Source organism: Amblyomma mixtum, chromosome 4 (genome assembly GCF_055824585.1).
Source record: "Amblyomma mixtum isolate Tamu chromosome 4, ASM5582458v1, whole genome shotgun sequence".
NCBI lineage: Eukaryota > Metazoa > Arthropoda > Arachnida > Ixodida > Ixodidae > Amblyomma > Amblyomma mixtum.
The window spans coordinates 80,673,300-80,741,969 of NC_143015.1; the positions used below are offsets into that span (position 1 = coordinate 80,673,300).

The window sequence follows — 68,670 nt, forward strand, 5'->3', positions numbered from 1 at the left end:
GGTTAAAGAGAATACGTTTCAGGCGCTCGCTATTTTCTCAAACTTCCCAATACTTGTACTTTTTTGCATTCAGTTGCAGCCATCATAACTGAGAGCATGGCACTCAACGGGAGCGTCAAGATGGACATCACGGTTCTTTCCAGCTCTACTGGGATGACAGCAGGTAAGTCTGATTTTCGTAATTTTAAAATGATATATATATATATAGAGAGACATAGGCGCGCGCACGGGTCCCCATTGGGGGGCGCCAAGTTTCACCTCAGCGTCCCTCTTCCTTATCGCCCTCCCACCGAGGCCCATACTGTCAAAACAGAGTGCAAAGATCAGAAATGTTTGTAAAAAATTCATTTAGATGTGATGGAATGTAAAACATGCAAAATAATACCGATCAGTGTATTTTACTCTTATGTGCAACACTGGCACAAGAAGGCATTCCCTGCTCCGCTGAGGCATCATTGTAACAAAGTACCCTTCCCTTCCTTTCTATCTAAATCGCTGGAAATATCTGAATCATCGGTCTTTTGTTAACGGCAGAAAATTACAGAAAATGTTGCTTCAAGTCACCGTCAACTCAAAGGTTCTTGGAACGCAACATCACGGGTCCTCGACCACCAGTATTTTTAACAAACCTGAGCAACAACACTGCACTATAAGCAATAACGTCACAGGTCCTACATCGTGAAGGTATGGGGTTAATATCGCGTTTCCTTTCGATGATTACGGGTAGCGCCGTACCCCGTCCGCACACTCTTGTGCGTACGCCTATGTATAAAAATCACAGTTGGTTATAAACGTTCTTTACAGATGAAGTAATTTCTTGCCAACTCTGACTTTCAGAAAGCGCAGCCTTTGTAGCGGCCTGAAACTTCCTTTAGTGTACTTAGCGGCTTATACGAGCAGAAGACTTATCACGATTGTCGAGCAGGTGCAAACAGGAACTTAACAACACAAGTCGAACAGGACATGAACAATTGCTATTCGTGACTTGTTGTGTCATATCGGGTTGGATTTTATAGTTGCGGAGTGTTTTCAGACCAAACAGCCCAGTTTAATCAAAAAGAAACAGCCCAAGAGCAGAGTCGTAATCCCGTGTCAGTTTTTGCATGCTGAAACAGCACTGCATTTTTGCTGGTTTTCAGCAAACTATATAAATAGCATGCCATACGCTAGTATTATGACAGTCACTCTTATAAGATAAAGGAATCGAACTTTCCTTGCACTGTATTCTTGCATCAGGTGATTCGGCGTAAAGAAACTATTGCTCATTGCGGAGAGCAAGGGTCGGATCAGGCTAACGCCAGAATTCATCAACCTGCCTTGACTTGACGCTCCTGCTCCGCTCTGTCAAGCGGCAAAAACGGTCCTACCTATACTAGCGGGTTTAGTGCGTTTCATAAACGCTCCTATGCGTTTCCTTTGACGAGGGCTCCTCGAGAAATCTCTCTTCACAGCGCCTCCCTTGAGGCAGGGATAAATTCATATTGCTACGGAATTAAGGTGAAACGTTGGCCCGGAAATTGCGAGCCGCTGCGTGTAACATGCACATCTCGTAACGAGGAGCTTTCAAGACGCCGTTCACACGCCACCTCGAGGTCCACAATATAGTTAAAAAATTCTTTTCGAGCGCCATCAACGAAGCAGCAGTCAAACATAGCAAGAAACGCTTTCGCGTCTGGCAACGACGGCCATCGGTTTCGTAGAGTGTACATAGGACATCATGTAAGGCTAAGAAATGATGTGAAACCAAGGGATTCGGGTTAGGTGTTTTTCATTATTCGCAATTTCAGCAAGGGGTGCAAACTATACGCGGGCCTACACCGCACGTTGCAACCTCATTTTTGGACTCTCCAGGATCAAATGGTTCTTGCAGTTTTGATAGCAAGCGGGGAACTTTAATGGTGAACACTCTCAGAAAGTCATGCCCTTGCGCTGATCTAAAAAATCGTAGATCGAGCGAACTCTTGTTCTCTATCGGTAATACTGGCTCTTGTCTGAATGCGTGCGTACAATGAGGCGACAGGGAACCCAGGGATGCGTGCAGCACTGCTCTACCAGGCAAACGGAGCAATCAACCTTGCTGCATGGAATACGCTATTTCCAACGAGTGCGATGCCATCTGTGGAAACCACCACGGAGAGCAAGCTCATGATTAGCCGCATGGTACGCTCCACAACACGGCACACGATCGGCTGTGAAAGACTGCTCATGTTTCCTGTATTCACTTGCAATGTGCTGGCGCCGTACATGTATTAGCGTTGTCCGAGGGACAGGTACAGCACTGTAGTCAGCCATTAGGCACGGTTAACCGTGCTCGCCATCACCGGCAGGGACCTCAAGAGGAGAGATGCGGTCGTACCCATGTCCGTCATCCTCAAACAAAACTTTTGAAAGTTGAAAAATTGTAAGATACTTTTATGGAAATATTAAAGGTTATGGTCCAATCTTCTCATATGTAGAAAAAATTTTTGTTGAAAATTTTTCATCAATTGCTACGAACAGTTAAGACTGCAACAGAAAAGCAATGGGGAACGCTTTTGAAGATAGCGAAAAGGACGTAAAAAAAAACAGTTCAAGACTGCTGTTTGGTGATCTGAGGATAGATTGACTGTTATAGCGAAATCTTACAGTATATGGAAAAATTCTGTTCATCAAAGGTCTCCTGCTGAATAATTCTTTTGTGCAGAATTGTTGGCTATTTGACTTCTATCGTAAACCATTGGGAGAAAAGTTTGGCGATAGCAAAATCATTAATTGAAAAAAAAATGCGACTGCCATCGGGGGATCTGGGGATATATTGATTATATGAAACAATTGCGTTCATAGATGGTTTCCCGCTCAAAGGTGTTTTTATGGTGATTTTTTGGGTATGAATAGAATGGTAACTTGCCGGAGATACCGAGTCAGACGGACTAAGTAGGGATACGTTGGTCCATTGTTGTGTGCATCTGCGTTTTATCTCTTTAAATTTGTGGTCTGCGGTTAGAAAGAATCCGCACAGCGAGCGAAGGCTGCGACGTCCGCCATGTTTACAAGAGGAGTGTCGATCAAAGAGCCCTCAAGGCAGCGTCGGTGCTACCTCCCGATTCTTGTGGAAAGTAAAGGAGTTGTTATGTTTAACGTTGGCTCCTGAAACGCAAAGCAGGCCTCAGGGACCCCTTATAGTAGAGTTTGACGAGGGTAAAATTTGGGCAACTCGGTGGAAGTTCGAGTCGAGCATTGTTTGTGAGTTCGGCGGTTAATTGCCTTCATTTGGTTCTGGCTTCCCTATTGAAAATACTGAACGTGGATTCTGCGTGCCTATCTTTGCGTGTTTATTGCCACGCACATTGTGACGATTGAGCGAGGTCGCAGAACGCGAGACATATTTCACACAATTTGCGCACGCCGAGCAAGCTCGCAAATGCGAGACATCTGTCACATAAAGTGCGCAAGCCGCGTAAGGCTCGTACAGCAGGAGACATCCTCGCGTGATATGCGCAAGCCGGGTGGGGCTTCCAGAATGTCCGAGAGCCAAGGGTGAGTCCCAGAATGTTCAAGAGCCTTGTCTGGCTCACAGAGCACTAGTAGACAGTGTCAAATGGAGTTACCATCATGATACCGATAATACCTTGCATGGCTGCAAGGCTCCTACATCACTGCTCAACACGTTATGCCAATGCCCTACCTAAAGGCCTCCTCACCTGTCTGTCACTGCCTCATTCAGCATGCATGTTGTGAGATAACAAGCTTTGCAGCAATGGTGCTTCGTGGGATGGCTCTCATGTGTGTAGCATGCTTGCAAAAGGACATAGATAAGGTCACCTTAACTGGCTTTATTAATGCCACATCCCTCATGACGGGTGCCACACAGTGGCTAAACAATTTCTTCAGCTTCTCCAAGTCCAGCAGGTTGGCGTCTTGATCCAGGTTCTCACTATGCAGCACCTGCAAAAAGGTAGCAGTATATGCAAAAAAATTCAGTTAATTTGTTTTCTGGAAAGTCCAGAAAAGGGCACAAGTAGTTCTTCCATTAATGAACTAATGATGATTTCGAAAAGTATCAGGTTTGAAATACAGACATTGAAAAACCCGACTCAAGCACGCAGGCTGCTCAGCATCAAACCTGCACAAAATCTAATAACCGTGTCACACAGGCATTTTGAAGGCTTTCAAATGGCCATCAACTCAGTGGCACTTGAATGCAGCTAAATGGGCATTTCCAATAGCCACAGAGTCCCTAGAACAGTGTGGACATCTATCAAGATTTTGAAGGCTTTTCAGTGGTAGAAATTTGCACTCAGACATGGAGCACTCGCAACTTACACTAAGAAATAAAATCAAAGCAATTTAATCGCTGAAAGAGTACTCAACATGAAATGTACAACTTATTTCACTGAAAAAAAAGAAGGCTGGCCACAAAACACTGCAGCAAGCGTATTATCACTGTTGCCAATAGCACAAAAACAATGAATACCACCTTTTCAAAACTGCGTGAGTGCTACAACAGCTTCCCAGCAAAATTATCAACTGTGACAGTGGCTCCACAGCAGTTTGGTGCGAGATGATGAAATATCTCTACGGCGATCAAGTATTCTGTGTAGCAGCGGCATAACTCCCGAGTTGAAGTGCAAATCTCAAAGCTCAATCTCCCACCTTAACTGTTATCTTTAAATACATATTTAAATTCATTGCAGCATGCTGCAGAAGTATGTGGTCAGATCATTCGAGAGGATACCTGCAAGCTATCTCAGGAGACGAAAGATCTGATGAAGAAACGCCAAAGCATCAGGACGTCTAACTTCAGAGATAGAATAGGACTAGGAGAGCTATCGAAGTTAATTATAAGTGCAAGGTAGCCAACATAAGAAAGTTTAACATGGAGAAAACCTAGCATGCTCTAAAGCATGGAGGTAGCCTAAAATCAGTGAAGAGAAAACTAATCACTGGTAAAAACCAGATGTATGCGCTAAAAGACAAAGAGGGCAATGTCATAAGCAATATGGATAAGATAGTTAAAGTAGCCGAAGAGTTCTACACAAATCTCTACAGTAGTGAATGTAATCAGAATGTTACAGAGAGAGGCAGTAGAGCACAGCAATGGGACACCCGCCAGTAACGAGGGAGGAAGTAAAGAAAGCCTCAGGAGCAATGCAAAGGGGTAAAGCAGCTGGTGAGGATCAGGTAACAGCAGATTTGTTGAAGGATGGAGGAGAGATTATGCTAGAGAAACTAGCCACCCTGCATACGCTTGCCTCGTGACCACGAGCGTATCAGGAGCTTGAAAGAATGCGAACATTATTTTAATTCATAAGAAAGAAGATGTCAAGGACTTGAAGATTTACAGACCGATCAGCTTACTATCCATTGTCTACAAGGTATTTACTAAGGTAATCACTAATAGACTCAGGACAACCTTCGAATTCAATCAATCAAATGATCAGGCAGGCTTTCATAAAGGATACTCAACAAGAGACCACATTCATGCAATCAATCAGGTGATAGAGAAATGGGCAGAATACAACCAACCCCAATATATAGCCTTCATTGACTACCAGACAGCAATTGACTCGGTGGAACCACAGCTGTCATGCAGGCATTGTGGAATCAGGGTGTAGAAGAGTGTTATGTGAAAATATTGGAAGATATTTATGACTGCACAGCTACCATAGTTCTCCATAAGGTCAGCAATAAAATTCCAATAAGGCAAGGTGTCAGGCAGGGAGACACGATTTCACCAATGCTATTCACTGCCTGTTTACAGGAGGTATTCCGGGGACTGGAAGGGGAACAGTTGGGGATAAGAGTTACTGGAGAATACCTAAGTAATTTGAGATTCCCTGATGGCATTGCCTGGCTAAGCCACTCAGGATATGAACTGCAAAGCATGATGAATGAGTTAGACAGGCAGAGCAGAATTGTGGGGCTAGAAATGAACACGCAGAAAACCAAAGTAATGCTCAACAGCCTAGCAAGGGAACAGCAGTTCACAATTGGTAGCGAGGTGCTAGAAGTAGTAAGAGGATATGTATACTTAGTGCAGGTAGTGACCGCTGATCCGGATCATGAGAGGGAAATAACTAGAAGAATAAGAACGGGGTGGAGCGCATATGGCAGGTTCTCTCAGATCGTGAAAGCCAGTTGCCAATATCCCCCAAGAGAAAAGTCTAACACAGCTGTATCTTACTGGTACTCACCTATGGGGCAGAAATGTGGAGGCTAACAATGAGGGTTCAGCTTAATTCAAGGACAACGCAGCGAGCTATGGAAAGAAAAATGATAGGTGTAAAGTTAAGAGACCGGAAGCGGGCGGAGTGGGTGAGGGAAAAAACGCGGGTTAATGAAATCCTATTTGAAATCAAAAGGAAGAAATGGGCTCGGGCAGGGAATGTAAGGCGAAGGCAAGACAACCGCTGGTCCTTGAGGGTAACAGAGTGGATTCCATGAGAAGGTAAATGTAGCAGGGGGCGGCAGAAAATTAGGTGGGCGGATGAGATTAAGAAGTTTGCGGGGATACGGTGGCCACAATTGGCAGAGGACAGGGTTAATTGGAGAGACATGGGAGAGGTTTTGCCCTGCAGTGCGTGTAGTCAGGCTGCTGCTGCTGCTGCTGATGATGATGATGACAGCCTGAGCACACCTACAAAGTAAACCTGTGAACTCGACCCAGCAGCACTTTACTGTGTTGAAAGAGAACAGGTACAATTGAATTACTGCATTACCTTGTTATTATCATTAAAAAGTACAGGGCTCTAAGGACTTCCTAATTTACATCGAAACGAATGGTTTACAGTGAACTTTCACGGATTACACTAACAGGCACTGAAAATCCAACACAGCTGCCCAAGAGAATATTAGGCAGCCGCGCTAGCCTTCTTTTGCGCTATGCTACCTGATACCAGATTAAAATTCGAGAGCAATTTACTCATACTCTAGCACTGGGATACGTTATGCCCCAGACTGATGCAGCTGTCTTACTAAAGGCAGAGAAGCTTTCAGTGTGGGTCATGTGTGCTGTGGCGTGAACACATGCACAGGATCGCCTGCTACCATTCAAGTCCTCTGTGTACACAAATGCAGGTGCAATAGAAAACCCACATCACAAATTTGGCTAGTCTGATCGGCCAAGCATGGGCCAGCTGATAGCACGAAGCAGCAGGTGCGACACATACCATCATCATCAGCCTGACTAGGCCCACTGCAGGGCAAAGGACTCACCCATGTCTCCACATTAACCCTGTCCTTTGCTAGGTGTGGCCACCATATCCCCGTACACTTCTTAACCTCATCCGCCCATCTAAGTTTCTGCCGCCCCCTGCTATGCTTGCATTCTTTTGGAATCCACTCCATTACCCTTAAGGACCAGCGGTTATGTTGTCTTCCCATTACAAGCCCCGCCCAGGCCCATTTCTTCCTCTTAATTTCAAGTAGCATGTCATTAACCCGCGTTTGTTCCCTCACCCACTCCGCCCCCTTTTGGTTTCTTAATGTTAGACTTATCATTTTTCTTTCCATAGCTCACTTTGCTGTCCTTATCGTTTGGCACGTGTTTTTTTCTTTGTAATAAGGCATAAAGTATTATACATGAATTACCACGTGGCATCCTCCTATGACCGCTAAATAATTTATAATCAAATTTCTTTCTCCTGCTGTATTTGTTTCGGTTTCGACAGCTGAATGATGGCTGTGACGTCAAAGCGAGGTTATTGGTCACGTGAGGCATGAAAAACTGCAATACAATTGGTACTTCTGGCTCTTAAGGAATGCTGGTGTCAGCGCTGTAGCGAATTAAAATGATGAAGCAGCGATTATAAGTGCAGTTTTTCCACGCCTCACGTGACCTATAACCTCTCTTTGATGTCATAGCCATAGTCAAATTGTTCACCGAAACAGGATGGCAGAAAAAGTTGATTATAAATTATTTAGTGGTCTCACGCGAATACCAGATGGTGATTCATGCATAGTAGTGTCTTCCGCAGCATTATAGAGAAGAAAACATGCCACCAAGATTAGGTGTCTATACTTTTTTAAGCTGAACTCTTTTAATTAGCCTCCACATTTCTGTCCCAAAAGTGAGAAACATGCAGGCTAAAGAAAAGATTTCAGCTTAAGTACCAAAGTGGCTCTAATCACACGATGAAGCGGAAAAACTCTCGACACTTGAACAGAGAACAAATAGGAATTCCAACAAAATTTTAGATTCTTGTAAGGCTATCAAGCATTTCTGAATATTGTAAACTGCACTTTCACACATACAGTACGCATGTATGCCAAGCTCACATTCAGTAGCCCTGTTTTCCGGCTGTAATTATCACGGTCTGAGCTCAGTTACAGATTTAAAACCAGCCAAAAGATGCAACACAGGAAAAGAGAAGAAAACAGGTTGGACTATCAATTGAATTTTTTGTGAAGGAAAAGAAGGCTCGCATGAAGATGCGCCACACATGACCCACACCAGCGAAAGGCAGGACAACAAATAACTGTCACTGATATACAACAAGCATGTCATCTAAAAGAGAAAATTCTTTCCGTTGAAGATTGACCAATGGCTTCACTACTCATACAGCCGTTGCCTTGGAGATATGCATCAAATACCTTACAGATTTGTTTACCACTTCTATACACCACTGAAGTGTCACAGAAATCAGGCGTACACACTGATGGGTCATCTTATGATTTACACTCACGACATTGGCACTGTAGTGCCAGATTAGAAGCTGCCTTCCCCCTAACGAGTTAGTGCTCACTCAGGAACACATTAAAGACACCTGCACATATCCCTGAAGTAGTTTCTTGCACAAGCTAGCGGAATGTGATAAACCACTTCCTGCAAGTACTGAACCTAGTTTTATGGGATACCATACTGCTATCCCGGGTTTTAACAGCAGCGCAAAGGCCATCAACACAATGATTGGCGCAAAAATTACATTTAAAAATTTTCCCGACACTCGATTTGAACTCATGAAGTCTACACAAAGGACTCCATGATAACCGTTCTGAGGTGAATGGCAGTTCAGCCTAGCCTCTGGAATCTGTGCCAAAAAAAAACGGAGTCAGCGCATCGCAATTTATTTCCGATATCAGCCGGTGCTGATGACAATTGTATGTTTTGCTTTCTCTGGCTTATAAAGCTCCACTTTCAGAAAAAGTGTCGTCTTTGTGGTTAGGATGCGGAACTTCATCATCACAGGTCAACTTCAGCTTGCCATCAGTGTCCCTTTAATGCCTCAAAGTTGAACAATAGCTCCATTCATAGAGGAAGGCTGTGCATAAATTTCGACCACCAAAGATTCTTTAACATGCACTGACATTGCATAACACACGAGCAAATATGCATTTCGTTGTCGAAACGAAGCCACCACAATTCAATCCCGCGTCTTTGGGCTCAGTAGCCGAACACCAATGCAGTAGGCCACAGCAGCAGGTGAAAAACAAAAGAGAGCCCTTAATAGGCAACCTAACTTGCAAAAATCAACATAACGAGGGGTCACACAAGTAGCAGTGGACTAGGAAAATAAAAGCTACTTGTGTCGGAAGATGTCTTCAGTGCTTACCTCAAAAGCCTGCTTGCTTGCTGGGCATCCTAGCACCAAGTGAAAGGCTGGCACAGCTAAACTGGAGAGCTTGGAAGAGGAATTGCTGGTAAAGCTATGTGGAGCTTGCTGCAAGGTAAAAAGACACATTTAACAGCAGCACAGTGCAAAAAATGGACTAGAATCAAGCATGTAAGGCAAAATGCAAGGCACAAAAAGGAGCCGGTCGCAGAATGGAACACGACTGTTTAACCACATTTCGAAGTGGGCCAGGCAACAAGAAATTCATAACCACGGCAGTCATTCACAAGCTAGCCTCAGACGAGACATCACTTGCATGTCGATATCCAGCATCGTTTCTACAATACATGCCATCATTCAAAAGAACAGACCACAGCAGAACGATATTTTCAGTAGAAGGCTGGTTTGCTTCAAATTCTGCATGCGTCCCTCAATTTGAAATCTGGCATGATTAGCACTGATTTCACATTCTCACAGGTATGATGAATTAATAGTGCCAATTGCAGAAAAACCACACTTTTTCCTTTAACATCAAATAAGGTATTGGAGAGGTACCTCAGCATATTTAAGTCAAAGTCAGATTTATTTGCGCCATTGGTTATAATCATGAAACAATTAAGTTTATTCTTCGTACATATTAAAGGCTCAATTACCCTTAAATTTCACTGCAACTTCGGGATTTAGGCCAAATGGAGCTAGGGCACCTGTGTGCATTTTGCAGTTGTTTGTACCATTTCAGCTCCGAGCCAAAGTATGAAAAAGCGAAAGCCAAAATAGAGGCGAAAAACTTCAGAGGAATTTGTTTTTATCTCACCGTTCTGCTATTCAAGGCTCGACTACACTGGCTCGGCTATAAGTACGAACGCAGCTGGATCATACGGAGCTTCGTACCTTAAATACACAATTCATAAAAGTACAAGTGAAATACAAGTGAAAGAGGAGGAAGCTCAATCCTAACGCATACAGCTGAATCGCAGTCTACGTAGTTATACTGCTCGAGCGCTGTTACTTCAATTACAGCGTAACATGCGGCGAGAATGTAAAGCCCGGGCCGAAGATCTATTCGCGGGCACATATTCCATTCTCGGCGAGAGATGAATGGCAGTACGGCGGCAGTACGGCGGCAGTACGGCGCCGATATCGTGCACCCCGCGATCGGATCAGCTGTGCATATTTGCATGGCATACTGACCATGACCGTGTGACCACTGACACTACGCGCGCATTCATGCCCGTGTGCCGCCAGCAAACAACCTTTCAGCGCTGCGTGCTGCCGCGATAGGCACTGCGTCTTCGCGTCTCTGTACTAGCTGTGTTGACGTGGCCAGTTGTGCGCAAAGGCTTTGAAATAATGAACAGGTTCGAAGAAAATTAACTTACCCCCAAGATGCGAGATGTCACCCGGGTAGTGGTCTCCCACCAGCTGCTCCGCCATGGAGGAAATGAACCCCGCCGTCAGCATAGCGTTTCCAGTAAAGGCGCGCAAAGGACGACGCGCTATCCGTCGAGCCCGCTGACGCACGCTTAAACACAGGTTTACTCAGCACCTTACCACGTTTTCGTACATCGCACCAGCGAATTTCACTGCTGTCGGCACATCACATATCGGAAGAGTGACAAATGCTCATGCCAGCGATGGTTCACGCCCTCGGCACCACAAAGGAGGACCACGACCATGACCACGACAAACGTAGCAACGCTGTCCGCAACGCTGTCCGCCATGCTGTCCCTTCCCAGACGCTGCGTTCGTTGGCTAGCGCTTCGGCCAGTTCCGGCTTTCTTCGGCCCGTTTAGAAAGGCATCGCCTCCAGCATGGAGGAAAGAAAGAAAAGAGGAGAGGCTGCTACGTCACATTTTTTGAAGCCGGAAGCGAGGGCTCCGCCATGACACTTGGCCACTGTCCCAGCCAATGGCATGCGAGCGCCGCGAAGATCACCGCGAGCGGCGCGAGCAGACGACAGCCACGCCAGGCTGTCGGCAGCTGTCAGACACGGCGGAAAGTGAGACTTCTGCTCCCATTGACAACAAAGACGCTGCGATGCCCAGCTGCTGCGTTCCTGGATGTTGGTCGCGCACGCCAGGACAAGAACCGGGCGTCACTTTCCACACGTAAGTATACTGCATTTTGTTTTCGTATTTAATTGACTGCGTAATGAGTAAAATGCATGCTCGCAGAACATAACGCACGACACGGCGTGAACGTGGTATTCGTACCGCCCCGGCCTTATTGGTGGCTCTTTGTCCGAGTGCAGTGAATAATTGTTTTCAAACAGGTTTCCGAAAGATCCAGAGCGAAGGAGGCAGTGGACTGAGGCCGTTAGACCAGGCCAAAGCGACTGGGAACCAGCAAAATGGACCTGCGTATGTTCAAAACATTTTCTGCCCGAGCACTTCGATCGGATGTCGCCGCTCGTAGTTCGTATACGTGCGGATGCCGTCCCCCTTCAGGTGAGGAACCACCTCGATACATTCTCAAGAGATTGGAAAGAAATGCTCTTATTGAGAAGCTGTATATCTTGCATGTATGCTTTCAATATGACGTTGTAGGTGTTCATGCAAGAAAGAGAATGATTTGCGAATAAATGACTTTAGCTAGACATTATGATCGAGTAGCGCGGCTACAGTATTCCCGAACTGATAAAAAGTAATTGTGTCATTATACTGCTAAACTGGCTGCGGTTTATATATGGCTCTGATGAAATTCTGCTTACTGTACATGATTATTTATTTATTAGCTTACGCACTCCCTCATTAGAAGAAAATAAAAAGAGATACTTGTCATCTATAGCATCGAGCACACCACAGTTTCTTTGGGGCATCATTTCCATTTGATATTATTACTTGTATAGTGTGCAAATGTTTGCGCCTAGCAGTAATCTGTATGGCGGTGCATTGTTTTGTTGTTATCTCGGCCATAGCGCCTGGGAAGTGTCACTGTTTTATAACTAAGAGAGCACTGTGATTCCTTAAAACTATAGTTCGTTTACGAAGGAGATCATAAAGAAGTTTCATAAGGCATATAGAGCACCGTACGTATTTGCTCGCGTAATTTGCGCACGTTTTTTCTTTAATTAGGGCTCCAAAAAGAGGGTGCGCAATTTACGCGCAAGCGAGTCATCCGAACACGTCCTAAAGAAAAGGTTGGCACCCCTCGCTGGCAAACAAAAAGGTTGACTCGTCCGCCCCGCCCACGCTATGTAGCTCCCCGCGGGGTGGCATGACGGCACGTGCTTAGCTTAAAGCAATAAACGCGCAAAGATTCAATCGCGAAGTCAGCAGTGGGAGGAGATAACGGGCAGTAAAACGGGGCCCTTGCGTGTGGCCCGGCTGACTAGCGGCAAACCGTATAGCAAACGGTACGGTAGAGTTTTGGATTTGGGTCGCGCGCAGCTGTTCGTCCGGGATAGCGACCGCCAGCGCGAGCAAGCCGGGTAAACGGCGCAGAGTTCGCACCCGCGTATACATGCTGGTGGTCTGGCTCAGCATAGTGCGCAAAATATGCGAGTATTTTTTTTTAATCCGGTTAAATGTTTGAACTTTTTGGGGTGCACAATCTAAGTGCGGGCGCAAATTACACGAGTAAATAGTGTAAATGTCTGACTTTGTCAAAATAAAATTCTATTCAAACGGCCGCTCACAATTTAGAGTACATTATAACCTGTCATACTGAGTATTGAAAAGAATAGCTTTGTAATGTGAATGCGTCATGTACACCACCGACTTAGGCTCATGCTTGATGGCAGTCACTGTCAGTTTTTTCAAGAGTAATCAGGGCTTTGATTTAGCTTGATTGCTACTGAATCAACCAGAAATTACCTGCTTCCTAAAATCAGATTTTTCTCTTTTGTGGTAAATGAACGATACGCACATTTTCAAAAAGAAGTCAGTTAAGTAACATCAGCAGTACATGTCCAGAGTGCAAATGCTAGTTCTTGTTCATGAATCTATATGCTGTAGCTTCACAGATGGACATGTACTATTGGTCACTGATATTCAAGAATAAAGGCTGCAGTTAGCAGTCTCCCAGAGCTTTCTTTAGCGTGCCTGCACTACTGTCCTTTAGGGTACAGGGTGACTGAAGTATCGTATTTTGTAAAAATATGGAGTGCATGTTTTTCATACTATAGAAGCCGGAATAATCAAGAGAGTAATTAGTGTACCATACTTACAATTTTAGTTCTAGATATTCAACACAACTGAAGGTGATTTTGGCCTTTCAAACTATAGTAGTGTCAAAAGGGGGTGATCATCCCACTGCACGCAGCAACAGAGTAAGCACTAGCATATAAGTTCTAGCATATAAGGGGATTCTTTACCACCCAACATTTTTAAGAGCAAAGATTTTGTGAAAGGACTAGAAAGCCATATTTTGCATACTTAACATATCCTGTTTTCCTTCCAGAAGAGTTACTTGTGATGCATTTTGCATTCATATCATACATGAGGTGTGTTGTTGCCATTTATTACCCAATGTTAGTTTTATCATATAGTTGTTCTTTTAAGAAATGTGTTGTTTCCCATGGGTTCTTCCTCACATTGTATATGTTCTTCTTGTTGTATGCTACATTTGTATGCCCATCCTGCTTGGGCCAAAACATTGGCCTGCAGTATATGTAAATAAATAAAAAATATAAGTTTTGCAACCTGCAACAAATTCATGTTCTTAAAGATGAAAACACTTTTCCACATGCACTTGGTACATATGCATACAGAGGAAAACCTTATCATTCTACCAGCCGCAATTTGTACACTATATTAATCATTCTTTAGTTGTCATCATGCCTTAGTTGTGCACAGCTCAAATGCCCGTCTTATGTGCAGACTATGTTGGTTTGCTCGTGGTTTTGACAAGTATCAAACAGCATGTACACACAAGTACCACATAGCACACAACAAACAGAACAGAAAACTATGCTATTTCTATACTGTTCCAGGCTAGGCAGATAAGAGTCTAATACAACAATGCAACAATAGAAATAGTGTCAGCAGGGCTGACACTATTTCAATATATGCAAAGAAAGAGAGTATACTCTCTTTCTTTGCATATATTACAGAAAGGAATACATGAAGCAGAAGGGAGGGAAATGATTCACTTTTTCCAGCAGCTGAGACAACTGTTACCAATTTTTCAAGTCACTTCCACACAGTGCTCCAATTACTTTGCATTTACATTGCTTCAATTTTATCAACTTTGCGATGCAGAAACAACGACCGAGAAATGAAAGCTTTCACACAATTGGGCAAGAATGGTCCACAAATAATTTTCTGTCTCAAAGCCCTCATTTACTGCCTTCCTATATGTTTTTACTCTCTCTGATCGAATAGTTCATGGTTGCAAAGTGATGTGATTCAGTTGTGCATTTCTTCTTTTTCTAGTATATTTGTTGAATCCTTTTTATGTGTGTTCTCCTTCCATACACGAGTGTTATCACTTTTGTTAAAAGATTTTGCTTGCTTCACGTAGCAAGCTATGTTTTGCAATAAGTGTTGTGCTGTATCAAACCTTTTTAAGGCTCATAATTTGATTTTCCAATAAACTACAAATTTTAGACTTCACTAATGCGTTTAATCAGCTGGATGCAAGAAACTGCAACTGGGCGAGGTGGTCGCGGTCGACTCGGCATCTCGGTAAACGGTAAGTTGCGAGGTACAGTCTTTGTAAAAAGTTTAGAGCCCAGGGGGTTCACTTCCAAACTTTATAATGGGACTCCAGGAGCATTCATGTATGTCCTACCTATTGCAGGAGGCAGTAGCAGAAATCTTCTTATGTCCAGGAAATTTGGAGCGCTAGATATCCAGTAAGAACGACAGAGTGTGGCTAAAAAGAAAACCCCCCTGGGCTCCAAACTTTTGACAAAGGCTGTACACTCAATCTTACAATGGCATGGCCTTACACTTCACCACCCTTAAGCGCAAATGTTTTAAACCTAACACTGCGCATCCTAAACCCGGCTATGTGTCCTTACGCTCGCACAACAGCACTCGATCGAGACAGCCGCGCGGATCGGTCGATCCACAGGGTCCATATCGGAGAAACCTTGCACGCAGTTGACATATCGCTCGCACAGCGTACAGTAAACAGATATGGTACGCTTCAGACTGCTTCGCGTATCGCTTTGCTGACGGATACCATTGGATGCGGCGCGGCTTTCTTGGCACTGCACGCTTCGGTGAGCACAGCGCGGCCCACGCATATCGGTCGCCAACAATTGTGACCGTCATGCATAGGGAAATGTAGACGCAACGGGTATACTTACAAGGACACGGTCTGGACGAGTTTGTATTTATTCGTGGTTAAAACAGCGCGGGAAAAATACACAAAAATGAAGAGAACATGTATACGTACACAAAACAAGCGCCGACTCCCAAATGGCTTTTTCTTCCCTCGCTGCTGTAACCATATAAACCAGCGTGTCACCGTCGTCTATCGCTTTATGAGCCGTCGGCACTGTCAATTTCTCCTTGGAACAAGACTAGCAGCGTTGAGGGACGCAACCGCACAAAACGCGAAGCCGAAAAAGAATAGCGAAGCTGCAGCGCCAAGCCTTTTCAGAGAAAGCTGTCGCGGGCTTCCAAAACAACCGCTTTCGTCAAGACGGCATCCTGAATGAACTAAGCGCACAGCAATGAAGACCGGCACCGACTACAGGCCTCTGGAACTTTGTGCCTCCCGCGGACCACAACGATTGAATAAAAATGCGAATTTCCAACTCTACTCGACCGGCTCTGCCGACATGGGTGATGCGTGAAGCAGACGACGCCGCTGCGCCCAACGCTGCTATTGGCTGCGCCGCTGGCCTAGGAATCCCAGTAGGCCTTGCGAAACCACGTGACTTCCTGCACGTTTTTTGTAACGCGGCTCGGATAGCGAGGGCCTCTCCTATGGTTTCCTTCCTCCATGGCCTCCAGGCATTCCTCCAGGTCGTCTCTTTCGGGCTCTATGCTTTTGGGCAGTGCGATAGCAAAAGGATTAAAACCAAATGAAACTTTCGTTACAAGAATAATTAAGTTCTTGTGCACATATTAGCATTAAAAACTTGAGAAATTTGTGACGCGTGGACGCATGAATATGCGTGTCGGTACATGCGTGCGTGCGTGCGTGAGTGGGCATGGTCTAGCGCGTCAAATCCAAAGCCTATCCGACATGCTGCATGGTTTCTGAGATCACCGCCGTGAGCTTCGCTTGTTTTCTCGTGCTGCTGCTGGGCGGTCTTGTGCGCCGCTGTTACTGTGCTGGAATCGCAAAAGAAGAAGGATTACCGGTGTGTGCTGCCGGTGGGCGCGCTCTCATCCAAGAGTAGTAGCAGCTCCCAATTAAGCGATCCGTCGGGGCATATGTGTTATGGATGTCTGGTCGACAACGATAATGAGGTCAGCAGTGCGGTGCCGTCGTTTGATGAGTCGAACTTTTCGGCCTATTGCTCTGCTAACTTCGTTGCAAAAATGCCTGGCTCATAAGCAGCGACAGTGGCCATTGTTTCTGTGGTGTGTTTCGATTACAAGACGGCGCCCTTCTACAGTGTGGCTTCCTTGGAAACTTAGTCGGCGGTGTGCCTGCAACGCCTGTCGCTGTCAGCTCAAACTGACCGCCTGCGAGCGCTGCCTTCTTTTGCGATGTGAACGGTGACGGGACACTTACTGCCTGTGGTGGGAGCTTATAGCAAAAGCGAAGAGTGTTTTCTGTGAAGGTTTGACGAAGTGCGTGTGTCAGTCTGGACCCTTAGCAAGTCATACGAGATGCGACATGCAAAAGTGGTCCACCAGTCGCTTCAGCAGAAAGGAGTGCGGATGTTTTTTTACGTTACTTCAATCGAGAACTGCCCATGCAAATATTTCAACTCGTCTCTTGCCTAAACAGCATAGTAAAGAAGCTAAAGCAGCAAAACTGCTGTTTCCATGCTGTATATTGATTCCGCACTCGTGCTAGAGGTGGGAAATATGTAACAGTTATTGGCGGAGTTACAGCCTATGAAGCACGTGCAGCTTCATGTAATTGCAGGTTAGGATATGCGCCTTACTTGGTATTGACTTTGTGACCAGACATAGCCATCTGTCAACTAAAAGAAATTTTCTTGCTATAGGATTCTGCAGCATTATGTATGCTTCTGGACACTGATTACCGGGTGCGTCACCTCTCTTGAAAGCACTCAGATTTGTGTACTTATCAGTACGCTTGAGATGAGAAAATTTTATCAGCTTCTTTTCTTTATTTTATAATTAGCTACACAGCATGTTGCAAAAAAAAAATGTTTTAAGGAAAAGTATTTCAGTTTAGAGTAGAACAGTTCAACAAAGTTGTTTTGGGCATTCTGGTAACTTCAAGATGGTATCTGATGGTTGCATACAGACGCGCAAGTCAAACCTCAAAGGGCATCAAACTTAACAGTACCGCTGAGCTTATCCTTTCGTGCTTTTTATGTGTGTGTAGATCACCTGGGGAAGTTCAGTACTGGATGTTGGATTTCATAGTTCTGCTACAACTTTTATCTTCCTTTCTACACATGAAACATGACTGAACTCGATTACATTCCCCAAGCAAATACCTGACGCCTTACAAGCGTTCCTTAGTGTGCACAGTTGTCCCAGTGCATTATATCCACTCATGTGCAGCACACTGTTGTGTTGCTCTTGGTCTCCAAATGTGACTCTCAGCAATATGATGGAATCATAGTCCATCCAGATGGTCTTTGTGGTAGTGCAAATCTCAAAACAGATTGAAGAAGAATGAAGAGTATGATACTTCGTCATGCATCATGCAATGCTGGTGCTAATCAGGCAACATGTGTGGTATATATACTTCGCACATTTGAGATTCATTGGATTTGTTCTGGAGCCATACTGGGAATTAATTAATCGATCTGTGATTTGTCACTGAAATTGAGAGAGGGCACTAATTTCTGAACTTTTGACACCAACTGTGAATTCAAAACTGTCTTTTCATGTAGGCTTACATGGCTTTTTTACGTGCATGTAAATTTATGCTAATGACTTTGGAAATTGCTTTGGAAAAGGTTTTAGAAATTGCCTCGTAACATTCCCGTTACAGCTCACAATTCGCTTTCTGCACGTCATGTTTGATTGAACCTGATTATATCCCCAAGCTTGTTTGTTGCACCTAACAAACACTGTTGCCCTTTCAGAGTTATTCCATTGATTGACTCCTTTCGAGTGCAAGCAACAAATGGTTGTGTTGCTTCTGATTTCGAAATATGGCTGTCTGCATGACGGGCGACAACATAAATGCTCTGGATGGCTTTCATCATGTATCTATAAGATATCTGTAACTTTCAGAATTGGTTAAAGGAAGAACTGAAGGATGCTGTAAGAGTCATTAGAAGCTTGTTTTTTACATTATTTTACAATGAACTTGCAATGTTGACAAGTTCTTGCTCAGTGTGCATGTTGTCATGTACAGGTCCCTGCAGTATCGAAGGGAACCATTTTGCACTAAAAGATAATTTTTTGGTTATTTGTTTGCTGAAGTTGAAAATGATTAATGGGTACTTACGCCAAGACGAAAATTATAAAACAGCAAAACGTGAGCTTATTGCTCATTATTGAGAAGTAATCATTAACTGAATGCTCGAACTTTGTTTGCTTTCACCCTAAATGGGCCTTTACAGTCTCGACAAGTTGCTACTAAGCAAGCAAATGCACACATGGCCATACGCAGCCTCACTGAGCTTGCTCAGTATGCACATAAGCACGCACAGCTTCGGCAAGCCCCCTCTCAGCACGCAGATGTCCACGCACAGAGAGTTGTCCACGAGAGTCCACGATTTTTTACACACAAAGAGTGTGCGTGTACGTCTTTCAGCTCACAGTACGCGATCATGTACACACAGGACGCACAGAATGCGTACAGGTAACGCACAATTTCTGCGCATTCGTGTGCAAAATGAACGTGATCGTACAAAAATCACTGTTCTCGTGCAAACTCACGCAGAGTTTTTTCAATAGGGTTGCGAACAACTTTTCTCAGAGCACGTTTATAAACTGCTTCAAGGTATGTCCTCCACTACTTGCCTCGCTGTTGTTGCGCTGTTCTGCATTTCTTCTACTATAGTAAAACTTTACTCTGCTACACACACACGAACGATGGAAAGTGTAACGAAAGTTGGATGCAGCTGGATTGTTATTTGAAAGCCTTTGTCCCATTTCTGGTTACCATATTGTGGAAGGCTCCCCGCAGTGTTATTTTAACAATGCATCTTTTCTTTCTGCAATCCTTGTATTTTTTAGTTAACTTTTTTCCCGCATTCGCAGGTTATTTTTTGCCTCTAATATTTTAGTCTTTCAAAGAGGCTTTTATTCTCTTTACCGCATAAAAAAGTGGTTTTGATGGAAGGGGTTGACGCAGTGACTGTCGCACTTTACGGTAGACACCTAAATCGCACTGTATGGCAAGGAAGTAGGGTGGGAGTGAAAGAAATAAAGGAGAAGTTGGGTAGCTTTTTTTTCTTATGCGCGCGGGTCAGCAGTTCTACTAACTTTTATTAAAACCGATTCAAGCCAAGATATCTGATCTGCAAAACTATATCTTCAGAAATTTTTTTTAGAAGAACGCAATTCTCCCGGTGCTGACATTACTCTCGAACAGTCACACAGTTTTGTAGTTTTCTTTCAAATCACCTCTATATAATTCAGAGTGGTGCATTGCATTGCACATATTTGTAAGGCCTGTCCACATTTTTTCTACCTAGAAAGCATGAATACATTAGAGCATTAAATTTGGGGAATTAATGTTTGTTATCTATACGAGTATCAGAATGAGTGCATCGAGGTCGAGATAACCTAAGACTGTTCGGTGTGATTTATGCTCAAGAGGTATTATTTTAGCTGGACTAAATCCTCTCTCTATGAGGAGCCGCCTCGCGATAATATAAAAGACTTTAGCAGAGGTAACTTCGCGTTCGTGTAAATTCTCCTCTTTATTATAAAACCATAGTAAGAGGCAACTGTAAGCAAACATTTTCCTTTCGAAGTTGTGTGCAGTAAAGGCAATGCCCGAATATTCTTTTTGTTCTAAGCCGTGGAGATGATATACCGTTTGGTGACATAATTCCGTAGGAAAAACAAGACTGCGTTACGCGCCCCATTGCACAGATATTTTGGGGTTCATTCGAAGGCATCATGCGCAAGTTCATCTGAGGGAGCACTTTCCACTTCCTCGTCTGTAGAGTGTGGACAACTAAATTTATTTCTTCCAAATGTATAGATAATGCAGGAGCCTTTACATGCGCAAGAGTCTGTTTAACAACAGCTTGACTAAGTCCATGCGCATGACTTACAGCAGAAGTCTCAGCATCTTGTTCAGGAAGCACGAAAGTAACAGAAGGTAATAGGAAGGTCTGCCACCTCAAAAGAAGATTATGCAATGACCACAGGGAGCAATTAAAATAAGAATATGGAGCAGGTGCCTGTAAGGAATAGTAACGTATGCACTGTGCAATAACCGCAACGAAAATGTATGAAACAAACTCCGTAGGAGTAAAATAAAAAGCGCGGCTTGTAAAATAAAGCTTATATTAAATAACAACGTAAAAAAATAAAAACAATTAAGCCAAACTACACTTAATGTTTGTTACATTCGAATCGTTGTGAAAGCATAAGTTTTTTGCTACGTAGAAGGCGACAATGAACGGGCAGTGCCGCGGGACTGAGCGGCCGCGCTAGACGACCTGTGGACATGCAAAGACGATTTTACGCGCCTAAGAACCACCGGATTAGTGCCAAGTAAAAGACGACGAAGAGCGGCCAGTGCCACCGGACGGATTGCTCACGCTAAGCTAACAGACAACACGGCATCGGATCATTTTGCTCGGGGGTGATGCCCATCGAACTAGTGCTTACGCACTAAAAGAGCGAAATGGAGAACTGACACGTGCATTCCATTGCAGCATGACGTCAGCAAGAGATAAGAGCTACATCTGTAGTGCGGCTGATACAATGGTACAAGCTTTCCGCAGGGCCGGTACTCGCCTTATCTAGGATGAAATGCATGTAAACTGGGTCTTGTCAACACCTTCATCAGAACCAAAGACCTTGTTCCATGCCGCTCTTAAGCTAAACGCTGCCTTTGAGCCATAAAAATTCACTATCACAGCTACATCTTCGCGTTCTGTACTGTCGCCAATGCCATAGTGGTTTTTTTCAATCGTGTGTTCGCTATGAAAACCAGACAAACAATTTGCTTTGGTTTAGCTCTGGTTAAACCTGGAGGATTGTGAAAGCAGCATCTGCGCGAAGCCATATATTGTTGCGTGAGCTACATTGTCCACAGTGTCGCCGTTTCGCGTGCTCTTGCACGACCATACTGCGCATGCGTGAGGAGCAAGTGACCTCACTACGCAAAGCTGCCGTGCCGGTGGCCGCGGCACGCTAGCTGCGCGCCGCTACTGCGCATCGGAGAGGAGAGAGAGAGGCGATGGAGAGCGTGCGGCAGCGGTTGCGACCCCTGAGACGCTAGCTATGCGCCGCTACTGCGCATGTGCAACTGGCGATCGCGGCTGCGGCACCTCTGAGTCACCCGCGCAGCGACGGCGGCAGCGCGCCAGCTGTGCGCCGTGTGATGTCACTGCTCCTCGCGCATGCGCAGTATGGCCTTTCCTCCGCTCCGCGAAATGGCTCGGCGACTAGCGTAGTGTTGCTTTCGCAAAAAACTGTACCACGCAATAAGTATAATATAAGTATAGTAAAAGACAGAAAATGTTCCTTACGTTACTGCCAGAAATAAAGTCCTTTGGTTGTGAAACTCACCGTCAGCTAGGTTTCTTAGTTATATGTACAAGGCTGTGCTGCACCGCCGCGGTGGCTCAGTGGTTACGGCGCTCGGCTACTGACCCGAAACACGCGGGTTCGATCCCGGCCGCGGCGGCTGAATTTCGATGAAGGCGAAATTCTAGAGGCCCGTGTACTGTGCGATGTCAGTGCACGTTAAAGAACCCCACGTGGTCGAAATTTCTGGAGCCCTTCACTACGGCGTCCCTCATAGCCTGAGTTGCTTCGGGACGTTAAACCCCAATAAATCAAACGAAACAAGGCTGTGCTGAACACTCTGCAGCCTATAGTAAGTATGGAAGGGGTGGATGGACCAGAAATTGGTACTACCTGTGCATACTGAACAACCTATGAACATAAGAGCCACGTTATCTCTTAAATATACTAGAATCAAGGGTGCAAAAAAATAGCTAGAGCGCAATATTCGTACGCAGTTTTAGAGGCAGTTTTAAAGGCCAAGTTTTTTAACGCCTTGGAATGCTTGCGTTGTCGGATGATCTTTTAACGTACTGCACTGGTTTCGTCTTTGGTTTTGCTATAGTCGCCCAGAGTCAGCGTCAACTGAAAAGAGTTGCATAGTTTGTTATTAGCGTGATTAGTGGGAGAACAGCCGAACATAAACATGTCATGCATTTCACACCGATAGAGACAAGTGCTTTACCGACGCCTCTCAAATGCAGATCGCTGGAAAGTGCTCATGTCTGAGCATATCGGTTCCAAGTATCCTATGAACGAAGAGGTGGAAGCAGACCCTCGGGCGCTGGCCTTGATAGCCTACATGTCAAGGCCAGCAGACAGGAGTTGGATGCGGCGCTTATTAGCTTGGCACGTGCTTCGACACCTGGTTGGGCCCAAGGCGGATGTTGTGGCTGCACTAAATCAGACAGGGGATACTGGAAACTTTGAGGAGCAGTTGCTGGTAAGAAGCTTTTTTACTCCCTGGTATTTCAATTAGCGCTATTATTGGAGGTATCTTTTCACCCGGGCGAAAGCTTGCATGGAATCTAGCAAGAATATAAAATACAAGCCTCTGTACAAACGCGAATCTTTAAGCCAAGCAGGAGCTTGTTGTAGATATCCTTTATTCCCTGTATAATGTCTTATCTAGACATGATGTAAGAAGGCATACTTCTGTGAATTAGTTTCATGTTCTTACTGTCGCGATGTCTGCCAGAAAGCCACAATGAGAAACTCAAGGTTGCCTGGTGAGCTAAGTGCCTAGATTCTCTTCCGTTTCGTTATTCTTGTCATTATGACATCGAAACCTACGGCGGTCACGACCCTGGCATTATAGAGATAGCAAGAAAATACAATAGAGCTAAAATCCGAATCATTAAAAAAGAATTATTTGATCAAAGCCACGCAACTATTTAGCCCAAATGGAAAATTTATTGTAAACACGTCGTTATTATGCCCTCCCTAAGGAAGGGAAATTTTTTCTTAACAGAGATTTTAATGTTACCTGTAGTTCAGTCCAAGTTCCTCATTAAGGCACATTCTTTATATGCGTTTTAAATTCATTTAAGTTAAAGGAAGTTAGATGAGTGGCTCATTGATACTAATATAGATACCCTGAGGGTATCAATATGTAAATTTGTAAAAGTAGTCTGTTATATATTTATGGTAATTAATGCAAGCTTAGGAAATAAATCGTTTATTTTCGCCTGCAGGGAAAGAGTTTACTGTTTTGAAAACATCAACAGATTATCAAATGACGATCACCTGAGCCGGTTTTGCTCACGGCACCTTTATCTTTCCAAAATACGTGGAATGCGAAAAATAAACGAAACACTAATTGGCTTAATTTATTTGCTGTGTAAGATCAGTGTTTTTATTTCTTCCAGATAAATACAAAAGCAAAGTGCAGCGGTCTGCTTGAAAGGCTTAGTGGCATCCGGTTCTCGGCTCTTAGTGTCTTTGAAGGCAAGTGCATCTATGCTCCCATCACCTCTGATGAGTTTCCAAAAAGGCTTTCATAATCGCTAAAACCTGGCGGCAATCATCACCACTGTCATTAATATTTTCAGTGAACCTGTTCTACGTGCTTAGGGTAAGGGTTATGCAACCATCTTGTCTGTCCAACGACGAGGTTTCATGACAGTATTTCATGACTGAGGCCTTTATGAACCAAAGTCGCTCAGAAACAGAACATGCAAAGAAACACTGGTTCTTCTTAAACTCTTGGTCCAATTTTCTCCACGGCCAATTTTACTCGCTGGTTGGCTTTAGTTGGTAGGTTTTGCTTTACGACCAAGGCACTAAGGATAAATTTGGCACTTGCATTCTATGTCAGCGTTCGTAGGCAGAACTTCGTTGTTTTGTGTACGCTGTGCTTCCTGTTGAGCTAAGCGGCAGTGTACTTAATAATCTTGACTTTTATTTCTGGGCTAAAATGTCTGATTACATCTGTTGGAGTTTTTGTATATCAGTAACGTACCCTATTTCAGCACTCAAGCAAAGCGCAAGCCTTTTTAGTGCCCCGAGCGAGATTCATTTTTTATTGCGTAAGCAATACTGCGCCAGGATTCAAGCCGTCGCGTAGCTCCCGGCGGTGCCACGGTTGACCTTCAGCAGCAGCGAGGTCAAACAGATGGAGCGCCGTTGCCATAGCAACCGCTTCAGCCGCGCTCCACCAGGCGGCAGGACAGCTACTACTTAAAAAAACTGCGTCGAGGCTGGCAACCAAACCACGGCCTTTGGCATTTGAGGCGGTGATGCTACCACTCCGCCACAAAGGATTTTTTTCGTGGTATTTATTTACATGGTTTTGTACAGAAAGGATATATATACTAAAGTGTGTGTGTTTACACACACACACACAACAAAATTATTTACACACAACCTAGTTAGGCCCTACATGGCAAAAGCATGATATTAAACATATTAGAACTCCTGATGCGCAGTATAACCTTACCGGCCTTTCAGTCCGCCACGAAGGCTCTGGGTTTGAGCACGAATAAAGGCTCATCTAGTGAATGTATGGGTCTCATAAATAGAATAAAATAAAAAATAAAAATATGAAAAAGAACAAAAGTAACAAATTAAAATAAAAAATGTAAAGAAACAGAAATAAAAACCAAAATAAAACCAAGTAAAATATGAAAAATTGAAAATAGAAACATCCATACTGCGCCAGGTTTCGAGCCGTCGCGTAGCTCCCGGCGGTGGCCACGGTAGACCTTTAGCCGCAGCGAGGTCAAACAGATGGAGCGCCGTTGCCATAGCAACCGTTTCAGCCGCGCTCCACCAGGCTCCACGCTGCTTACGCAACTTGCCCGGTTTAACCAGAGCTAAACCTCAGCTAACTGTTTTTCTTACTGGTTTAACACGCTGACCTCACGCCGGGTATTCATATCGGGCACGGCACGACGAGGCCGTCACAAACATCTCTATTAATGGCTGCCTTGTACCACAGGTAAACTTTTTGGGCACTTAGTTGTATAGTCTTGGCGTTTTTGTATTGAGAGTATATTGCAATTTTTGCTGTAATTCAACACTGCTAATTTTTTGCAAGACTCTTTGTTAGTTCTTGTTGTAAGTGGAGTTCCGAATGTTCCGCCTGCTAAATGCTCGTTATTCTTTGAATTTTCCGCAAAAGCACTCTGTTGCTGGCTCTAAAATAGTCGAGACGGGGTAATACGCTACGGTCTCAACAGGTTCCCATGAATGCCAGCTCGCAATGAGTTGGAGGGGTGTCGCCGCGGTGGCTCAGTAGTTATGGTGCTCGGCTGCTGACGCAAAAGACGCGGGTTAGATCCCGGCCGCGGCGGTTGAATTTCTTTGGAGGAGAAATTCTAGAGGCCCGTGTACTGTGCGATGTCAGTGCACGTTAAAGAACCCCAGGTGGTCGAAATTACCGGAGCCCTCCACTACGGCGTCTCTCATAGCATTAGTCGCTTTGGGACGTTAAACCCCATAAACCAAACCAAGTTGGAGAGGTATTTGTCGATGGTAAGCCTAACCTGCTGCTGACGCTATTGATAATGATGCCCTGTGTGTAACGTAAGATGTAATTCCAGGTGAGCACGCCGTGCCTGTTCAGACCATCATGCATGTGTTGAACTTCATGGCGGAGTTCCAAAATGCTGTGGCCTTTGTCTACAACGGACTCCACAATTACGGCATCGCAGCGAGAATTCTCAAAGCAACTAGTCTCCGTGACACCACTACTAAGAAGAAAGAATCGATTACGACCTCATTCACTGCACGCACAGATATCCTATTTTCGGCCTTCGGAGGTATCTCAGAGGTTGGAGTTGTTTTTCTTTTGTTACAGTTGTTGTTGGCTAAATAATTTGTTCTCAAGTTCATTCTTTAGACATAATGAACAGTGCGCTTCCAAGAAAGCAATTAGTGCTGCGTTATCCACCAATATAAGGGTGTTTGCAGATCGCCCGCCAAGAATAGACAGTGTTCCTTACACCGATATCTCTAATTAACCTTCGCGTCTGTGCATTGTAACGCATGACAACCGAATGAGTCTTGTAACGTGTTACGAGCAATTGCTGTACTTTAACTGCGAAGTGCTTGCAGCTTAACAGAATGCTGCGATCGGTGGCAAAGATCGATCCACAAGCAATTTCACAATAGCGAGTTAAATAAAAAACAAATGCCTTTTATTAGTGTAAATCTCCATGTTAGTTAACTTATCTCCATTCATAAGCTCTCACTGAAAGTTAGAGGATGTTGACGACGGAACATGCATTACTCGCTAATGGCCTTCATAAAAGTGCCTTTTAAGAAGCGAAAATATCGGTCAACCTTAGAGACATAGGTCCGCACAAAGGAAAGAGCAATCAAGTAGTCACCCGAGAAAGCAAGTCAACAGTGATAAAGTGCCAAGATCGTAACAGAGCGCAGCAAGCGTCGATTTCCGAATACCAGAAACGAAAATAGGGCAATAACGACATTAAGAATACGGTGATCCTATCGGTTAGAAGCACCGGAGAATAGCGGGATTCCAGAGCACAGGCGCAGAACATTGATCGGAGGGAGGGGAGTTATTATCCTGCTCCTGCGCTCTTGCACCACGCTATTCCCCTACGCCTCTACCCGTTAGGGTCATGCTATTGTAAAAGTTTCTAATATTGCTAGAATTTCGGGCTGCAAAGGAAATTCCCTTGCGGTCTTAATTGTAAACTACTTCGCAGAAAACATGAATAGATATCGCGCTAAAGCAAAAGGCATAGCAGTCCTTTGCGCCAAACATCTGAGGTCTGTCTATAAAAATTATTTTGGGCTCACCTCTATACGACGCTTCCAGAGGTTTCCGACTACGAATGTCTGAGACAGGAACCACGAACAACCGTTCCACATATTGCGACTGCGGATGTCTACCAGATATTTCTTTCCCTCCTACTAAAGCCTGTCGGGAGCCAGCTGAAAAGAATTTTTGTCGCTTTCAAGAAAAACGTTATATGAAAACATCAGGTTACCTTTTCTGGGTAACCTGAATTCTTGATACGCACACACAGTATGTTGATTAGACAAACGTACACCCGGCCAAATCTTTAGCTAGCGTGCGCAACGGCTGCTTTTGAAGCGAAAAGCTTCACTAGAGCCGAGCTTCGCGTGAGCCAAACTGGTGAATTATGCGCATGCGCGAAACCGAGTGACGTCACACGCCGCGCAGGTGGTCGCTCCTCGCCGCTGCCGCAGCCGTCGCCGCCGCCGACTCCGTCGCCTGACCTTTCGGCGCAGCCGCGCGCCATGTGCGTGGCCTCCTCGCTGTCGCTACAACTGCGCGCTTCGCTTCCTCGGCCACCGTTTGACCTTTCGTTGCAGCCGCGTGTTACCGGCGTCGCAGCCGGCAACCCTCCTCTCCGCATTCCTGCGGGCAGTTTTAACCGCGCCGATTTCCGTCTCCTCCTCCGCCTCCGTGCAAGCAGTGTGTGGACGGCCGTCAAACCAAGCATAACTGGAGCTTTTCGCTTGTATATTCAGGCTTAACCAGAGCTAAGCCACTGCCTAATTTTTTCTGCGCTCCTGTACGTTACGACAAAACAATCTTGCGGAAAGCTCAATATTAGTACTGGCTTTGTGATCTTGTGCTAAGGTATGATATTTCAGTAAAATGGCGAGTTGAGCGAGTTGGTACATCTTGAGGAAAACAGCGCAGGAACAGGGACAAGAGAAAAGAAGACGATGGTACAGGCGCTGTTAAAGAAACTCCGTGTGTCGATTCGCCTGATCGCACCACTGACGGAAACACCGCACTTGATGCCTGTCCTGGCCTCATGCTATCCAGAGGCAGTCCTTGAAGAAACGATGCTGTCGCCACCACTCTGATGACATGATTCGGCACATCCTGCTGCTGTGGCCTTTTGATAGGAGAAGAGGACCACATAAGACCTGAACCTCAGCCGGACAAACAGCACCTCTAGCATGCATAAGAGGCTGTGCGTGCGCGACGGGACAGCGCCTGTCCCGTCGCCTTCTTTTCTCTTGTCCCTGTTCCTACGCTGTTTTACTGAAGGTATGATATTTTTATAAGTTTTCTGCGTGGTAAGCTACAGAAGCACGGAAAATGCGGCCGTCGCGCACGCTAGCTAAAGGTTTGGCCGGCTCTACCTGCCAAGTGGTCGCACCCTTCACGTCCGCGCACATTGTCCCTTATTGGTATGTGTGAAAGCAGGTTAATACAACGTTTCTGTGTCGTGGAGACGTTTGCGCACACCAGGTTACCTACTGCGTACGAGCAGTGGCACTAGTGCGGCTAAGCGGACCAGAGCGAGTGCGCAGCCAGGGCCTGATAACGCGGTATACTTCCGCGCTAGTATACCTCTGCTATATCAAGAGCCTGAAATGGCTGCTTTCCGTCGTCCCCTACTTGCAATGTAGCCAGGTGAGGTGCAATTATTTGGCACAAAAAATGTGTTTCAGATACACAAGAACCTCACAGTTGTGTTATCGGCCAAAGACCACGCTATTGAAAAGATGTTCCACGAGAAGCTGTGCTGCTGTTTCATCTTGTACAGCCCTTCGTTATCAAATTCTGAGGTGGCCTGAAATGACTTTCTCGTCCTATTCAATTGCATTTTTTATTTATTCTGTTATGATGTACAGTGAACACGCAAGCCTCCGCTGGCAAACCTAGTCTTTGCGGACGCAGTCTTTCCTGAGCCAAAGACATTACTGCACTGCGCATTGAACCTGACATCGGTCCGTTCTATGCAGCGTAAATGGGAGCCCTAGTGTTCAAGACCTTCTATTGGGGGGGAAAATATATTCTGCGGCATGCACTACTTAAACTCTCTTCTTAGAGGCGCGCTGCACTGAAGAAATCAGTGGTTAATTAGCCGTAATAGGACATTAATGAGGAATATACTGGTTATCTGGAGATTAGAAGCTTCTGCAGGTGTTGCGGATGTTATAAAAGCAATGCTTGACTATGCGCCATTTTTGCTCTTACTTTAGGTTGGGAAAGGCACGGAGGAACCCCGTGGTGCTAAGAAAAGCACCTTCCCGCTGTCTCTGCTGCGTCATCTGCGAGCATGGCACGCCCTACCACCCCTGATGCAGACGCTACTCCCTGTCATTGCGTCACTTTTAAACCTTGAAGAGCTGGCGGCCATTTTTCGTTTTCCTTTAGATGAGTCGGCGGGCCTGCCTCCTTACAACTTCGCGGCGTTGGGACAGGTGTGTAGTGATCATTTAAATTTATTTTACTCTGCCCTACTCACTACTGCGGCAACAGCGGTACATCAAGAAAAAAAAATCTGGTCCCTACGCAAAAAAACCTAATGGCACTTTGAATGCGCGTGTAAATAAGAAAAAAAAGCGTGATATTTGAGAATTAAATGAATATGATGAACACTAGTTTCACTCCGCGGGTTTTTTCGATGTATTTTTTTTACATTTACTTTGTTGCATGCATTACCGCCAGGAAAGCGTGTGCTTAGTACCACCTGTACAGCAAGTTGGATGTGTGAGCAGCTATCTGTACTGAAGACTACAGTAATTTTTATCTCAATGTGCCGGTATAGCTGGCACATATTCTGCAGCATATAATCCTATGCAAAATGCTACCCGTCTGAATGATCGGCGACTGTATTAGGTACACAATTGTAACCTTATCGACGACAGGATTTTTAGTGCGTTGATATATGCCTGTCGGAGGTAGTAATTTAAGCAGAATAAAATCTGACGGATGCTTGCTCTTTTCGCCCATTTCACTGCACTGTAATTTCTATAGAGGAGAGAGGATATAAAACGCTGGTAAGAAAAAAACCACTCAGAATGCCAAGCGGTTTCCCTGGTTCACGTTTGTTAAGGAGAAGATCGCCTTGCATGGTTCTTATGAGAAAAATGATAAGTAAGAGGGTTTTCACCTCATATTATCGGAAAATACAAATCTACGTATCTGCGGCCCAAGTATTTAACTTATTGCCTAGAAATTACCAACGCTACTTTAAATATGTGTTTTAGAGAATGAGAAGTAGTGCTTAACACAAACTCTCCACGTTACCGGGTCTTTTACCGGAGATTGTCTGAAGTTTTTAAAAAATCGACTGCTTGGGTTAGAAAAGCGCTTTTTTCGGCCCAGAATTGTCTGCAGTACCGCATCAGAATACAGCAAATACGAGCTAACAGCAGGCTCGTTATGGCATATTTAATAGTTAACTTTTAAATTATTGCTGCAGGCAGTACTATCTTTAAATCTTTCAGGTCGCCCTAACCTGCTGAATGTTCGTTTACTTGATTAGTGAGGCGAGAGTGGCTCGCTACAAGTAATTAATGCTCATGTCAATTTTTAAAATTTTGAACATAAGTTAGGCTTGGCGTTGATGGGCAACAATTTTTTTCCTACGTCGCTCCAAAATCTATGTGCTTTCAAAAAGCCTGAAGGCAAAGGAACCCCTCAGTTGCACGTATGTCGTCGAAATAGCTAAAATTTGTTCGGCTGTAGCGCAGAGGTTAAATGCCTTTTCGAAATTCTTAGTGATATCGATTTCATTTGCAGTTGGCTATACGCCTCTCAGACGTTAAGGAGACGAACAGTGCTGGTTGAAATGTTCCTCTTCAATATTGTTAACTAGTCTGCTGGTTAGCGCGTCTCAGCTGGATTCTAATGCGCTACGCCACTGACATTTATACGGCAAAGCATACTCACGTAACTCTCAACGCCTATCTTTACTAATTGCAGTTCATCTTAGATGAAACCCCTGATGTTTGCTACTGCAATTTATGGTTGCATCAGAGTAACCCGGCATTCACTACTACTCGACCCGCCGCGGTGGCTCAGTGGTTATGGCGCTCGGCTGCTGGCCGGAAAGACGCGGGTGCGATCCCGGCCGCGGCGGCCGAATTTCGATGAAGGCAAAATTCTAGAGGCCCGTGCGCTGTGCAATGTCAGCGCACGTTAAAGAACCCATAGGTGGGCGAAATTTCCGGAGCCCTTCACTACGGCGTCCCTCATAGCCTGAGTCGCTTTGGGACGTTAAACCCCAATAAACCAAACCAAACTAATACTCGTCACCCTTCTCCGCAGCGCTCCAAATTTCTCTTCTGGAGCACATATCTCTGGAGCGTATTAGAGCGACCTGTAAGCAAAACGCCCCGCAGCGGTGGCTCAGTGGTTACGGCGCTCGGCTGCTGACCCGAAAGACGCGGGTTCGATCCCGGCCGCGGCGGCCGAATTTCGATGGAGGCGAAATTCTAGAGGCCCGTGTGCTGTGCGATGTCAGCGCACGATAAAGAACCCCAGGTGGTCGAAATTTCCGGAGCCCTTCACTACGGCATCCCTCATAGCTTGATTTGCTTCGGAACGCTAAACCCCAATAAACCAAACCAAACCTAAGCAAAACGCTTGGAAACCCGTTGTATAAAGTAGTGCGGCAGTGCATATCGTCCTTCACTCTTTCTGTCTTGAAAAGTCCCCCACGGTGTTTTCCTTTCAGCACGCAGTCTTTCTGCTTTAAATTACACGTGAATCCGGAATGGCCTCTGAGTGGGTGCAACGACATGTACGATGGTAATGATAATAGAAGGAATCAGACGGGATAAGGCGCGTTAGTTAATGACTCAGGGTATATCGCACATCAAGCGAGCGCATTGAATGTGCAGAAAACGTGTTTGTCTTTACCGCATAGCATATCGCAAATACACATGCATAGAAGTAAGTAAAGTTAAGCTAGTTGGTGTTTCTTGAAGGGCTCTGACACGAGAACAAGTTGCAAGCATGAAAGTCTTCTTATTAACACCCAAGTACTCCAGTGATCCAGGAGGCTGCGAGAAAGATTTTGATGCCATTCAAAGCGCTCAGTAAGGACATTGGAATCTTCAGATAATTACACGAGTCAAGGTGGTGCCATTGCTTCATACAGTGAGTCTGGGGAGAAAAAAAAAACATTTTTAAGGAAATGCGTTTCTAGGCTATTGTTCGCCCTCTTTCTTCTTTCGATAAACTTCACTGTTGATGTACCACTGCTTTTTTAAACAATTATTTTTTTTCGGCCCTTTATCTTTTCTCCTCGGTTGCGACATGGCAGCTACCCGTGGTTGTAGGATGTTGGTAGAGATCGGGCTGGTTTGGAAGATTTGCACATAACGCTGCCTAACGCTAAACTACTTATTTTCTGTTCTCTCTGGCAGGTCATCGCGCGAGCACTCGCTAGAAAGGTCAAGGACCGGCTGCGTAATGATCACGAAATCGGAAACAGCTGGAAGCGTCTCTTTGAGAGGATTCATATAAAAGATTCTTCAGCTACTTATTGCGTAGAAGCCAGACGTAACAAAGTAAGTGGGTCCATTTCACTCGGCTTCGAACTGGCGTTGACGGACCTATGCAGTGTTTCTGAAAAACGAGGCGACGAACTCCAGAGCTCTACATGCTGTTTTTTTGGGGGGCGCAAGCTAGAGGGGTGACACAACCATCCGCCTATACCATCCATCTATACCATCCGCCTATACTATCCAGCTACAACCAACTTGATACCCTGAAAGGAATCAGAGACGCCGAAAGAAAAGAAAATATTTATATCTTTATTTGTTTGTTTCATACCAAATGCTGCTACCTCTTCCGTTAAAGTAGAAGGTGGGGAGGTACATCCAATAAACGCAACAGGATTTGAACTTTATTTGAAGCGTTTTCAGTGGGCTAGCTTTATCAAATAGACTTCGCTGAATCTTAACAAATTCTGTGGTTTATATAGGCAGGGAGGAAAATTTATAGACGTCAAATCTTGGAACGCAGGATGAAAATAATGATTTGTACTTGATGAAAGTCTTCGGGTGGCCGCAAATCCAAGCCGAATTTCTCGTTGAAATTATAAGAACATTCCCGCTAAAATATTTAAACCTAGAAATTTTTCAGTGCTTAGCCAATGCTGGTAACACCGCTCTGGAAATAAGTTCTGCTATTAGTTATGTTACGGGCTGCATTTTGTAGCAAGAGGGTGATATAACTCTCAGAGACAATCTCTGAACAAGTTCAAGATTGTCTACGACATATGTCTCAATACATTCAAGCTTGTCTACGAGACTGTTCTTACTTTGGATCCCAAATTATTCTTGTGTTTTCTATAGTTAGCAATAATATTATTACGGGGGAGTTAGCCCAGCAGCAGACGGGACAGGCCGCAGTCAGAACGCACAGAAAACCATATCACCCCTGCACAAACTGCCACGTCCTCGTCGTCGTCAACTGCCGAGCGTCCAAACAACGTCGTCTTCGTATCGCGACTATGCACCGTAACAATATTATTTTATATACTTGTAGCTAGACATCCGATGGCGTATCTTTTGTAGATAGATCGTCAGTCCACCTGCAGTCATGCGAAATTGTAACGCCTAAATTTTTTTTTATTTATTGGATCGTTTTTGTTCAAAGATAATATTTTATTAGGGTATACTGATGCGAGCTTCTCGTTTGACACTCTCACTGATCGGCATATCCAACATTCCTCACCAATCACGCATAATTTTCAAAGAATCATTTGACAGGACCCGGCCTTGCAGGATTTTTTAGACAAAACAGCACGAAATCGCAACGAAATAATCGTACTTTTACGAGAAGGAGGATGTTGTCCGCAGTTTTGGTAATATATAATTTATACAGGACCCAGAGCGGACCCTTGCGGCACCCCAGATGACACTGGTGAAGTCGTAGAGTGCACGACACCTTTTCGTAAAAACCGTGGTCTGTTAATGATATCGGCGCGAATCCACTTGTTAATCTTTACATGGATGCCAAACACATGCAGTTTGTGTAAACGTTTCACAAGGAACATACTTCGAATGCCTAGGAGAAATTTATCGCAATCACATCAATTTTCTCCTCGAGTTTATGGCTGTAGCAAAAGCACCTTCTATTTCAAAAAGTTGTGTTATTTTCGCCTGAGGACAACGGAAGCAACGCTGCTTAATAAAAAATGTCGATGCTTTCAATGCATCGTACAAGAGATTTGTACATTATATGTTGTAATTGGTTACATGCTTGACATACAAGAAAACCCTTTTGTTTAGAACAATTTAATAATAAAAACCCCTCCTGCTCGCAGTATTTTTTTTCTCGCCACAAGCATCTCTGAAGTTTGAAACCACGGTTGTCTACTCATATCAATTTTTCTGCATTCTGATCTGAAACACTGTCCGAAAAAAAAATGCTCATGTCCACAAGGAGCGGAAGACGTCTGAGCAGAAGATTTGAATGAAGAAAGGAAGCTCACATTTCTGGCCGCAAGGCTAGCCGAGCAGACGAAATTGTGCAAATGTAACTGAATGATCTCTAGCCGTATAGAAGGCGACAAAAAGTAGGAAGTACTTACGCACGTAAAACCCTTTGTTCCTGAAGCGACATTCGCTCTCTTTTATTTTTGTTTCATTAGGAGTTCAATATCTTCTAAAGCTTATTTTTACATGCGTCTTCCTAACTAGGCCAGAAAAAAGGAATGCTTTAGCCCCTAACAGGAAATGTACAAATATTGGTAAATCTAGAAGTAGCTATGTTCTTTGCAATGCACTACCTACCAAGAGTATTCTCTACGATGCCGAATTAAATGAAACCTTCTAGATTATATTTATGCTTTACCTAATCACAAGAATACAGCCACAGATGGTTTTGGTATTCTTCTCTTTAGTGCAATACTGACATCTATATGTTTGTTTGTACCTTTAGATTTCACATATTTCTTCTGTTTCAATTCATATCTTTGATGCAGAACGTCACCTGGCGACAGAGAAATTTGGACGAGAGTCATGCCACCGAAGACAAGATTCTCGAAGATATGCTTGCTTTAAAGATTACTTACATCGCTTTCCTCAGGGCAGGACACGTGCATTCCAATGCTGACACTCCGACATTTTCGCTCTCCGGCCTTCACCTCACAAGCAAGCAACTGTTTCTTATATTGCATTGTGCTACCAGGTGCGCCACCAGCGGAAGCCAGGGAAACCACCCTCCTCTCCAAGAAAACCGCTGCATGGTTGTCTACCAGACTTCCAGGCCCTCTATAGGGAGGCCATGCACAGAGCACTTCAGAGACAATGGCCTCAACGAATGTCACTATATATAGGCCGCTCCTGTACCCCAGGCGGACGATTCAAGCGCTTTGCGAATCGAAGTATCAGCAATGACAGTTGAATTTTCGCGCGCACATGATTAAACGGCAATTTTCTGTCATCTGTTCGTGCGGAATATCGCTTTTCTGATTTTGGCAGAGACACACAAGAAGTATTTTTTATCAAATAAAGCACATAGACTTATTCGAGGCCTTTCTCCAATAGGAACAAAGTGTGACCATCATAAATCAAAGCATGAAAGGCCCCTGAAGTCTAGCTGCGAATTACAGTTAGTGAAACCAGTAGCGGGGGGGCGGGCGGTGGAGGCTAGAGAATAGCACACAGAAGCAAGAAAGTAATACACGGTCAAATTTAGGCAAGAAGAACACGCGTGCATTCGTAAGGTTGTAAAAAACTTTATTTGAAATAATTTTTTCATTATTGTTATCACGAAAGAATGTCCTATGCCTTAGGGAGAAGAGAGAAATGCACATGATGCATTACCTCTAATCCTGCTGTCTCGAAAGTACGCTAGCAGGATTCGTAATTCACAGAAGTTTATAGTTCATATGAAAACGGCTTTATTAACGAAAAGCAAGAAGTCGTAGTCTTATATTCTTTAAACAATGAGAGATTATGCTTTCTCTAAATCTGTGAAGACCGCGCTCAGTTACAGAGATGGGTTAGATGGATGGATGAAGATGGATTAGTCACAGATACAAGTATTTTGCCTCTGATGTTGATTTCTTCAGGTGAGATCTCTTGGCGATCGGCCGCAGTGGCTGTATTATGTACTGTAATACACAAAGTGTAATGAAGGTGCATTCTAAGTAACAATAAACTCCTTCCAGCTGACGAAGATTCATATTTACCCCTCCTTTCGAGCAGCTTTTTTTTGAAACCACTGCAAGTCTACTCATCTGGAGAAGAATGTTTCGTTGGTTGCAAAAATATTGTTATCAGGACTATTAATTATATAGGTTACGTTATTCTGGACCTATGCTTTCAACGCTTAATTTGAATTTTGTATTGTTCAGCGCAATGGGTTTTCTTAACGCCTATTCCTACATTACCACATTAGTGCAACCACCACATCACCGTGATGGTGTGGAATCAAAGTTCAGCAAAGTTCACCGTTCATTTCCCGCATGATACTGGAGGCTATTACTTCCGGCAGTCTGACATATCCTCAGCAAGCGAGATTGCGAAGCTGCTCCATCGGCAAGAATGACCTTCATGCTCATACGCGTAACTTGTCTCAAACCAGCGTGAGTCATGCGTTGTCTCCACTTTTAGGGACCAGTTGCCCAGGCACAGTTTTCAGTCTTATTGTTGAACTAAGTTTATTAGCCTAGTGTAATGAATATGCATACAAAGTAAGCGTACAATGTGCACAGAGCACTTCGGTGAGGAAATACGCTCTTGGCTAGAGGCCATTGCGACCAGTGGTCAGGTGAGTGAGCAGGTTCAAAGGAATAGAGCGGAGATTCACGTGCAATGAAGATTTATTTCATAATGATGGTTCAACAGCGCAAACACACAAAGACCAAGAAGGAGACAAGACAACACTCCTTCTTGGTCTCTGTGTGTGTGTGCGCTGTTTAACCATCACTATGAATCTACACCACCTAGCCCAATCTGCAGTTCTAAACATTTATTTCCCTCTCCGCATTTTCCATGGAGGATGCCGGCGAAATTCACATCAAAAATTAGGGCTGCACAGGTGAAACAAGCGAAGACAATACTGATAAATTTAAAGGTATTCTTGCAACCCATGAGAAATGGAATTAAGAACATATCTTTACCGATAAATAAGCTGTTTCTTCACGAGAGCTTCAGACTGAAAATTCTGATCACAGTGCTCAGCACGACGCAGGATTTCCGCAATGCCTCCCCCAAATTTAGAGGTAGTGCCCGATCCTCATGAAAACATTTTAGAATAAAATAAAAAATACGGTCCTGGGCGTTTATGCGACAGCCACCTAAGCTTTTTCCAATTCATCGCCACCATATCTACCTGTTATTCTTTTAACCCTTACCGAACCTTGTTCTCATCACGCCATATTACTAAATGCGTTCTGCTTTCAGTAGTTATTACCTGTTAACTTGGCAATTAACAAAGGTTAAAAATATGCCGCGGACGTTCATTGTCATTTCTGTTCATTGCCACTGCCAGGAGAATGAATAGATAGTGTTCAGAAAAAAGAAAAAAAAGAAGGCTGCTATAAGACATGACGAATAACTGGAAGTTCGACATTTTGATTTAAACTGAAAAAAAAAAAAGATAAATGTACGATGAAATTATTTTTTTTTGAGTGGAGCTGAATCGAAATTGGTCACTGTTTCTGATACAAATAGCCAGCTATTCAGTCCCAGTTACTACAAGTGAGAGAAAGCTAGGAATGGCAGCAGTCGCTGTGGCTCAGTGTTTATGCTGCTCGGGTGCTGACCTAAAAGACCTGGGATCGATCCCTGCCGCGGCCGACGCATTTCAATGGAGTGGAAATGCTACAGGCCTGGATACTGTGCGATGACAGTGCACGTTAAAGAACCACATTTGGTCGAAATTATCGGGAGCCCTTCACTATGGCGTCCTTCACAGCCTTATTCGGTTTCAGACGTTGGATACCATACACCCATAAGAATGCGCCGGAAATAGAAAAAGTGGCCAGGCAATAGTACCTTTGGAATATAGAACCGTAGTTTGGATTTGGAGGCATTATTCCGCAAAATGATACAAGTGTTTTGAGAACGACGGCAGCACTTCCTAGCCATGTGCTGCTGGATTAAGCAGACTTTTTTCACAGCAAATAGGACATTGACAGCTTTTGTAACCGTTACAAACAACCGCAAGCTCGAAACTAGGCATTAACGGCACGAATCTGTGATGTTCTGGATTCAGAAAAGGGTGAGAAACAGTTGGTTGGTTGGTTTATGGGGTTTAACATCCCAAAGCAACTAAGGCTATGAGATACGCCGTAGTGGAGGGCTCCTGAAATTTCGACCACCTGGGGCTCTTTAACGTGCACTGACATTGCACAGTACACGGGCCTCTAGAATTTCTCCTGCAAAGGAATTCAACCGCCGCATCCTGGATCGAATCCGCGTCTATCGGATCAGCAGCCGAGCACCATAACCACTCAGCCACCGCGGCTGCTGAGCAACAGTTAGAATGCTTGCTGTCAGCAAGTCGACCATACGATGCGCGGTCCTCTCGTTTGACGCAGACTGCTGTAAGAACATGTAAACAACATTTTAGAACTAAACCTCCATTTACGGTTTTCCCTCATGGCTAAAATCATTGAATTTGAAATTTGAATTTCTTGTATCGAGTGTACAATTTCTCTCTGGGAGAATATCTCTTAATGGGATCATTCGGGTGTGAACTGCTGCGCCATGGTCTGCTCGTTTAAGAAAATGCGAAGAAAAATTCTACACCAATATTATATTGTTCAACAGAAAAGAAAGAAAAAGCTCGCACCTTGAGAATATTGTTCACCGAAAAGATTCAAAACTTGAGTTCCAAAATAAATGTCAAAATAAAGGCCGCCGAATTTCCAAAAAATAAAAACTGAGAAGTCCTATCTCTAGTTGTAACAAAGTAAAGGCTTCCGTGAATACTGCTCAATATTTTGTCTGAAACTGTCTGCGTCCGCCATAATGCTGCAATTGTAATCCAAGTTTGACATAATAACGGCCGTACAAGCAAAATGTCTTAATTTACATCTTCATATTAAACCCAACGTTGCGCTGTTACTGTGATTTCTTAGGAAAGTAAAATGCACCGTATATCTTAGCGACCAGGAACTTAAGGATTTGTCAAGGCTGCTCGTCTGCACATCAGATTCTCTGAACTGCAGATGGCACGGAGAGACAAAACCACTCTACGTCGTCAGGGCTCTAGTTTCCGTCCTGCCTTGGAAAGCCGTTTATTATGCTGTATTGCAAGAAATATTCATCACCACAATCCGCCTAGCTTTGAATACGGCAACAGAAAGGCTTTTCGCCGCGACCTGCAAGTAGCATCCCCTCTACCAGTCACGACCACCGTGAACACCTGGCGTCAAAACATTCTGGGCCGTAGGTTTCAGCTAAAAACGCTTTTTCCGCTTAGATTGGGCAGAGAGAGAGAGAGATAAAGAGAGGGGGAAAGGCAGGGATGTTAACCAGAAAGGTTTCCGGTTGGCTACCCTGCACTGGGGAAGGGAATGAGGGGATAAAAAGGGAAGAGAAGAGAGAAGGAGCGAGAGACAAAGTCACAATCTAGCAAGCAAGGCAGTCTCTCGGAAAGACAAAACAGTGCCTTATGAGCCTTGGTGGTAGTCGGCTGGTGTGGCCACGGGCCGAGGATCTTGGGCTCTGGGAAAGGGCGGGGATAATCGTAAAATGTTGGGCAGCTTCGGTTCACAGATCCCCAGAATGGGAAGCGGCTGTGTCTGAAATCCGGGACTGGAGCCCGCGGGCATTCCACTGAGAAATAAAAGCTTGTTTGACTTTCTTCGGAAAAGATAGTTCCGGGGGAGCCATGGTGTCTTCTATTGTAGAGCTGCAAGAACTGGCTGTAGCGCGTCCAGACAGCCTGAAAAAATGATAGGGGCTGTGTAGAGATCCCGCCCAAAGGAGCAGACTGCAGGTTCTTAATTCAGGTTACATGATCTGTCTTCGACAAAATGTGCGTTTTTCACAACTCGCGTTCCGCATATACTTTTGACACCGGGTGTACCTACAGACTTTCTAATCGGATGTAACAATAATAATATAAAATCTTTATTTGGCCATTTTGCCGTACATGCTGGCAGGGTGCCGGAGTAAAAACTCCCTGTTACAGCATGACAAAGCTCTGGAGCAACTACATTTTGCTGCAGCACAAGAGGTCGAGAACTACTGTTCTTAACAATGAAAAAAAAAGAAAAAAAGCAACATGATTCAGCATAAAACAGTACTGCAAAGTGAAACGCCACCACAAAAACTACAAAGACCATGCAGCACAGCCAATCACTCAGACCTTTTCGATCAAAGGACGGGTGAGAAAATCGAAAACGCCTAACTAAAAGCATTCGTTTGAAAGGGTTATGCTCTGAAAGTAAATAAAAACCAAGCGAAAGAGCAAGAAAGGTTATTTGTGTGAGAGAAACAGTGCGCTAAACTTTTGTGTGACACATCCTTCAGAATAATATTTTGTTCTTGAAGTAGGGTAATTATTTCTGGCAGCCTGTTTCCTGACGTGTGCGGACCATATGCATTTCGATAGGTTTTTATATTGTAACGTACTTGTTGACGAAGGGGAGCTTTAATAACAAGTGCGAAGACAGACAAGGCCACGCAAGCTGGGGCAGCAAGGGCGACAGACTCCACACGGCGCGAGCCCTTCTTCGTCGTCGTCAGCAGCTATGCGCCACCTGGCAATGCTAGGTGGCATTATTCCCCCCCTTATGAAAAAAGAGCGCTGTCGACGTAACAAAAAAAATAAACAAAAAACGAGCAAAGTTCCGCAAGTGAACCGTTCCAAGACATCAACACGTCTGCGTCACCGAGTATAGTACGCTTTAAGCCGTACAACGTGCACAATGTCAGAGCTGGGCTGTCGGCGTCGGGGTTGCGCAACACCGTCCGGAACCACTTCATAGTTTACGTCACTCACACGCCGGATCACTCTGTAAGGGCCAAAATAGCGGCAGAGCAGTTTCTCGCACAAGCCTTGGCGACGGACAGGAGTCCATACCCAGACTTGGTCACCGGGTTTGTAGTCAACCTGTCGGTGGCGAAGGTTGTAACGGCGCGCGTCGGTGCTCTGCTGTTGCCCGATGTGCACGCGGGCCAGCTGACGGGCTTCTTCAGCACGTTGGGCAAATTGTTGGGCGTCTGGGTCGAGTTGGTCATCCTCTGGGCACGGGAGCATGGCATCAAGCATGCTCTGAACTTCACGTCCGTACACAAGGCGGAACGGTGTAAAGCGCGTAGTTTTCTGCAGGGCGGTGTTATAGGCGAAGGTGACATACGGCAGGACCTCATCCCAAGTTTTGTGCTGGACATCTACGTACATGGACAACATGTCCGAAAGGGTCCTGTTCAATCTTTCGGTCAAGCCATTGCTCTGCGGATGGTAGGCTGTGGTCTTGCGGTGCGTTGTGCAGCTCAGCCGAAAGATGTGGTCGATTAGCTGCGCTGTAAACGCCGTCCCCCTGTCTGTAATGACGTGCGATGGGGCGCCGTGTCGCAAGACGATGTTGTGCATGAAAAACTCCGCGACTTCGGAAGCTGTGCCACGAGGGATCGCCTTGGTCTCGGCGTAGCGAGTCAAATAGTCGGTAGCAACTATGATCCACTTATTGCCGGCCTGCGACAAAGGGAAAGGGCCGAGGAGGTCCATACCGATCTGGTCGAACGGAGCGCGAGGGGCTGTAACGGGCTTGAGAAAACCCGCCGGCTTAAGTGGTGGCGTTTTCCGGCGCTGGCATTCTCGGCAGCTTTTAACGTAGCGTTTGACATCATCAGAAAGTCCAGGCCAGTAGTACATGTTCCGCACTCTGGCGAGCGTACGTGAAAAACCCAAGTGGCCAGATGTGGGCTCATCGTGGCAGGCGAAAAGAACGTCACCTCGGAGATCGGCTGGAATGACCAGAAGGTAAGGTCTATCGCTGCCTCTCGAGTTCTTCTTGTACAAGAGGCCTTGCCGCAAACAGAAGGAGCCAAGACGTCGAGAGAAGTGGCGAGGTATAGCCGTATCGCTACCTTCAAGGCCGTCAATGAGAGGGCGAAGTTCCGAGTCCGCCCTCTGCCGGGTCAGCAGGTCGGAGGCGGTGAGCGTACCAAGGAATCCGCTGTCGTCATCGGGCGCTGCGTCGCCAGGATCAACTGGTGCACGCGACAGTGTGTCGGCATCTTCGTGTCTGCGGCCGGACTTGTAGACAATAGCGATGTCAAATTCCTGGAGCCAGGTGCGAGCACCATCCTCGAGGCTGAAGTAAACGTTCCGGACTTTGGCTGCGTGGTCCCATTGGTTAAACGCAGCTACGCGCTCAAAATGAAGGAGCCAGTCCTCCACATCCTCAAGAAGTTCCCCACGGAACGTCTTGGGAATCCGCGGAGTCTGCAGGGTGTAGTGAGATGGCGCGGCAGCGGCAGTTTGCAGAGGAGAAGGAGCGGCTGTCTCCATGGCGCCGCTCTCTACTAGTCCTACCTCCGAAGGCAGTCCCTGGATCCTCCGACTGAAGCGGTGTACCGGGGTGTCGAGTGGTACAGGGCTGGCGCGACGGCTGCCTGGAGGGGTCTCTTGCATGGGCTCACGGGTACCCCGCACCTCCACCAAACTGTAACATACTTGTTGACGAAGGGGAGCTTTAATAACAAGTGCGAAGACAGACAAGGCCACGCAAGCTGGGGCAGCAAGGCCGACAGACTCCACACGGCGCGAGCCCTTCTTCGTCGTCGTCAGCAGCTATGCGCCACCTGGCAATGCTAGGTGGCAATATTTTAGTTTTTCCGCTTCTTTTTGCGTATACCAGAGTTCAATTTTTCATATGCGTAGTATTTGAAGAAAAGGAGTATGATTAGACAATTCTTATTTAAACGTTCCAGAGAGAAGATAAGGAAATATTTTTAGTATGGGAATTATTTTACTCTTCTAGAAAAGTTTGGTGGTATGGTAATACCCCGGGACGTTCTAGAGAAGATGCGGAATTTTCCATTTTCTTACATGTATCTCGTGTAAGTTTACCTTAGCTGTAGAACCCAAGGCTAAGTCATACTAACTAAGGCGAGATAGTAGGGAACAATAAATTAAGAGCACCTAACTCTTTTGGTACGTGCTGATTACTGTAGAGAAGACAAATAATTTGGGATAATTTTGCATTTTTTGCAATGTTTTGATAAGATATAAATAACTGCTAATGTTTTGAACGCTGGTTCTCCTACTAAAGGACACTGCCTTAAAGATATAGTTGTGCTAAGTGAACTAATTTGTTGTAGACTTGCCTCACTGTGTGTTGTGGATTTCTGCTGTTGCCTTCTAGTAAGGAAGTATAGAATAACTGTTTCTAGTGTCTACACTAATGCTCGAAACAAACGAACCTGCAACACAGTTTATTCTGAGTTAAAATATTTTTTGAGGCAGAAAATTGTGGTTAGCTTTTCTTCTTCTTTTCACATTCAACTCTCGGGCAGCAAGTCGGATATCTTCCCTGCGTTCCCTCAACGACTTTGCATGGTGGTTTGGCCCGAATGGTTCCGCACCTGCGGCAAAAATCCAAAGAAGTCGAATGAGAGAAATTGTTTTCGGGAAAGAGAGGAGCAATTGCCGAAAGCAGAACGTCTCCCTAGAGAGGCTTTTCTTGCAGTCGTCAGCACCGTTCCCATTCCAGCCTGGCACACGGATCTTTAATTTTAAGCACTTGCAGCAATGGTAACGATCAAATTATGATTTTACGTTCTGAATGTATTCACGGATGCAGCAACTGGCTGCATTATCAATAAACACTGCGACAACATACAGATTCCGGTTATAAAATATTTCTGTTGCATTTTTCTTTGCGGCCACCGCGAGAAGGCATTGCAAATGATTGCATCCGATTGTATTCGCAGGTTAAGTATTATATAAAGAAATATTTGTCATTTCGCCAGAGGTGGTGAACTATAGGCATTGAAGTCGTCCACTTGAAGTTGTTTTGAACCAGCAAATATCTCTACGCGCCACTGCTTTCCTTTTTATTCGTAGAGCTTCCGTGCCGAAGGAGAAGAGCGCAAACCTCCCGACGAGACAGAAAGCGAAGACCGGACACTGCCGCTCTGTCTCGTCTTCCCTGTCTGTGTCCTTGGGAAGTTTGCGCTGTTTTCCTTTGTGATAAACACAAAACTTGCTCGAGATCTCGAGACATGTTATTCTGTTTCTGCCATAAACGGCAGAATAAGCGCCAGGCGAACAGTTACGGCTCGCCGAACAGGTACTCATCTTCACGGTACGTGTTCATTAGTATTGCTGAATATTGAAGAACTTTCAAGTTCATGCAAACGGCTAGAGTCCATCGCACGCATCCTGAAATTTTCTACAAGGGCTGTAGCGCGCGGGCCTATTAGTCATAAATGTTCGCAGAGTGCAGTTCTAAGAGTTAGCTGCACCTTTTCATAAATGTAGTCTAGTGACGTTATGAAAGCTTAGTTCCGAACTGAAACTTTAGCTTAATTGTTCATGTCCGCCATGTCGTACACCAGCCATTGTTATCGCATGCACTAAAATCATCTCCGAACCGCCAGGAATGTGCTCAAGTGACAAGCTTGCTAGCGCGCCGCGATTGCAGTGCTCGCAAACATTCCCCGTACAAACGAAAGGTTCTTTCAGCCAGGTGCGCTGCCACATAAAAGGTGGCAGGGAGGGACGCAGGCGCCGGCTGTGCGGTTTACGCCAGGGCAAGTGATAAGCGCTGCGTCTGTTTATCGCTATCATGAACGTATCAAGGGAAGCATATCGCTGGCGTAAATCCCACAACCAGCACTGTTTCACTTCCCTGTCACCTATGAAGCCGCAGCGCCCTTGGCTGAAAGAACCTTTCGTTTGTACGCGGAACGTTTGGGAGCGCTGCATTCGCGGCGCGCAAGCTACATGACACGTGCTATTTTTGTATTTCGCGGATATCTGCAGTGAGCGCAAAAAAATTAATAAGCAATGATTTGAAAGTTAGAAAGTGTTCAGTCAGACGTTTAGTGGACGTTCTGCGACATTCTGAGTGCAATTTTCGGTCGAAATTTGTTGCTCGCCATGTTGGTTAATTATTCTTGAGTAACTCTGCAATTAAGAAGAATACAAAAAATTTTGTGTCTTGTGACATACAATAGCCAGCAATAGTCATTTTGTGGCGTGGTCTCAGAGTGCATTGGCATATTGTTAATCCCTGGCTAAAGGTAGCTAGGACACCCAATACAAGCCTTGTTTGCTACAGATCCGCATAGGGTCAGAAGCGCGATAGCGAATGGATAACGTTCTTTCTTGTTCTAAGTGTTTCGACCCCGGCCCACAACATGCTTAATAAAGCGGTTTCTACTTGCATGTATTGTGAACTGAGCACATGCTCTTCATGTGCTCATCACGACAGGCTGAATTTGCTCGTTTTCTTAACCCTTTCCCCCGTGTGGCAACTTTTCTGTACTATTTTATTTTTCCTAGATTCCAAACCACGTACACCTGTCTCAGTCAAGATTCCCTTAATTAATACCCATTTGACACAGCTCCCATTCGCAAAGCTTGCATTGGCGACCTAGCAGCCATATTTGCTTATGCGTCATAAAACAGAATCCAACACATTAGCCGTATCATGCTTTAATCAAACAATAATTGCGTCATTAAAATAATACTACCCTCTTACACTAGCATTATCCTCTTTTCCACCACGTGCCCATACCTTTAGTGTGAAAGCACTACTCGAAACCCAACCAAGGATCTCGTGACGTCTTTGAACTTGAGGGTGCAGAAACGAAATACTCGTAAATATTGCGATGACTGGGTTTAGAACTCGTGCCGGCGCGAACAGCCCAGCTTCGCTGGCCACTGCACGAGAGTGATATGCTAACGCTATCGCCAATCTGCTATCGCCGTACCCAATCACGCCTCGTGTTAAACTACAACTTAATCTCGCGCTGTGAATTCCACATAGTCGACTTCATCAACTTCTATCTGCGGCGTCAACATATCAGAACAGTTTAACCCAATCATACCATAACCTGCGTGTTATATTGTCGCCAGACGTACTGACAACCCAGCAAACCAACACTGTGAGCCTACCAGGCTAAACACTTGATTTGACACGTCCACTCTGCTTAACTACATTAAAATCCTACCACTTTTTTTGCTGTGCAAATACCCGAACACTTCGGCATCCCACCAATTTCCAGCCTATTTGCTTAGTCTCTCATGAAAGGATATTTTGCTGTGTTTTTGCCATTCCTCAGAGGTCTACCAGCCCATATGCCCCTGAGCAGTTTGGTGTGTTGCCGTTTCATGACCACCAGGAGCCAATCGGCGAACCGTTCTCTGAGTAAACTGTAGTCTTTCTATAACATGGTATTTAAAGCACAGTAGGCATTCGCGCATGAAGCTTTTGGAGTGATTACTGCCATCCACTCTTCTCGCGCTACATCGCATCTATTCTTTCCCTGTAGGGCTCTCCGTTCTTCATATTTTCTTTTGCGTCGCTTTTTGCACGAAGCTGATGACGGATCAGTAAAAGATTGCTTCAAGGACGCTTCAATTGCCTCCCGTATTCGAACTTTGTCTGTGATGATCATGCTTCCTAATGCCTCCCAATTCTTGTGAGATTCCCCAATCCTTGTTATTGCCGTTAGACTACTAGGAGAAAAAAAAGACAATAATGCATTGATGTCGGTCAGAGCTGTTCATATTATCTTCTTCTGTCGTCTTCGTCCTTTCATTCAAACTTAGCTTCAATAGGCACACTTCAATGTTTCCGCGCTAGCACTTTTATGCAAAACACGTTCTGCAGATCAATAATAGCTTGTTTCAATGTCATGTGAGGCTCAGGATTAGAGAGAAACGCAGCGACAGAGAAAAACTTTCTAAGGATACTGACGTGAAACCCAACAATTCGCCGTAAGTTGCGTTCTTCTTCACACACCGCCAGCGTATGCACCCCTTGTCGTCGGAATAGCGTTGGCCAGGCCACGACTTTCTGCCTTTATAAAAGCACTTTCCTTGAAAAGAAAGGAGCAAGCAATTTGCAACTAAGTCAAACCTTAAAAGGATACAAGTTAAATACCAATTCTTGCTGATGAATGGGATATTCCCCTAAGGTTATCCATTTGACAGTCCTCAAACACGTGCGGTTTTAGCACAGATTCTGTAGCATTCTCTGCTCTTACGTTCGACTAAAGGGTAGGCACATCATGGGGTGGGATAATTTTCCTTGGGAAAGGCCAGCTTTCTAGGAAAAAGAAAATTTCCCCCAATAAGCACGACGGTATCAGATTAGCGAACGAATTTATTTATTAATTATTTATTTATTATTCACACTTTCAAGACCCGTAGCGACCACAGAAAGGAGTGGTTAATTGTTAGAATATTTACAGTACAGGTCAACATAAAACTGAAACTGTAGGGCACTTTGAACGCCAACCTTAAAGTTAGGAGTGTCGTAAATGGAGACTGTGGAGGCTGGAAGGTGGTTCCATTCAGTGCCGGTTTTTGGTATGAGGGAAGATTGACACATGTTACTGCGACAAGATAGCCCTTCAACTTTGTGTGGACGATCGACGCGAGATTCAATGTAGCTGGGTGTAGTGAAAAGATGTTCTCTCAGGGAAGGATCAAGGCAGTATAATTTATGAAAAAGACCAAGCCGAGACTACTTACGACGCAGTGAAAGGTCAGGCAGATCTACTGTTTTTTCATAGACCTGACGCTATAATGACGTGAACAGTTAGAATAAAACGGGCTGAGCGGATCAGAATGCTTTAAAGGGAATGAGTAAGATTGAAATGAGCAGGGTCCTATATGGCACAAGCATACTCTTATTTTGGAAGGATAAAGGACAAGCGTTTTGTACAGGGTAAGCTTTAGTGGGGTAGATGCTGATGCAAAGTTGTGTCTTAAATAGCCTAACGTTTGGTTGCGATTGTTAGTGGCACATTCAACATGCATGTATCATCAATGATTGCTAGCAATATATAGACTATGATAGTAATCGGAGTTAACAACTGACAGGACAGTACCGTTAATAGAATATGAGGGCACATCAGAACGGTAGAGAGGAAAGAAACACGCAAACTTTTGCATTCAGTAGTGTTATTTTCATTAGCCACTTATTACGGCAATTGGATGCACTATTGAGATCATCTCGAAACTTACTGAAATCTCTGGAGTGAGTTATTTTCTGATAGATGACACCGTCGTCGGCGAAGTGCCTAACGTGGGAATTCGAGATACTGTCAAGAAGGTACTTAATGTAGATTCGAAAAAGCAGTGGACCTAGTACCAATCCTTATGGTACCCAGGAGGTTAAGAACACGTCATTAATGTAGATCCGAAAAAGCAGGGGACCTAGTAGCGATCCTTGCGGTACCCCGGAGGTTAAGAACAGTCTGGACATAAATTCATTGGCGGTTACATACTGCGTCCTCCTAAGGAGGAAATCCTTAATGTATGCAAATAACTTTTAGTCAGTATTAAGAAAGGAAATTTTGAATGGCGGATTTTTTCACGGGTTCATGAGCACGGACCCATCAGAAACTTATTTGGCGAATGCACGCGTTGCAGTTCTCACGGGATCACAGTTGCTAGCAGATCCACTTTAAAATACGTTGGGAGCTCAATTTTACAATCAAAGAGAAATGTATATACGCTTTCAGATCGAGTTGGGTCGTAGAATAAGCTTATTATGACTTGTCGACATATAATATTTGTGCATAAACGCTATGGCACGATATTGGATGGTCGCCGAGCAAGAGGTCTTAAGGGACCCGACGTTTTCAGTAGCTCCAGTTCTACCAAGGGGTTTGTGTCGAAGACGAAGTGAGCTTACAATTTGCTTTAATCACATATGATGTAACGTGCGCACAGAGTTTATGGTTGTAATACTTCCGATGCAAGATCTGACCTGCTTTTGAGAAGTCACGTTTGCTGTTGTATACTTTTGGGAACCTTATTCTAATACTGAGCTGATATCGATTTTTGTTAGCGACCGAGCACATTAATCGTGATCATACTACTAACGCGAACATAGTCTCTTGTAAGAGAAAAAAAATGATCAGCGCAATTTTTGTGAACCGATTGTGAGGGTTGAATAACTGCTTACAAGAACAAGAGCAAGCTATGCACGTTTAACCACTAAACGGTTTCTCAACACCGACCAGCGATAGCGGCTGTCCGCTTCAGAGTAGTGCCAAAGCGCATCAACCAGAAGTGTACAGTCCAGCCCTCCTAACACTTTCTCTCCTGGAGCAGTACTAAGTACGACCACTTAATAGAGAGAAAACTTCAACCCCGGGTTAGACAGTACGGCCGAGTATCAAAGGCATAGGCTTCTACATAATATGAAAATATGCACACGCTCCTTGACCATCTGTAGGAACCATGGATAAAGACTTGTGTACCTGTGCTCAACAAGATTCCTAATTTCCTTAAATTAGGATTTATATGCGCTGTCTCCTTTCCAGTGGCCCTTGCAGTTAGTTGTGACAAGTCCAATTGTAGCCACTTGTTTCTTTTTTCGGAAAAATCAATACTCTCTCTCTTTCTGGCTATGGTGATCATTACCGGCACCACGAGACACGTTGGGTATTGAGAAAATCGGATTTAAAATATTTCCCCTCCCACCTACTTTAATATGTGGAGGAGGGAGGGGGGGGGGGCGAATATTCCGTTAACAGCGTTAGCGTAGGCTCAGGGATTCGTGACAATTATCTACACGCACCGCAGTTTGCTTGTGAAATCGGCCGCTACTGACGCCATTTACATTCCAGTTTTTCACCTTTTCTATTGTATAAAACCTTGGTTTTTTGTTACAGTGACATCTTTTCCTTAGAACGCAGCAGAAGTAGGTCGACGAAGACCAACTTCAGTTTCTCGCAATGACCCTCTAAATGATACCAAATTTGTGTTGCGGAACCCCAACCCGCCAATCAGGATCTACTTTATCATCTGTTGCTGTTGTACGGTACAGTGTCTTTCGTTCCTCCGCGGTGAATTTTGCGCCACAGTGATCTACACTTCAGACACGAATACACCTATATAGGTATAAAAAGTGAGTAAGCTGTCCTCTAACCCACTCTTTTTTAAGAGGACGACTTACTACCTTTATACTCTTGATGTTTAGAGTGCTCGATGAAAACCCGGGTCATTTCACTAGCTGAAGCTTGTAAAACTGGGCCCGAATAAATGGATTATGACTCCTTCTATTGCCACATAAGGTGTGATGTTATTATTGATGCCAAGCTGTAAGAATAAAGCTGCACAAATTGATTTGGCTTACCATGTTCGTAGACATTCGGAACGACTAAAAACGCTTGTTCAGCGAGATCGGCTAAGTATACAATCAAAACTAAGGCGATCGTAAGACTTGTAAACCGCATTATCATTACTGGACTATGTTCAAAGTTTTGACACTGCCGGAACGCTTCTGGCTTAAAATGCCTAACAAACGTTGTAAGTCCTACTTTTTGCTAAAGCTAGATTGCTCCCTCACATAACTTTCTTTTCTGGAGATGAACCGCACTGAAATGCGAGGTTTTTAGCGCAGATGTCTATTTCAATGGCTTTTGCAGTCTGCTTCCTCTTAAAGGTAATCGCTCTATTCCCAACAAAACAAAGGACTTTCCAGTGGAGTCACGCAGCCTTCAAAACAAAAGCCGTGTTTGGACAGTAACCTTATGTGCGTACAAAGAGCTCTGTCCGAAGAGTTGCATGCAGTGCGCACAAAGTCTGCCCTGTTTGTATCGTACAACTCGGGTAACGCAAAAGATTCACTTTCACTAGAACAGCAGTTAATCAGTTCTCTAAAATGGCTGTCAAGAAGAAAGGCACCAAAACATTTTTAAGAGCGATAGAGATCCGCTGTCTCAAGCGCACTGCATACACAAAACAAAAAAAAACACAATGATCGCTCCACTTCTTTAGTCTGGAAAACAATATGTAGGGGCACCTCAGAAACTTTATGATCTGTGAAGGCGAGAGAAATTATAACCGGCTCACTGGGTCAGTGGACGGCACCTCAATTGCGCTTTGTGTAGGCGGAGGCGACCATCTATAAAATGAGGAAGTTCTACGCCTTACCTTTTCTCAAAACCAGCGGAAAGTTTTTACTCTATTCATTTTCAGGAAAGGAAGGATGCATAACTGATAACCTTGGGTCAATCGATCACGTAATTTTGGTGCCGCGTTAAGGCCACGAGTTTCGATGACGGCGGGGTATTGGCATAGATCCATGTAATGCTCTCGCATGAAAACTCTCCGGCTAACTGAACCCGCACGCCTAAAACCTGTGCCTGTTGTAAGCTCTTTGAGCATATCACACTGACCAGTCTTAGTAATGTTCCCGAGAAGAATTGCTTCTTCTGAGCTGCACAGCACGTATTCCGCAAATCATATTCACGCCCGCCGCAGTGGCTCAGTGGTTAAGGCGCTCGTCTACTCAGCCGGAGTACCCGGGCTCGAACCCGACCGCGGCGGCTGCGTTTCGATGGAGGCGAACCGTGAAAAGGCGCCCGTGTGCTGTGCGATGTCAGTGCACGTTAAAGGTACCCAGGTGGTCGAAATTATTCCGGAGACCTCCACTACGGCACCTCTTTCTTCCTTTTTCTTTCAGTCTCACCTTTATCCCTTCGCTTACGGCGCGGTTCGGGTGTCCACCAAGATATGTGAGAGAATTTCTGCGTCATTTTCATTCCTAAAAAACCAATTTTCGTTAAACACAATTAATTTTGCTCTTGGGTAGATTTCACTAGGTAACAGACAACTGAGCGGCTATCGGACGCAACTAACGGTTTAATGAAGTACTTTCAGGTGACCAAAATTGCTCATGTGACCGAATTGCTTATGTGTCATAAAACAGGCTACAATATGTCAGCCATAGCGGTGTTTATTCAGAACTCTTGCGTAATTAAGATAAAGCTATCGCCATCCTTCACTAACATTATCCTGTACTCCACCCCGCGTCCATATCTTCACTGCGAAAGCACCACTTCACAGGGTGAAACCGAACAAGGAAACTTGTGAAGCCCCTGATCTTTAGGGTTCAGAAACAAGAGAAATATTGCCGCGACTGGGTTTAAAACCGACGGCGCTGCGAACACATCAGCTTCGCTGGCCACCGCACGAGAGCATCTTGCTATCCCCGCAGCTGATCGCGCCTCGTGTTAAACTACTACACACTCTCGCCCTGTGCATTGCAAATCGTCTTCTTCATCAGCTTCCGTCTAGGGCGCGAACACATCCGATCAGCTTAACCTCAATAAGAGTTTAACCTGACTCAAATGTCGTCACCACACGTGGCGATAACGCAGCAAAGCAAAACCATGAGCCAACCAGGCTAAACACATGCTTTCTTACGTCCCCTAGGATTACTATGTTAAAACCCTACCACTTCTTTGGCGGTGCAAATACCCGAAGAATCGCGGTAATACAGGACGTTCTACGTCCGCCGCCACAGATGAGAGTGGCGCTGGCGAACTCTCTGAAGGTTCGTTTACACTAGATATAAATACCTCCAAAAGCAGAAGACAGGACAGCCGTCGCCGTTGCTCACTTGGTAGAGCACTAGACGCGAAATTGGGGGGTCGTCGGTTCGTATCCTGCCGGCGGCATGTAGTTGTTTTTCCTCTGATTTCTTTTCAGTTACCTTTGAGCGGTAAAATAATTATATAGTTCATATCTTTCACACACAAACTTATAATAAAGAAATGAAAACCATGCCCTATGCTCCTTGGTTTCGGTGGCTGCTGGCTTTCATCATGTACGTTATAACGAGCACCTCTTTTCCCTTACTTTCTCTGCTTAGTAGTTTAACGAGGGCCTCGAATCAGGCAGCCTTAATGCCATAGGCAGCATAAGAGGGTTCTATCTCAGCTACCGCCCTCACCGATCGACCACGTTCCTACGTGGCACCGCGGTAATACAGCATGTTCCACCTCCGCCACTATGGATGAGGGTGGCGCTGGCGATCATTCTCACGGTTCGATTAGACTTTCTTCCCTTCTTTCTTTCTTCATTTCTTTCTTTCTTTCTTCCTTTCTTTCTTTCTTTCTTTCTTTCTTCCTTCCTTTCTTTCTTTCTTTCTTTCTTTCTTTCCTTCTTTCTTTCCTTCTTTCTTTCTTTCAAAGTACATATGTAATTACATAAAAACACTCAAGGATCCTTAGCCAGAGGCTAGTCGTGAATCCCAAAAAGAATACAAATAAGTCTACTCACGATTCAAGAGAAAAAAAAACATATTTGTCGGTGTAGAATGAAACAATTGCAATATAAAACAACATTATACAAACTGCAACACTATCGTATGACATACATATAACCAAAGAAAAAATAAAAGTCGTTCTACAATCAGACTGCCACGTTCAATAGATTAATGGTGATATGCCAGGCCACAGACGCATATAATGTCGCTTTACTGAGACGCTTCTGTGTGAAGGAAAAAATTCTTCAATGCTCTAGATGTATTAGGTGAAGATATGACTGGGCATGGGATAGCATTCCAAATTTTGACACCACAAAAACAGAGACATCGATGACCATAATGATTCTTAGATATTGGAAGCAAGAACTTTCCATGAGCGGCTACACATATATACCCCCGAAAGCAGAACATTGCACTGCTATGACCGTAGCTCAATTGGTCGAGCACCGGGCGCGAAACCTGGAGGTCGTGGGTTCGTATACCACCCGCGTCATGTGGTTGTTTTTTTCTTTCTAGTCACTCTCCTTTGGGCTATAATATAATTGCACGATTCATATCGAGTTAACACCAATAATTGGTAATAAAAATTAGGCAGTGGCTTAGCTCTGGTTAAGCCTGGATATACAAGCGAAAAGCTGCAGTTATGCTTGGTTTGACGTTATGGCTGTCGCAGTTCGCGCACAATGCACTGGGAGCACCACGATAACGGTGGAGGCGTTCGGCCGTCCACACACTGCCTGTGCGGAGGCGGAGGAGGAGACGGTAATCGGGGCGGTTAAAATTCAGGGGCAGTTTGGCTCGCTAAAATGCTACAAGGCGAAATCGTTTCCTGGCGCACTGTTTGTTTTTATTTTTTATATTTTTCCCATTTCATTTTTTGTTTCTTTTCTTATTTTTATTGTTTTCTTATTATTTTATTTTTCCCATTATTTTTCCCATTCCGTATTTTCTTTTTTCATTTAATTTTTATTTTCATTTCATTTCTTATTTTTTATTTTCATATTTTATTTTTTCATTTTTTACATCTCTTTCTTTTCTTATTCTTATTGTTATTTTCTTTTAATCTTCCTACACTTTTGTTGGTTTTTATTTTTTCATTATTTTTACTCTTTCATTCCTTTTATTTTATTTATGAAACCCATGCATTCACCAGATGCGCCATTATTCAGGCTCAAACCTTGAGCCTTCGTGCGGAATGGTGGCGTCTCCGCTTCAAATGCCGAAGGCCGTGGTTCGATTCCCGCCCTCGACGCAGTTTCTTTTTTTAAGTAGTGGCGAGTCGGCGGCGACGGCTGCGGCCACCTTTGCCGTGCGTGACGTCACTCGGTTTCGCGCATGCGCAGTCTTGACAGCCTAATGAAGGTTTTCGCTTCAAAACGAAAAACATCCCCTATGCTCGGTTTCTTCGGCTACTGTAGGCTGCTGTCATGTATATCTGTCGGTCTCTCTGGCTATCTATCTATCTACCTAATTAAAAAAAAAAAATTATCTGTCTGTCTGTTTCTCTATCGGCCCTTCTGTTTATCTAAGTGAGCTTCAGTTCTGCTGATGTAGCAGACATATTCCATTTCTTCTCTTCAGTAGTCAAAAAACCACAAAAGCTCACTACGTAACCGGCTCGCTCATAATGGGCTAATTTACAGTGGAAATCACATTAAAATGCCGAAAAGATTGGCAGCACAAGCACGCTGTTGGAAAGAATGAGCAACAGGAAAAAAAGTGGTCTGCATATTTGAAAGAGAAAAATATTTTATCGCCTTTGACGGAGACAGTCATGTGCTATCTGCTCAAAATCAGTCGCACCAGAAAGAATTAATCGTCGCATAACAATTTTGGTAATAGTTCATGGCTTCTTGCCGTCACGACAAATGTGAGTCTGTTCAGTCACAGTTATTGTAAGTATAAGGGCCACCTGTAGTGGCCGGTACAGTAGCTTGCTATTGTTAAGAGATTTTTAATAAGGGAGTAATTACTCATTGACGTCCACCCGAGCGCAGCCATACGGCCACAAAGGAAAGCTATACAGCTTTCACAGAAACTTCGTAGTTAAAGAAAAATTCGTCCTGGTCCGGGGACGAATTTCTATAATTTCGGCTATCCGAAATCCGAATAGCCGTGACGGTATAATGTCATCTTTTAAAAAAGTGAAGAACAAAAAAGAATTGTGCACAGCTTTGTGCTAACGATGAAACACAAATAAATATTGCATCAGATTAAACTGTAAACACTAGATATCCACACTTATCGGATTAATAATATAGCCGCTGAGAGCAGGCTCACATGATTTTTCATCCCGACATATTTCAAGGCTAGCTAAGTCAGCCACACTAGACACTGCACAGCCCACAGCAATATGCGAAGTGAAAGAAAAATCGGCTAGTTATGACTTCAGCAGAAGTGCCGGATCGAGCACAGGTTCAGTGGAAGGCATGAGGAATAAGTTTACTGAAAAAAGTACAGTGAAATTGTCAAAGAAAGCTTCCGAGGCGCCACCACACGCCATTATTTCATGACGCTAACTTAACAAAGTCAACATAGCAGCATGTGATGCGCGCTCTTTTAGACAATACTTCTAAACTATTCCACGCGTTATGATGGTTTAATTTCAGTAGCACTGTAAAATAACTTGCAGGTGAAAAGTAAGAAGCGCGAAGAGTGTTAGGCGTACAAAAAAAAAACATGACCGCTTGCTCGGAAAACTTGCGCAGCAGCTTCCATAGAGGCAGGAAAGACATATCCGCGACCTAAGAAATATAATCAGAGACGCCTGCAGTGTGGCGTGTTAGACTTTTTGTTACCACGTGACACGGTTATCAGAAGGAAGTGCAACAGCTCGTTAGACAAAATAGGACTTTCCAAACAAAACGAACTTAAACCGATCACAAACAACAGAACGACAACAGGACAGCCGCTCTCCGTACGCCCGTCCAGTGTTTCTACTGGGAGAGGTCGGTTCGGTTTTGAGTTTTATAACACTGAAAATTGGCGTTCTGCGGCCTCAAGGCATCAAAATCGCAAGCATGTTTCCGGACAAGGAGCAGTTAAAGTTGTTCTCGTTTGAAATCGCCTGTTCCTAATATAAGTAAGGTAAGACTTGTGGGACGCATATTTGTGGTGCCGTTTTACGTTACATAACAGCTGGAAAGGGGCCTGAATTTATATCAAGGAACAAAAGCCAGAGCGAAAGAATAGCATTCTCTTGACATTATATTAAGGAAGTTAAAGTGTCATCTAAACTTTTTCCTGCCCGAAAGCACTTGCGTCTTCAAGACATCATGAAGGTTTCAAAAGAAATGAGTTTCTCTTGTTCTGTCTTGTTTTGACAACATGAAGAAAGGGTAAACAAAGTTCAGTATGCCGCAGACTCAAGGTTTAGGAATATGTTGGAGAAGAAAGAGCAGTGTTCCTAGAATTTTATGATTTATGCGGTCCACGTTTTGTAACTCAACTTTTCATATCTCTTTGTTTTGCATGGCGTTCATGCGAGAAGGCGAGGATCACAAAAAAAAGGCTGGTAAAATAAACGAAGCTACGAGTATTCCAATTTTACTGAGTCTCGTTCTGCTGAATCAGCCTATTCCTACACTATTGCAGAGATTGATGTGGAGGTTGTCATGCAACGACATCACTCCAATGAAAAGGAACTCCTGTATATACCACGTTGATTAATTCTAAACTATTTAACTTGAGCAGCCAGTCATTCGAAGTGACGCTTTGCTCCCGTCTACTCTTCATGTGAGCCTACTCTTCATCTGAATGCCAGTGTATTCAGTTCCCTTTGATTTTGCATCATCGAGATTCGAGTGTATTGCAGTGGCTGGAGAGCGTTTCGCTAGAATAGAGAGGCCTATTTCTTGGGGGTTGGTTCTGAGATTTTCTTTTGTGTCACAGGTGGAGCCGTGCAGGAGCGATGTTTTTTTTTCTAAGGATTCCACTCGGATGCCTAGACACGGCTGCGAATTCTTTAGATGTTCTCAGTCGACAGGTGAAGTCGCCATGCCTGTATTTCTAACACACAAGTGGCGAATGCCGCATAACTCAATCCCAATATATTGAACATTTAATTTTAAGACACCTAATGCGGGAGCATTCTTCGACTCCCTTACCGAGAGTTGTCCATAAACCCGCTGCCGAGAAATATGCACCCATCCCACCATGAGCAGCGCCACAGAGCCCGTGCGAAGGCAATCAACGAAGAGTACGACTCTGAGCCGGACGCCGTATGGGTGGACGCTGCTTACGCGCGTGATGAAGCGATCGCAGCCGTGGTGGACTCCTCTTGATCTGCTCCCTTTACACTACCTCTCCCCCCCCCCCCCCCCAGACACCTCCACAGCGGCTGCAGAGGAAGCCTCCATTGCAACTGCCATCACCCGCACGGAAGCCTGGTATATTTTAATTGACTCTAAACAGCCACTCTAAATTTCTTGAGAGGCGGAGTCCACGCCCCTGCTTTTTGCATACTGGGCTCGCCCGATGCACTACGACCCGCAAAGTGGAGCTGACGTGGCTGCCTGCACAATCTGGGAATCCCGGATTCGGGGCCGCTGACCTTTTAGCCAAGGTTCGTTAAACAAGGGTGAGGTGGTCCCGAATCGGAGATTCATAAAGGAAATCATAAATATCACAATGACCATCCACAGCCTGTCTTTAACTGGAAGGCACTTAACAATACCGTTTAAGGCCGATTCACACAACGGCCCGTTCGCCCGCCGCCCGCGCATCACGTGTTCATGCGTCAGCACATTGAGAGGTGCGCTGTCGGCCCACGGCCTGGTCAACGCGCCTCTCAATGTGCTGACGCATGAACACGTAGTGCGTGAGCCGCAGGCGAACGGGCCGTCATGAGAATCGGCCTTAAACGGTAGTGTTAAGTGCCTTCCAGTTAAAGACAGGCTGTGGATGGTCATTGTGATATTTATTGTTGCATGCTGTTCGTAGACAAATGAAAAGGGAAAAGAAGAAAGCAGCGGGAAGGTATTAGGATCCTGCCCCACCCTTCCATTGATTACTCCGCAGAACAAGGTAATGAAATTGCACCTTTGGAATGTAGCCTAATTCATGTAAGATTTTTGTTTTTCTCCAGTGATTAATTATACATATTGGAATTTCACACAACTAAAAATGTGGTGTTATGTGATGTCTATTGGTATTTCTGTAATGCAGGTATCTACAATACCAGAAGAACAACCGGAGTGCTTTACCGCAGAGGATATCTTTCTCGCAGTGGCTGCTATGTGCACTGCAAGCTGCTTTGTATCCCACAAGACATCACCTGCAGTGTAACAAGGAACTTGGTGTGATATAGATTTTCGTGACAAGGCCATTGGCCCTAATTCAGCAGCCCTAATTCGGTGGGTTTAAAACGCTGTGTAATGATCAATCTGCACTGTCGTCATTAACGGCCGCGTCATTTCAACTTTTTGCGCCTCTGCTTAGTGTTAGTCCTGCATCAACTCAACGAGTGAATGAACTTTGCCTTGAAGACAAGCTCCTGTTTCTGATCAAGTTGAAACATGGTCTTCCATTTTCCTTTCCAGCAAAATTATTTGATATTCATAGCACTACAGCTTCTCGAATTTTCAAGCCAATTCTTGCCACCTCAAATCGGCTACAAAGACCTAGATATACCAGCCGGCACGGTTAGCTGTACAACTAAAAATGCCAGATAGCTTTCGTGATCACTACCCCATGTGTAGTGTTATTATTGACTGCAAAGAGCTTGAAACAGAAATACCACTAGGCATTAAGAAGCGTAGCCTGTGATTTTCAAACTACAAATAACGGTATACACTGAAATATCTAATTGGCATGGCTCCTAAGGGGTTGATAACATTCATTTCTGAGGGCTTTGGAGGCATGACTACAGAACAGTGATCACCACTTAGGGCTAATTATCTGTTTAACCCGGTGAAGTTATATTAGCCGACAAGGACTTTCCAGGCATTAGAACTGGGGTTGTTGCAGAGCAAGCCACTTTGATAATGCCGCCTTTTGCAACACGTCTTCAGTTTACAGAGTCAGAAGTGGATGACACTTATGAAACAGCATCGGTACGCATCAACGTAGACGGCGTGATACAACGATGGAAGATATTTCTAAGTTTAACTAACAGAATTGCACATGAATTGGCTGGATATGTTGACGACATTTTCCACGTGGTTGCTGAGATTACAAATGTTAAGCCTAGGATTTTTGCAAAAAATCACTGCAGTGACTGAAGCATTGCACCAAGATTGAAGGGCCCTAACATATATTGCGAAAAACAAAAATTAGGACGAACAATGCCAAAATTTTACCATCATGGCAAACCCCTGAGCTTTTAAACGCCATCCCTCATTAATTGAAAGACTGGAATGGTCTCCCAGCTTCTCTTTTTTCAAAAATAATCAAAGCCATTTTTTCTGACCCAGCAATGAGTGCATTTTCGTTCGCTTTCATTCACAGCAAAAGCCAATTCTTTCTTTCATTTTGTTTCATCACTGCATTGTCGGTGTGTTCTGTGATCACTGCATTATTTTTCTGTTTTCTCGTTTTCCCTCTTTTTCAGAAGTAGAACAGGTGTGTTTTTTTCTGTTGAAATGAGCAAACTACGGTACCGTGTCTTGTGCTGCTTATGTTATGACATCTGTGTGGTGCTAGGGGCCTAGAAAGAAGATTTATGTCTTCCTTTTTGCCCCGGTGCCGTGGCAATGCAGCACTGTATTCTGAACAGCTGCAATGAACTTAAACTACTAGCTTCAACTTGCTGGAAAGGATGGAAGACAGACAGTAAACACAACGAAGAATTGCAATTCATTTCAACTGTTGAAATTTCAATTGTAACAACTGTTTCAATTGCACTGACAGACTATTAAAGTACACAATGTGGTACTACACATGCGACTGTCTAAAATGACTGTAGCGGAGCCATTGTATATAGTATAAATAAAATGTACTCCACCCACATGTAATAAACGATTGCTCAGCCTTATGGCCAGTGAAAGCACTGCTGGTTCGGCAATATCAAATATTTCTGCTTTCATTATTGATTTCAAAAAATGTTGAAAATAAAACGGACGCAGCTTTGGGACTCCCGAAGACAAGAATCTATTGTCCAAAAATATATTGATGCCAAAACATACAAGCTAACTTGTACCTGTGTGTAGCATGGGTGACTGCACCTTGAATTCAAGTTTTGTCGCCTCACAGGTATTTCAGGAAGGGTCTCTCTGTCGATTTCTAGTTTCTCCTGGTTTAGGGACATTTAATTTCCAGCAGTACTGTTTCACCGTCTTGATCCCTGAAAATCACATTTTGTTTAGTGAACAACAGAACGTTTATGCAAACGCTTACTTAAAAATCCTGTCCGGACAGCATGCCAACTGTGGATCGTCTGAGCATACCACAAGGCGGAATTGGGCGAATTTTACCATGTTCGGTCTGAAATTTTTTTTCTCGCTTCTGGCTCTTTTGCCGAACCATATTGTAACCCAGGACCAGTGAGCTGTGTTTCTTAGACAAAGAGTTGATCATGGTCGTAGAGGAGCTCTTCACGGCAGGTCAGTACTCTGTGTGCCGGCAGATGAAAACGACAAAGCTGCTTTAACGCTGGCACGTGTACATGAACACCAGAAGAAGTTCTCTGCTGCTCAGAAGAGGAGTTAAACACTACTGATATACCTTTGTGGGTGTGATTCTACAGAATCTTTCATTATTCCAAAGGCCTCTCAAAGTTGTTCTGGAGCATAATTTTTTGACGTCCTTTGCATCCACCATCAAGCGTTTCTGATATATTCCTTGCTCAACGCTTAAGAGCCTGCACGATTCAGATAAAAATTATCGTGATACAAGGTCATTAAATATCAATTCGATCTTTGAAAAAATGTTTTCTTCCTAATTAATGACGTGGTGAATAAAGAATATAAATTACACAAATCTCTCTGGAATGTAAAGCCGCTTAAAAATAATTCTACCTCTGCTTTCTTGTAATTCATAGCAGTGGAAGCTTTCTCCTTTTCTGGGCCATTCAAAAAGTTTCAGTACCTTTTCAGAGCATTCGGAAGCGTCTAGGGCGACTTCGTCTTCGGGTAGTGCCTCTGCGTGAAGCATGTCGGTCAACAGAGATTTGATGTCCGCGAAACACGTTAGCACATAGCCGACATCAACGTTTTTCGCACTCACTGAAAAGTAAAATACGATTATAATAATGTACATTCTCAAATATCATCAAGCCATCTTGCTTTCACAACGAGTGGGGTGATCGCATTTGGGAGTGTGACCAAAACAAGCTACCGCTTTTCTTTGTCGTCTTATGATCTTTGGACAGTTTCGGGTAAGCTTTCCGCGACGACGGAAGGCCCCAAGCGCGCGGTTGGCTTGTGCAGGAGCCACACTTATACTGTTGAATTCGGAGAGCTACGGCCGCTGTGGGCTTACATTTTCCCGCCACGCCAGCGCGGCAGTCACAGCTAGCTCTGCGGATTCTTCGGCTTTCGTCTATCTATAACATCAATACAGCGATAAAAATATGTAAGTCAGCATCTGGACTGCCAGATTTGTTCAGAGCGCTTGTACAGATAAGTCGAAGAAACGAAACTTACCTCAAGCGTGACGCATTTTGCCGGTGCGTTTATTCTTGTCTGCGGTATGCATTTTCCCGCGATTTCGCAGCCATGAGCGTACACAGCTTCACTGACGTCGCAGGCGTGGCCCGCTTACAGTAGTAGGTGACCTTTTTTAATGTTTGCACCGCCAAAAAGAAGCGCCAACGTCTTGAAGTTCTAAGAAACCGTCGATAAAATAGCGGGCATGCTGTTTACCGCCATACGGCTGCATCGCATGAGGCGCGTCGTCTGCTGCAACTATCCCATGCAGAACGCAAAAGCGGCTGCGCGGTGGCGCTTCACGACAACCGAAGGTGGTGGCCCCTGGAGGAATCAGGGTGCCTATAGTGCTCGGTTTGATAGGTGTACGTCCCAGCAGATGCGTTAGCCATAGTTTTCGGTTATGGTGTGCAACCCATATTCTACAGTGATCACATCACGGTGTCCCTTCAGATAGGGAGGTAAAGCGGGCGCATACTCCATCCTCGATGAGAGCTATTGAAGTTGGTTATCTCTGCTATGAGATTAATCTTCCAACGTGCTATGATTACTTGGTTTAAGGGCACATGGTCGCTCGGTGACCTCTCAGTTTTGGAAAAATGAGACTTATTTAAACAAGAAACAAAAAACTTGGCTGTGGCAGCCACAGCAAGACTAGCGTTTTTGAAGAGACATCACCTTCGTGAGCTCGGGCGTACTTTGGTTGAGCTACATGAGTTGAGAGGGTTATCCCAGTTGCCTATGTACAAGACATCACTGCCGTAAAATCAGAGCTTCAACAATTTAATTCCGAAAGATACAAAGGGGTGTTGATAAGGTCTAGGTCCTGTAGGTTTCTGAATCAGCAACCATTTCGTAGGGCCCTGGATGATGAAAGGCATGCTGGTCTTGCTAAAAAAAAGTTCGAAATTCAGTATGGAGGTTGCACGTACAGCGACGCTCCTGGTATCATTGGTGCTTTCTTTGCCTATTATGGGAAGCTGTTTCGAGAATCTGCAGACAAAAATGGGTGATCAGATTACAGTTCCCTATTAGAAGCCGTTCCTCAACGTGATGAGCAGCGCACTGTATTGGAGGAACCTATACCTATGGACAAAATTAAATCTCCCATTTCTGACCTGACTGCTCAGAAATCTCCTGGACCAGATGACATTAGTAGCGGGTTCTATTAAACATTTTCTTCTTTCTTGCCTTGCGCGTATTTTAGTGGATGCTTTAAGGCTTTTTATGCCTTTGATTTTTGCCCTCCACATTCTATTCTGGGCATACTGTATTAGTTTTAAAAGCACAGTTACAAATAATTTGAAAATAGTTGAAGGACATCATCCGATTTCCCTCTGTAATATAGATAACAAACTTTTTGCAAAGGTTCTTTGTAGTCACCTGCAGCTACCTGTCGCTGACTTAATAGCCTAGCATCAGGTCTGCTGTATCAGGAGCCGCAGCATCCACACCCATATTTATCTTGCACCTTCAGTATTCGAAACCGGCCAAGTAGCTCTTATTCAAATTGACCTTGTCAAATATTTTGATAAAGTACACCACAGATTCTTGTTTGCGGTTTTAGAGCAACCAAATATTGAAGATGTTTTGCGCAGGGCCGTAAGAATGTACTATAAAGAGTCGTATACAATGCTAATTGTTAACCAAGAGCTAACCAAACTTATACCACTGAAACTTTCACTTCACCAATGCTGCCCATTACTGTCTTTGTTGTTTGCCCTATATCTTGAACCCTTTGCCTCAGTATTATTAACACCGAAACTATCCGTCGTTTCACCCTGGCACAATGTGAAATTAAGATTATAGGCTATGCTAATGTTGTCCACCTCTTTTGTTCTGACAAAAAGAGCACACTTGAGGCAATACACTCGAATGAAAAGTTTTGTAAGCTATCAGGTGCGGCTCTTAATTTAGCTAAATCGAAGGCATTTTAGTTGGGTCAATGCGGTGAAAGGCCAAGTCGGGTTCCTCTGCACCAAGTTTGCCACAGTGGAGCCTACTGAGACTAACAAATAATATCCATGAGGCGACAAACCCAGGCCTGGATGGGTAGGGAACTGTAAGTGTTTGGTCTGGCTCATGTCTCGAAACTTTTTTTTATTCGCAAAGCTTGCCTATATGCTGCAGGTTCTCCACTGTGCGAGGAAGAAAGTGCAGGTGAGGCAGAAAATTTGCGCTAGCTTCGTATGGCGCTCTGAATGGGAACCCGTGCTTCGCGGCAAAATATTTCTTTCTCCCGAGTCTGCTGCGTTAGGCCTTTCCTATTCGCACCGACTGGACGCACTCGACCGGGGTCTTTATGGGGATTCGTTAAGGAAGTTGCTGAAACCTTCAACTTCCTTACTGTGTACTTTTCTTTAGATTACTTGTATAGCCTCTCCAGAAGGCAGATGACTCAGGTACTTACAGAGCATTTGTTTCCTGTACAGTCGTATAGGTAACCTTGTGTGGAGCTCCTTCACACCAGTGCTTTAAAACGTTTTAAGTGAATGTGCATTTCTTGCGCTGCAAGAACGTTCTTCTTTAAGCTGCACACATCGACACTGCCTGCGAAGCCATGGCTTTATGCTAGATATTTTTCTGCCATGGACGGTGAATTGCCGCCTGTGGCATGCGCCAGAGGCTACTGACCATTGTTTTATTGTGTGCAATGATGCTATATTCTTCTGGGACATATTATAGCGAACACTTAAGATGTTCATCCACATCACACCCTACAGTATCTGTTTTTTGTCTATGCAGAAAAACTGTGTTTTGCCATGTCATCTATTTCTGTTCATGTCATTATTTAGTGTCTGGAAAAGCTGTATGATGAACCGCCGCGCCAAAGCACCGTGGTCATCGAAATCTGTATTTCGTGAGCAGTGCGCTTTGGGGCAAGGAGTATATGGATCCCTGGAAGAGGCCCTTAGCTGGCTCCCCTATCTAGATGCATATGTTTGCCTCCCAGACTTTTGATGTTTGGTAAGGCGGGGACGTGCAGGGGTATGACGGGCTCGTATTACACAGCCTGGTGTTTTCTGGCATAACCATACTCAGATTTTCGTTTTGGGGTCTATTTACATGCAACAAAGAAAAAAAGATGTTGTGGCGAAGTGGCAGCGTCCCCGTCCCGCGTCCCCGGTTCCCACCTAGACCCCAGATTTCTTTTCTTCACGTCGCATACCTAGTGACGTCACAGGGGAACAACTTCCAGCGAGACATATTGTGGGCACTTCCGGCGTCAACATAGCCATCTAATGCTTCCGCATTAATAAACCGGTGTCCTTTCTGCTAAATCTGGCTGTTTCACTCTTCGGGTGAAAGCATGGCTCGAAGACTTGATTCCCTGAAAGTCGAGGGCTTCCTCAGACGCCCGACTTCGATTTTTACGCGACCATTGGTTTGGCCAGCCAGTGTGGGCGAATTCATACTAGCCTTCCATGGTCGCTTTTTTCGTGCTTTACCATGTCGGGCACATCAGGGTCATGAGACGGTCCTTCCCTGTCACCAGTGAATGACGCGCCGTCCCTGCATGCAGTATCTGCGGATGCGCATTCAAGGGAACCGTGGCAGGTGTCCTGTGATGTAATGAGCCGAATGCTTAGACTGTTGTCTGAGTTACTTCAATCAAAAGCTCAATTCACACGGATCTTTTGAGACAGAGGAATCTCACTGGATACAGCATCATATTACGGGTAGTAGATCGAACCTCGCTTCCTGGCTGTGATGTAGACACAATATACAGAAATAATGCGATGCTGTTAAATTTGTAAGTGCTAAGGTATGAGGAGTTCGTCGACAAGAAGTGTCCCTGCGATTTCCTTAATAAATTAGAGGCCTGTCAGTAGGCAATGGTAATATTAGACTGCGGTTAGCACACACGTACTACGTATACTACCTGTCACAATAGTAGCTTCTGCCGCGATTCGGAGACATACACAGTGACCGTGCACAACAAAACTGGATTTCATAGGCCGATTTTGTAACAAATTCTTCGTGCCTGACTGCATTATCGGCGTGAACGACGATATCAGCCCAAGCGAGAGGTTCCCTGACTACCTCAGGCTAATAAAGTAGCTCCTACCAGACACGGTATCATCGAAGTTTCCAGCCCTATCTACGGCGTCGCCATTTCCTGGACTTCGACGACATGGTGACAGAAGTGACCCGCATCAAGGAGTCATTTGTGACAGAAGTCCAACAAGTAGCCTCCCCAAGTTGTCGCCTCCCTCGAGCCATTTTGTGCATGGATCGGATTCTCGGCCGCACAGAGCTGAACCAATGGCGATCATGTCGGCAGACTTCCAGCTGCCCCTGTAACGCTGCCACTATGTAACGCAGTGCCGGATCCCGACACCGGCATTGGAGAAGGCTTCTGCGGTAGCTGGGGACTTTCATCATGTATTAAGGCGAAAGCCTTTAATGGCTGATACTGTCGTTAGCAGCCGTGTCGGCAGATTTGTCCGCGTTTCGGCATCACTACTTAAAAAGAAAATGCGTCGAGGCTGGGAAGCGAACCAGGGTCTCTGGCATTTGAAGCGGAGACGCTACCACTCCGCCACAAAGGCTCAAGGTTTAAGCATGTATAAAGGCGCATCTAGTGAATGCATGGGTTTCATAAATAAAATAGAAGGAATAAAAACTAAAAGTAAGAGAAAAATAAAAAATAACAATGAAATAAGGAAAGAACCAAAAAAAGATGTAAATAAAAATATGAAAAGTAAAAATAAAAATAAAATATGAAACAATAAAAAGAAACATAAATAAAAACCACCAGTGCAACAGGAAAAGCTTCCGCTTTGCAGCACTTTAGAGAGCCAAAGTGCCCCTGAATTTTTACTTACCATGAATTACATTCACGGAATTTTGCAAAAGTTCCCTACCATGTCACTGACGGGACTCTTGCATGCGGTAACCCTTATCAAAGTCCCTTATCATTCAATTCAGCGCATACATAAACCAAGCCACGCTAATCCAAAGGCCACTACACTTTAATGTCAGTATTCCACTTCACGAAAATAAACTTTTATCCATTCATAATGTTTCTCCACAAGTCGCTTTTGTTCTGTAATGTCGGAAGCAATCAAATGACTTACAGTCCTGCTGATTATGACCTATAAAATAATCGCAATTTTAGTAGATAAGCGACCAAAAATGCTTCCTGCCACATTTTCTCACTAATTACAGTCAAATGACGCTTTTGTTCGCAGGTGTCAAATGTTAGAATACGTTGCCATTGCCAAAGACACCTTGTTCGTCCTTGCTTAGATGAACAGCTTAGGGATAGATTTTTTTCCTACTGCTTTCTTCTCCAGCGATATTTCGTTAAGACTGCGGTAGCAGTTGGGTTGTAGTCATGCAGTTTCTGATTTCTTCGCAATGAAATTCTCTAAATTGTCGAAAGAGGTAGCGTAAGTTTGTGATGTTATCACAACCTGCCCCCCATCGCCAGCGACAACCTGGTCAGCGGATTGTGAGCAGCCCGACCATTGTGGCAAGCGGTAGGTGGATCCCCAAGATTCGGAAGTTGCCCACTCCCTAGATTTCTACATGACCACCGAAACTTCGTAAGTAGGCCCAACCCAAGGCAGATTAGTGGGTCGGGATATTGTTACTCCTTGAGGTAATCCAAGGAAACATACACTATTATTCTAAAATGTTTTGACTTATTAGTGCCGCATATGGAGATAGAACCGGTTCCAATTGGAGTTTTGGTGGCAGATCGCAATAATATTAGGTACATACTGTAGACACCGAGTGAAGCAACCTGAACACTGTCATTTTTCTTCTTTAAGAATGTGGTTAAGAATGCTCTCAAGTTTTTTAGTGTTTTAGTAAGAAGTGAAAAATGGACAATGACTACGCCTGCAGCCTCTGCGAATACCTTAGTGAAAGTGTACTTGATTCCTTATTTTAACTTTCTATCTCCTGCATTGCATTTCCTCTTCCTCAACTTATGCCTCATGGCACCCTTATGGAATAAAAAAAACTCAAAATTCTTTTGTACGACTGGCGAATGTGAACGTGGGATGTGAAATGTGGGAACCTTGGCTAAAGTGGTCTCCACCACTGCTTTTAACTTTTCTCTGTCCCTCATTCCACTCCCTTGTTCTAAAATTATCCCACATGGCAGACTTCTCGAATAAAAAAAAACTGTCCACGTTAAAGAACCCCAAGCTGTCGAAATTTCAGGAGCCCTTCACTACGGCGTCGCTTATAGCCTGAGTCGTTCTGGAACGTTTAACCGGCATAAACGAAACTGTATATTTCCCTTTTTTAGGGTTTCGAGGTCGCGGTACAGTCATTAGATTATGGGCCACGTTTTCTATGAGGGTGTGCAAGATACTTTTGCTTCGTGCTCAGTTAATAAACCAGTTTTAATTTCGAAACAACTGAAAGC

At 44.5% G+C, this 68,670-nt stretch overlaps 1 protein-coding gene and 1 pseudogene across 1 annotated transcript; both read left to right on the forward strand.

Moving 5' to 3' along the window:
• Nucleotides 1–26,372: 26,372 nt before the first annotated feature.
• On the forward strand, nt 26,373–35,823 carry LOC149347168 (uncharacterized). The gene is made up of 4 exons (XM_089585515.1): nt 26,373–26,558; nt 29,726–29,947; nt 32,903–33,046; nt 35,470–35,823. The coding sequence occupies exons 1-4, from the start codon at nt 26,376–26,378 to the stop codon at nt 35,821–35,823; spliced, it is 903 nt and encodes a 300-aa protein (XP_089441641.1). The 5' UTR covers nt 26,373–26,375.
• A 23,278-nt stretch (nt 35,824–59,101) lies between these two features.
• Nucleotides 59,102–59,921, forward strand: LOC149347169 (uncharacterized; annotated as a pseudogene).
• Nucleotides 59,922–68,670: the final 8,749 nt, after the last annotated feature.

What these genes read in the sequence shown, in the direction of transcription:
- LOC149347168 (XM_089585515.1), top strand. Translation starts at nt 26,376, where the DNA reads ATGGCGGAGTTCCAAAATGCTGTGGCCTTTGTCTACAACGGACTCCAC. An exon ending in CCTTCGGAGGTATCTCAGAG is followed by an intron (nt 26,559 to 29,725) that starts GTTGGAGTTGTT and finishes CTCTTACTTTAG; the next exon opens with GTTGGGAAAGGCACGGAGGA. An exon ending in ACTTCGCGGCGTTGGGACAG is followed by an intron (nt 29,948 to 32,902) that starts GTGTGTAGTGAT and finishes TCTCTCTGGCAG; the next exon opens with GTCATCGCGCGAGCACTCGC.